Source organism: Trichosurus vulpecula, chromosome 4 (assembly GCF_011100635.1).
Source record: "Trichosurus vulpecula isolate mTriVul1 chromosome 4, mTriVul1.pri, whole genome shotgun sequence".
Lineage (NCBI taxonomy): Eukaryota > Metazoa > Chordata > Mammalia > Diprotodontia > Phalangeridae > Trichosurus > Trichosurus vulpecula.
This window is the reverse complement of record NC_050576.1, coordinates 60,244,395-60,316,483: the sequence shown is the minus strand read 5'-3', so window position 1 is coordinate 60,316,483 and position 72,089 is coordinate 60,244,395. Positions and strand designations below refer to the sequence as shown.

At 41.7% G+C, this 72,089-nt stretch overlaps 1 protein-coding gene and 1 pseudogene across 1 annotated transcript; both read right to left on the bottom strand.

The window, feature by feature from the left end:
* Positions 1-18,335: 18,335 nt before the first annotated feature.
* Positions 18,336-23,170, bottom strand: LOC118846738 (annotated as a pseudogene).
* Positions 23,171-28,734: 5,564 nt separating this feature from the next.
* On the bottom strand, positions 28,735-59,113 carry STYXL2 (serine/threonine/tyrosine interacting like 2). The gene is given in 9 exon segments (XM_036756416.1): positions 28,735-30,588; positions 30,590-31,074; positions 31,077-31,967; positions 35,087-35,243; positions 35,245-35,305; positions 36,819-37,050; positions 40,947-41,041; positions 58,041-58,166; positions 59,000-59,113. Coding segments are annotated over 8 exon segments (3,495 nt in total). The 5' UTR covers positions 58,151-58,166; positions 59,000-59,113; the 3' UTR covers positions 28,735-29,124.
* Positions 59,114-72,089: the final 12,976 nt, after the last annotated feature.

Below are 72,089 nucleotides of genomic sequence, written 5' to 3'. Positions count from 1 at the left end.
AATTTACATTCTAATTGTGATGTGGAGGGCACTCTATAGTCTCATGCTTTGAAGGGTACCAAAGCAGTTCTTCAGGTGTTCTATCTGTTATCCCTCATTTTTGCTAACACTGGTCCCTTTCCTTTTCTGTTCACACTTCTCCTGGATTTTATCTTTTATTTTGTATTGTTGTTTAGTTTTTTGCAGCCTATTTACACCTACAAATCCACCAGCATCTGACTGGATGTCTTTCCATTACACTTTGGATGCTCCACAATTCTGAATCTTTAGAGACCATGGTGTTTCCAGATTAGCTACAACATAGCGTTGTCCAAAGAATATTAGTGATACTATGGGAAATTGACTGTCATAGACAGAAGAAGAAGAAAAACAACTTTTTCCCAATGTGGGAATCATTTTTGATTCAGCTATCTGTATAGTCAGAATCCTGACTTGTTAGAGCAAAAATCAAAATCATGTAAAAATGAGAAGAAATAATAAAATTAGGAAGACATCACACACCATTAAAATAACCCCAAACAACTCAAAGATCAAAGCTCAGCTCAAATGCTGGCTTCTCTATAAGGCCTTTCCTGATATCCCCAACTGTTCATACCTTCCAGGCAAAATGATCTTAGTTTACTTTGTATATGCCTTGCATATACAGTGGGAATTGATATGTCAAAGGCAGGAGGAATTGGGTTCAAGTCTTGCCTCTGATTCACACTGGCTATGTGACCCCAAATACCTCACTAAATCTCATAGCCCTCTTGGGAACTCTCTAAGATGTGAATTGTAGAAAAGGCACTATCTTTTTTAGAAACCTATATATGTGTGTACATAATCTATGTATATATGCAAATTTATATGTACATACATGTATTACACTTATGTACATGCATATCTATATACATACTAGCTTGTGTATGCATATATACACATACAAATAAATTTTAAGCTTACGTGTGTACATTCACAAGCTTAAAACTACATAAAGATATTTAGAACACTAGATACATGCATACATACACATGTGTATATATATATATATACATGTGTGCATATGGATACAAACACCACACACAGTATTCCAAAACCCTTAATGCAGTTTTAAGCTTATATATTCATATATATTATATATTCATATATATATACATACTGATAAACTTAAAATGTATGTGTGTATATATACATATAAGCTTATACATATAGAAACATATATGTAAGCACAACATAGACATATACACATACATATACATAAATATACAAATATATCATATATACACATATACATGTGTGTATATATCTATATACATACATACATACATACATACATACATACATACCCATATATGCTTAAAACTGCCCTTAGACAATGGGGACATGTATATGTGGGTACATATGTGTGTGTGCACGCATGCATACATGCACACACTAAACCTCTGATAGAAAAATAAGCTCCTTGAGAGCAGATACTTTTTCATTTTTTGATCCTGTATTCCTAGTGCACATTGCCTGGCACAAAGTAAGTGTTTAATGAATGTTTGTTCTTTGGTTGGCCAATTTAAACAAGTTATTGAATCATAAAAATAGAAATGGTTAAGTGGAAAGGCCTGGATACAGACTATCCCTGTTTTCTATGAAAGTTTAACTGATGTAAAGCAATTACCTCAATAAGGAGGACTAAAGAGACTGGCACAATCATCTCAGCTAGCGAACAAGCTTCCTACCCAAGGAAAAGATGACAGCCAAGAGCAATACCAATTTGAAACATAAACTCATTTACAAAATCTTGTGGGGGAAGGATGGCGGAAGATTATGAGCTGGAACATCTCATAAAACAGAAAGCTATTAGTGTTTATGCTTCTTCCTGTTTCCCTTCTGAGAATGGAGTGGGTTCTTGAGAAAGGGAAGAAACCTTTATGCTGTACCTTGGGTCTATTGACATCCTAATGATAGAAAAGAATAGTCCTTCAAATTGTCTTCTGATCTGTTGATCCTTTCACATTCTGCCACATATAATTTGTGTATCTGCCATACAGCATTTATCATACTATAGGCTCTTTGGGAGTGTGCTTAGTACCATTTTTCATCTTTATATCTCTAGTACCTGGGGACGTATAAAATCTCAAAAATTCAAAGGTACTCAAAGCTGGGAGAAACCTTCGAGGTCTCTTAGTCTAGTACCTTCATCTAGTAAGTGATTAATAAATGTTTGTATATTGAATTTAATAATTCATTTCAATAGGGGAAAGAGTATAGTGGAGAGAGGGTGCCCTAGTTTAAGGGACTGTTTTTATATTTTGGAGCCTGCTGTCTTCTCAGTAAATATCCTCCTGTAAGAGCTAATTGGTTAAATACATAGGGCAACAATCGCCGATTAGATGATACTGGGGAAATCTTAGCTAGTGGTCACTTCGGGGCAATGTTCCAGAAGAGACTTTGTTTGTGAGTTTGAGTACCAGAGCAGGCATTCTCAAACTTTTGGCCACAGAACCCATTTATACTCTTAAAATTATTGAGCGCCGCGACCCAGATCTTTTGTTTATGTGATTTATGTCTGTCCGTATTTACCATATTAGAAATTAAAACATCTTAATATTATGAAAATGTTTTGACCCCATGGATTCTTGAGTCTTGAACACCCCAGACTACACTTTGAGAATGACTGTATTAGAAAAAGATACCTTCTCACTCCCTCAGAATCAACTGGATCTTGAGGAAAGATGCAGCTAACTGTCTTCTGGGGAACCAAGCTGCTAAAGGTGGAGGGGAAGGGGAAAGGAAGGGAATAAACATATAGTACCTACTGTGTTCTAGGCACTGTGCTAAGCACTTTACAAATGGGAATATGTGTTGGGAAAGCGAGTGCAGAGCTTGTATGGAATGAATTGATATTCATCCTATTGAATTATATAGGAATAAAGAGAAAAGAGGATGAACCCCACAAGGTTCAAACATTATAGAAGGTGTTCTAAATACTTCTCTTAGTTTCTTTGTAGAACAAAGCAATTACTCCTTATGCTTGCCATATAAAGGAATTGAACCTGAGAAAGCAGAAAATTGCCCTACTCCCTCCAGGAAAATCTCTACAAAGGCTGTGCACAAGCGAAAGACCATGTATTGCTCACCAATGGAAGAAGTTATATATCCCAGATTTTCAGTCATAGACCTGGTTTCTGATATTCTGGCCCATTCACAAATCTCCCCCCTGCCCTGCCCCCACCCGATTTCTTTTTCAAATCACGTCAAGCCATTTTGAATGGGAAAAATATGTTCATTGATAGTATGGAATGGGGATTGTGATAGAAAATGAATTAAAATGTTTTTAGCTGTTTTGTGGTACCTTGGATGACAAAAGAGGAAATGATGCTGTTTTCTTTCTTTTCTTCCTCTTTATCCTTTTCCAATTTATTTCTTCTCTTACTGTTTCTTTTCCGCTGACTTAATAGCACCTCTCCTTACAACTAGCTAGTATTTATTGTGGAATTCAGGATGGGAAAGTACTTGACATAAAAAAGGAAGCAAAAGAGGATGAGACAATTTCATAAATAAGGAACAGGCCTCTTTTCCAGGTTACTGTATCAGGATGGAGAGCTCTCTCTAGTGGTCAGAGCAGACCTTATCAGTTTCTATTTCCTGGCACAATGGTGATGCATCGTGAGCCCTATGTAACTCAGTCACTGTGTTACCCGCTGATGTTCCAAGCTAAGGATGTTTTTCTCTGCAAATGTTTATGAAATGCTCAAAGAAACCTATGTGATTATGAGAAGTTGGTATGTAAAGAAAAAGCCTTTTGTAATCACATCTCATTTTATATAGGTTACTTTCCATGTTTGTGATTCCTATTTCTATTCTCTTTACTGTGCCCAAATGTCTCTCCAAACAAACTCTGAGACAGCAGAGGAAAGATAAGGAATTTAGTTTGTCTCAGGATGAATACTTGTGGTTGGAGAAATCATTCATGAAGGAGGGAGCTCCTTAAAGAGTCAAGAAAGAGGTTTTCAATAGGTAGGGATAAAATAGGAGTGTTTGCTTCTAAGCAGTACAGCCCCAAATATTAAAACTTCAGGTCTGTTTGATATTCTAACAAAATATAAAGTAGCCAGTTTGATAGTGTAATGCTATTCCAAGGAATTTTGGATAAGGGAAGTAGCGCCCCCCCACCCCTTTCTTAAGGTGGGATACTGAAGATTGGCAGATGAGTAAGATGTAGCTTTTTAACCAATAGTACCCATCCCCCCCAACCCTTTTTGCCTAAGGTGAAAATACTATTGAGAGTTTATACTTACATAACCCTTGGTTCAAAGGGCCAATTGCATGGGACTCTCCTTGTTGGTGGAGATTGATTATCAATGACCCACATCTGTGTGAAGGGCAGATTTGGTGAGAGCTACAAAGAAGGGCTCTCTTCTAGGCTTCTGGTTTCTGGCTTTGAGAGAGGAGATGTATCATTCCAACTCATCTCCAGGTCCCTGAAGGTAGAGGGAGACTAGGGGGAAGAAGCTGGCAGGTAGAAGAGTTAGAAATCTCTATCATGTCCCTATTCCTAGTTTGATACGCTAGAGACTTGAGGAAATTTCCCCTTGAGTGACAACTCAGTGGAGAAACTGAGGTTCATGGAAGTCACAAGGTTTGCCTAACATCACACAAGTCAGTTACAGAACTGGGGCTTGAATTCAGGTCTCTTGACTCCTAAGTCCAGTGATTTTTCTAATATACCAGGCTGTCCAGTGACTGAGTTGGAGAGGTTAGTCAGAATTAGAAACTGGTCCAATACCAAAAATTAAACAGAAATCTGAAATTGTCTGACCTGAGTATGTTAACCTCTCTGCCTTATGCTCCTTTTCCCCCTTGATCATGTTTTGATCCTTGACCCTTATGTGTCTCCCTTCCACTGATTCAAAAAACCAGAAAAAGGTCCCAGGCAGTATGCAAAATATGTGAAGTTACACTAGAAAAGCCCAAACAACAGTATGTCTTCAGGTAATTCAATCAGTTATTATTTTGTCAGGCAAAAAACATTTACAAAGTGCCAACTTTGTGCCAGGCAACCAAAAGGTAATCCCTGCTCTTAATCGACTCAGTTCAAATGGATAGACAACATGCAAACAGCTATATACAAACAACCTATATGCAGGATAAACTGATAACCAATGGACTCTCCAGGAAGCATTTTTTAGTGTCTTCTGTACCATGTCCTAAATAACTGGATAGAAAACTTCTAGATAGAGAGGTTGCCTCCAAATACCCCAGTATGGTTAGAGATCTGGATGGCATTTAACACCTGTTAATGTCACAATGGTGGCAAAGTAGGGTAAACCCAAACCTATATATAATAAATTTATCATTCAAGGGCCAGTTAAATTGGAGATAATCTACGAAAAAGATTTCCCGTAGTTCTTTTCCTTGGGAGAATGAAAAAGAGGAGAGGATAGAAAACCACAGGAGAAGGGGGTTTATAAGATTTTGAGCTGAAAGGAACCCTAGATACTCACAACTCCAATTCCCTCATTTGAGGAATGAAGAAACTGAGTCCCACAGAATTCTCTTCCCACTCACTAGGAAGTGATATGGGAGACTTCAAGTCACCACTTCAAGTTACTCCAAGTCTCACACGTAGTAAAGTTAAAATGAGAAACCAACTCTCCTAATCCCAGAGCCAAAGCTTCTTCTATTGTCCCACAGTGACCCTCTGGTAGGTTCACCTTAGGAAGCGTTGGCATCTACTCTGTTTCGTGGAAGAATGGACCTGGAGCCTAAAAGACCCAGGTTTTGCCTTTGACATGAGAAAATCGCTTAACCTCTCTCAGGGAACTGTGGTTCCCTTATCTGTAAAATGAGGCTATTTGCTTTATAAACCTTGTGACAGTGTTAAATTTTATGAAAGCTTAAATGGTAGCTGCTACTGTAATTGTTTGGCCAGCCTGTTTTCTCAACACACCTCTGAGACTGGGTCTGCGAGGAGCTACAGGGCCTCAACTGTTAGGGGCTGGATCCTCTTAAGGAAGGGCAAATATTGGGGGCCAAAGTGGGAGCTGAGAAGCTGTCAGCCTCAGTTCTCAGTATTTTCAAACTGCCCCTGCCTGACCAAGGCAACAACTTTCATTCCAAAGAGCCAGCTTCCTTCTCTGCTCTGAGGAGGCAGAGGCTGGGTAAGGTCTGTGTCAATGTCGCAGGTCACTCAACAGGGGAGTCCAGCAGCTCTCTCCTTGTTGCCATGGAGATTGGGGAAATTAGGAAGGGGGAGAGAAAGTGCTCTTACACCTGGAAGCTGCTACCAATATCCATTCAGCCAACCTGCCCTTTACTCCTAGGTCCTCATTATGTGAGAACTTGGGCCGAGTCTTTGCCCTTCCCCCAGCTATAAACACCTTTTATACATATTTTCTTGGTGGGGAGAGAGATAGACAGACAGACAGAAAGACAGAGACAGAGGGGAAGGAGACAGAGAGGAGAAAAAGAGAAGGAGACAAAGGAGAGAAAGGGAGGGCAAGAGAAGCAGGGAGAGAGCCACAGAGAAAGTGACAAAAAATCAGGGTGGGGAGGGGGTGGAAATGGTGAGAGGGACAGAGAGACAAAGACAGAGACGGGGAGAACATAGCCAGGCAGCAAGTTCTTGTGTGATGCATGTCATCGGCTGGAAAGATACTGGAGTTTGCCCAGAGGCACACAGTGCTGAGCTGCTATAAAGAAAATTATGAGGTGAATTAAACTTTAATTTGATTTTTATTTTGCTTCAGCAACCAATAAAGCAACAGCCATTTTCAAAGCATTGGCACTGGTTGGAGGACCACTTCAAAAACACCTGTTTTATTAAGAGCAGCAACCACAATAATGGCTAACCCGGTATTTGCAGAGCCCTTTTTTCCCTTCCAAGTCGCTCCTAGCATTTTGTTGATCTTATCTGTGGCTCAGCCTTCACAAGAAGCCCAGTGAAGTCTGGCTTACTTGTATTTAAACACAACCAATTATCCTTTCAGTCTCTACTGATTCTCCTTGCCACAAGGCAACCACGAAAACCACAGCAAAGAAGAAACTGGCTTGGGGAGGCTCAAAGGAAGGGACCTATAGTCCTTCACACACAGTGTGCCCAGCACTGGGCTTGGTTAACATTCAGTTCCTGTGCTTAGTCGGGAACTAAAAATGTGTCCAGAGATAGAAAGGTCCCAGAGGGAACAACAGATCAATTCTCAAGAAAACATAACAAGACAAAAAAGACAACGCACTACCCAATTCAAGCAAACAAACATGTTTTCAGATTTTCAAGGAATTCCTCGGTTTATTTTCCCCCCACAGATTTATCCTCTCTTCCCAGTAATTTCTAAATTTTCCCCCAAGTTTTTACACTTCTAAGTGTCTATCCAAGCCAAAGAAAACAAACCCCTGACAATGTTGCTTATTTATATGAGTAAGCAACGTGTAGGTTTACGCAAATCAATTCAGTGTATAGAACTATCCAAACACACTGGGACTTGGATCCCCAGTTTTATGTACCCAGGATGGCTCAGGAGAAAGATCATGGATTTGGAATCAAAAGACTCAGGATGAATTCCAGTTCTGCCACTTAATACTTTTGTGACCTCAGGTAAGTCACTTGACTTTTTTGACTTTTAGGTTACTCTTCTCTAAATCTGAGGTGGGGGCAGGGAGCAGGCAGGTAGACACTAGGGGACCTCTGAGGTTCCTTCATACTCTAAATCAAGGTTGCTAAGTCCTTTCCCAGTTGTTGGTCTTGTAGAGGAAGACCTCTAGCATGTCAGGTGGGTCTCTATTTATGCAGCTTTTGGGTAGAGCATGGATAAGAGTCACATAGGCTGGTCAGGTATGGATGGGTTACTGTCTTTGTTGGGGGAACTCCTAAGCTGACAAAAACCTGGGTCCATTTGAGTACCAGTTCAATCGCAGTGTCTGGTCTGTCCACCTGCTTTTACTTGTACAGGTACTTTTTGTCTTTTTCATTCCAGTATAAGCTCGTTGAGAACAGGGATTGTTTCATTCTTTGTACTTGGATCTCTAGCACCTAGAATAGTGCCAGGTACATGGAAGGCGTTTGATAAAAATATTTGTTGATTGAGTGTTTGTTCCTGGTTCTGCCCTCTGGGGCTAAGCAAAACAGCTCTAATCCCTCCAACACGTAAATCCCTTCAGATATTTTCTGGTTCCTGCTTTTCAGGAGAGGGATGGGGTATTTAAGCTCTTCGTAATCTGGCCCTTCCTCCTTTTCTAGACTTCTCAGCACTTTATTGTCCTCCACGTACTATGCCACTAGACTAGCCTATTTGCAGGAGACTTGATCTCCCAGCAGTCCCTTATACCTGCAATGCACTTTTGCCACTGAAATTCCTTCAAAATATCTCAAACTCTACCTTTTGGAGGAGTCTTTTTCTGCCCTCTCCATACCGCGCCCCCCCACAAGTGCTAGTGCTTTCTCCTCTCAGGTTACCTTCTATCTACTCTGTCTGTATCCTATGTCATTTACATGTTGCCTTCCCCATTGAAATATTCTATCTATATCTCATAGTTATCTACATATTGTATTTGCTGTTAGGATAAGTGTGTTTTTGCCTTTCTTTGTATCCACAGGAATTATCACAGTGCTTGACACAGTGCCTGTTGACTGAACGACTGTCATAGTGTAACAACAATGCTGCTTGCAGTTGCTGTGGAGGTGTGATACCAACAACACCAGCACACAGGAGGGCTGCTAGCACAAGTTCTTTGATCTGCTTTTCTAAGGAAAGCAACTTTAAGGGGTTTGCAATCTCACTTTAATTAAATATACATATATCATTCACTTAGTTCAGTGGAAAAAGTCAGCACCTTGAACTTCAGAGAAAACACAAACAGAAATTACAAGTGGAAATTATATAAATAGAGCAAATAACACAAACCAGCAGACAAGGCTTCTGTCTGTCCATAGCAATACATATATAGTTACTAGAGAGAGAAGCATCAATGTCTGGGTTTTCAAAGCCCGGGGGGGGATCCTTAATGGCTACCCAGAGTCTTGTCTGACCAAATCACAGGAACAGTCTTCCAATAAGTGAACCCCCAAAGCAAAATGTTATCCTCAGAGTATATATACACTTCTTCAGGGTCAGCCCACAGAGGATGTCACAACCATGTGACTCAAGCTTTCTTGTGACTTAAGCAGGTCAAAGACTATTGATTCAAACAAAGGCAAGTCTCAATCAAAGGCACTTGATTACCTTAGTGCTGAGAAGAACTAGAACTCCAAAAGAAAAACGAGCAAAACAAAAAGTTCCATTTTGCTTGCCATTACACATAGCTGATGTATGTTGGAGTCAGGACTTGAACCCAGGTTTTTCCATCTCCAGAGCAGCCCTCTGTTCTCTGTGCCATGCTATGTCTCATATAATTGATTGTCTCCTGTCTTCCTGTTCAGATTGTAAAGGTCCTTCTTGGGTTCAAAGATATCATGCTTCCTTTCATCTGTGTCTCCTAAAGAACCTCTCAGAAGAATTGGTGTTCAAAAATTCTTCTAAATCCCAATTTATAACATCATTGCCCTTGGTAACCTTGCAGAGTTGTACTCCTATACTTTATATCCCCCAAAGTGTAAAAAGTTATGGTGCTTAAATGTCTGTCCTGGTTTTGAAGTATGGTTTCCAATGGATCTTCTACTTGTTTTAGCACAAGTTGTCATCTTCAACTTTATCAATGTAAAAAGATGACTCTACTTAAGAAAAGTCAAAGAAGCTTTGGAATGAGGGCTGTTAAATGTCACCATGAGATTCTTTTCTGACATTCCAGGGAGGTAGGACAGGATAGCAGAAAAGGACCTTGCTTTAGAGGGAGAAGTAAATGATTGTGATGGAGTACTATTAGAGGATCCTGAGAAGATTCATATGAACTGATGCCAAGTGAAGGAAGCAGAGCAATCTATATAAGGGTAACAACTTTGAAAGATTTAGGAACTCAGATCAGTGAAACAACCAACCATGATTCCAGAGGACTCATGATGAAACATGCTACCCATCTCCTTCCTGATAGAGAAGTGATGAACCCAGAGTACAAATTATCCTTTTTTTTAGAACATGACCAATGAGGGAATTTATTTTGCTTGACTATACTTGTTTATAATAGGGATTTTGTTTCTTTTTCTTTCTAGGTTGGGACAGTTAAGGGTAGGATTAAGAAAAGATAGATTTTTGCTGATTGAAAAAAAATTAATAAAAAAAGAGGGCCCAGAAGTGGGAAATAGGATGCTTCCATTTGGAAATAGAGCAACAAATAAACCAGTTTAGCTGTGATTCAGACTGCATGAGAGGCAGTACTGTTCAATGAATCTGGTAAGATAGGCTGGAACCATACTGTTAAGGGCATTAAAATGCCAATCAGGAGTTTTAAAATTTATACTAGAGGTGATAGGGAGCCATTGAAACTTCTTGTGTGGGTGATTGATGTGGTCAGACTTTAGAAATATTTGTTTGGTTGTCTTGAGAAAGATTGATTGATTAGAGAGGGGGAGAGACAGAAGGTAGGGAGAACAATTAGGCAGCTATTGCAATAGTCCAGATTAAAGGTGATGAGGATATGAACTAAGGTGGTTGTGATGTGAATAAAAGGTAGGAACAGAAAATTAGAGCTGAAAGGGACGTTAGAGACCAATGAATCCACTCCCTCCCTCCCCGCCCTGTTTTATAGATGAGGAAGCTGAGGACTAGGAAGGCTAAGTGACTTGCCCAGGGTTACATAGCCAGAAAGTGGCTGAAATAGAATTTGAACCAGGTCTTCCTCACAATGTCGGGCACTCTCTTCATCACTGCCATGCTTCCTGGAGACAAAGGGGACTGGACACCAGAGATATGCTCTTATTACCACTTCTGGGTGTTTCTGCTGCTCCACATCTCAAATTCCATTTCCATGCGAAGAAAGAAGGGAACAAAAAAACAGACAGATCCTATACTCCGAACTGACAGTGCTCAGGGGGAGTGGAGGGAACAGGTAGATCCACACCCTCCCCTTTTTTTGTCCTTACTACTTCAAGAGGAGGACTATGGGGTTGACCACTACCCATAGTGTAAACCCCAAAAGGAATCATACAGGAAACATACTTTTTAAAAGTTTTATTGATTTCTTTTGCATCACAATTATTTCGGATATATCTAGCCTTAACCTCATTCCCCCACCTTGTGATAAACAGCAAACAATTCAGTGAAACCAGCCTATACAGAAAAAAAATTTCTGAGTGAATGAGCAACATTCTATACCCACTGTCAGTCCAAGGAAAGGAGAGCATACATTCCCTCTTCTCCGTAGAATTACATAGCATTTGGTTTTCATTTTATTGTTCTTTTTATCACATTCCTATCATCAACATGTATATGATTTTCCTGGCACTATTTGCTTCACTCTGCTGAATTTCTCTGAAGTCCTAGTATTTGCTGTTTCTTAGTCTTCAGTAATGTTCCATTACATTCATGTACCCCAATATCTTCAGACATTCCCCAATTGATGAACATTGGAAATACGTTTTTCATAGTCTTAAATGGAGCTCATATTTTGTGTGCGCGTGCGTGCGTGTGTGTGTGCGTGTGTGCGTGTGTGCGTGTGTGTGTGTGTGTGTGTGTGTGTGTGTGTGTAGGAATATTTGTGTGTCTGAGGCTTGAGAACAAGCAGTAGAATTCTCATTAATCATTAGAGATCTACAACCACAGTTGAGAGAAAGATGCCAGACCCTGCCTGAATGCCTGAATGTGTCTGAATGTAACCAGTCGCAGAGGACAAGGCTGGCCTTAGGCAAAATTGTACTCTGAATCCAAGTGGTTTTTGATGTCTCCAGAGTTTCATTTTCAACCGTGATTCTGACTCCAAGTGGGCATTGTGTGTGTATGGAGTAGGGGAGAGGGTGTTTTTAACCTCTTTTGTCACCCCTTGGTTGTGACATCCTTTGGCGGGGGGAGCTCAGGTCTCTCATTGCAATGGTGGGGGGGCAGAGAAAGAAAGTTAGTTCTGAAAGTGGGAACTCAGTCCCCTGGGTGCCATTGTCCCTACTTCTCACTATGCAGGGGGAATCGTAGCAGTCCTTCAAGGAATCACAGCCCAGGGATATTGCATTCTTTGTTAAAAATTAATTTTAAAGGAGGAAGGTAGGGAGAGAGGTGAAGACCTACTAAGGTAATCATCTGAGGTCAACAAGCAAAGCGTCTATGAGCCTTGGGCCTCTCCAAGATATCAAAGGGTAATTTATTGATAGATAAGATTTGTTGTTCTAAATAATGATAAGCGTAATGGCAATGATGGCATTTAATTACATGAATTCTTTGTTTCTATCTCTGCATGAAGGAAAGGAGGGAGAGGAGAAGGAGAAAGATAATTGAAGGGGGTACGGGAGGGAGGGGGAAAATTTAGAACTCAAAAATCTTATAAAAGCGCATGTTGAAACCTAAAAAATAAAAAAGACATCACTGAGAACACCTAGTTTTTAAAGGAGTCATGGAACTGTAAAACTAGAGTATGGACAGAATTAGGGTAAGATTCTGATATCACTAACCATCTGGAGTTCAACCATGGGGAAGGGAAGATTTTTCAAGTAAGAGCCTTGGGAGTATCACCACTTACAACGCTGAATGTCTCACAGAATAATCTGTGTTAGGTCATAAAAATGAGGAGACAGAAATTATCTCAAGTTAATGAGAAGTTTATCGATTGTCACAGGCAGTGGCCAGGAATGCTGCATGCATGCTGAATATACATATATATGTATATGTGTGTGTGTGTATGTATACATATATATATGGAGAGAGACAGAGTGTGTGTGTGTGTGTGTGTGTGTGTGTGTGTGTGTGTGTGTGTCCAAGAGACTACAAAATTCCCCAAATTGCTGTAATCTTTGTACCCTTGATGAAACAACTCTGGCTTTCTCTCTCTACCAATCATTGTTCTCCTGTTGATGTAATATTGACACAGGTCCTTTGTAAAAAATTTTTTAGATTTTTTATTTTTAGTTTACAGCACTCATTTCCACAAGTTTTTGAGTTCCAGATTTTCTTCCCACTTCTCCTCCCCCCTCCCCACCCAAGACGGCATGGAATCCTATATATATTCTACACATACCTTTGCATTAAACTTATTTACACAATAGTCAAGTTGTAAAGAAGAATTATGACCAATGGAATGAATCATGAAAAAGTCCTTTTTTAATCCTGAAGACATTGTTTTCGAGACCATCCAAAAGTCTCCCGTACCATCAGTCTCACAGTTTATCAACAAGCCTGTTGCCTCCTTTTTCTGTTTTGCAACCTTGTGGGTCAACACAAATTACTTTCCCTTATTATATCATTCTGTTAGAGACATATACAAAAAATGTAACCCTTCATCTGTGATCTTTCACCATACTTAGCACTTGTAGAAGATGCAAAACGGAGAGGGAGAGCTAGGCACTGAACAGGAGAGTCCTTGCCTAAAAGGGACCTTGTCAGCCTTGAACGTTGGGTTGCATCTAATGAGCTAAATTTGAAGAGAGATGAAGTCTTGCACTTGGGTTCAAAAATTAATTACACAAGTATGGAGGAAGGTATGGCTAGACATGTGTTTGATTGGGAGAAGAGGTCACAGCTCAGGACAGCAGCCAGAAAAGTTAATGTGATCCTTGGCCATATTAAAGAATGCGTAGTTTTTAGGGTGAGCAAGGTGATGGGTCTTCTGCCATAGGGACTCTGTCCAGGTCAGACCCTGGTCTGGAGTACCAGATCTGGTTCTGGGTTTAGGAAGTACACCAATGATAAAGGTGAGAGGCATCACGGTGTGATAGACCACAGAACTTGGGGATAAGGAGCGCTTGGCTTTGGATCCTGCACAGAGAATTAATCTCTTTATGTCAGTTTTATCATCCTCATTGGAATGATAAAATCTATGGTATTTATCTCATCGAAGTAAATGAAATAATTGTACTTAAACAGATGTCAGTTATATTTGGTGTGTTAAGGATGGCCAAAGTCTTCAATAATAATAACTAGTAGTTATATAGTGTGTTAATGTTTACAAAGCGCTTTACAAATATCTCATTTGAGACTCACAGCAACCCGAGGAAGTAGGTGCTATTATTATCCCCTTTTACAGGTGAGGAGACAGAGGCAAAAAGAGCTTAAGCTACTTGCCCAAGGTCACATAGCTAGTAGGTGTTGGAGGAAGGATTTGAGCCAGGGGCCCTCATGACTGCAAGTTCAGTGCCCTTATCCACAGCCCTATGAGGAGGACCAATTAATCAGGAGAACATTTATTAAGCACTTACTGAGTGCCAAGTGCTGTGCTAAGCTGAGGATCTTAAGCAAAAAAATGAAAGTTCCCATTCAGGACTCCAGGACATTACATTCCAAGTGGGAAGACAATATATAAATATATAGGTAAAGACAACACAGAAACAAAGCAGATGCAAGAATCAGAGGAGGAAGCTATTGATATAAAGCTTAGAGAAAAAAAGCCTGGGGAGAGGGTGGCCCATGATATCTGTCTTCAAGGATTTAAAGAGCTCTCAGGTAGAAGAGCCATTAATTAAATTAATTAATATTTTGCTTGAGTCTGAAAGGCAAAACAAGGATTAATGGATGGAAGTTGCTTCTGCCCTCCCCATTTGATTGAAACTGGTCTTTGCAAGGTCACCAACAATCCCTGAACTGCTACCACTGATGGCCTTCTCTCAATCCTCATCTTTCTTAACCTCTCTGAAGCTTTTGATTCTACTGACCATCCTCCCTCCCCGTTAAGTCCCGAGGCAGTCTGCTCCGCTCTTGGATAGCGCTGATGGTTGAAATGTTTTTCCTTTATATGAAACCTAAATTTGTCTCTTTGTAACTTCTACCCATTACTCTGACTTCTTCCTCCTAGGGCCACTCACTCATTCATTCACTCACAAAGATTTAAGAGCCTATTGAGGCACTGTGCTATGTGCTGGGGATACGAAGTCAAAAATAGAGAACCTGACACCCAAAGAGCTTGAATTCTATCAGGGAGACAATATGAATAAACATAAGTACAGACAAAATAAATCTAGGTGGTTTTGGGAGGGAGGCACAAGCAGGAAAAGCATCATGTAACAGGTAGCTTTTTGAGCTGATCTTAGAAAAAAATGAAGGATCTTAAGAGGCAGAGATAAGAAGGGAGTGTAGTTCAGGTAATTGGGAAACGTGCCAGAAGGCAGATGCAGAACAGAGAATGTCACATATGAGGATCAGCAAATAAGTCAATTTGGTCAGATGGAAGGGAGGGTGAAGGGCCATAGATATAGGGCTGGATAGGACTTCAGAGGCCATCAAGCCTGACCCTTTCACTTTATAGACCTAGGGAAATTACGTTCCTTGCCCAGGGTCACACAGGTAGTATGTAGCCAAAGTGGGATTTGAACCCAGGTCCTCTGGCTCCATCCGGTTGGTTTTTTGTTTTCACAAAAGCTCCATTAGTGGATTTATTTGCATTGTAAGGAAGAGAATAGAAATGCCTTGTCTTTTGCCACAAGGTTTCCTGATGCGGCCAGCAGACAACAAACCTTATCACTTGGAGTGGATTCAACACAAAGGTCCCCTGGCCTGTCACATGGCCACACAGTAGGCAGGAATGATTTAGGGCTTTATTCTGTCAGAGGCAAGGGCATGTACAAGTCAATACATGTTGCAAATAAGAGTTTACAGCTGTTCAAACACAGTAGAGATTTCTTTTGTTCAGAATTGCCCCACACGGAGTAGACATAAAAGAGAAACCAGACAGAGCTTCAAATACAGAACAAGACTAGAAGATATGAAAACCTGAAACACAAACAGGTTCTGGTAAAAAGACTGACTTTGGGAGACAAGTTGTGTTCAAATTAAAATCCAATTCAACATTAAATTTTCTCCAAAATGGAAATTGTTCAGTAATGTAGCTTCACAAGCCAGAGTCCTCTAAGCTAAGGACGTTGTATCCAAAATACTGATTCTGAGTCAAGGTCAAAGTTCTGTAAGGTTTTGGCTTGGGTGGTAGTGGTGGTAAAGAAATGGGGCTAAGTAATTTGACCTTTGTTGCTGTTCCTCTGCCTTTGGCTCAGGCTAGGATATCTCAATGGTGATTAGAGGCAAGGGACAATATTAGTTACTCCTGGCACTAAGTCAGAGACCAAGGGCCTAGCCTTCCAGACTACTCTGTAGGAGAAAAGTAAACAATTGAGCATTGCTTCTCAGCATTCTCCACTATGAGCCCACAGAGGCCAAGAACACGCACTATTGCCAAGATTGGGTTTGCAATTGGTGTTCTGGGGGCCAAGGAAATGGGATAGTTTTTGTGCTAAAGAACCAAGAAAGGGTTTGCACTTTTTTTGTTCTGTTTTGAACATAAAAATTATTGAAAAGACAAGGAACAGACCTAAGACAACTAGCTGAACTTGCTACTGGCTTTTCTGATTCTAATATTTCAAACATGAGAATTACAGATCTCAAGTTCGACTACAGAAAAGGTAATAAAAATAAAACAAAATGGCACCTTCAACAGAATAGGACAAAATTTTGTAACATAGCCTCATGGAAGCAGAGGCCCAACAGTTCTAGCTCCAAAAGGTTCCAAGTCTTCACTCTACCCAAAAAGTAAACGAAAAGCTAAACATGACTGTTTTGCATTCTCTGAATAAGTTAAACTTCAATTATTCTCCAATGTGTCCACACAAGGAACAGTGTGTAACAGCAAAGCGACACTCATAGATGCTGCTATGAATATGCATATGTATTCCCAGGGTTGGTTTGCAAAATATAATAAACTCTCTTCCTCCAAGACAAAACCAAAATATATATATGGAACAATACTATTACAATACCAGAAGGCAAGATTTTAGCAAGGTACTCATCACCAATCCAGGGAGCACTGACATCTCAAGCATTCTCTCCATCAAGCCTCTGAGCCAGCAAGTTCTCCTAGGCAAGTTCCTCCCTCCTCTGGTTTCTCTTTTCATCAACGCCTCTTCCTCCAAGCAATAAATATATACTGTTTCCAATCAAAGACTCAGCACTCGATTGGCTTAGTGCTGAGAAGCTTGGAAATCAGCATTTAATTGGAAAGGTGTGGAAATTCCTGTGGCTTAGAACCTAATTGCCTCTGCATCAGGGCTTCAGGTGAGGCCTATTAATGGGTAGGGAAGATCTTATATCCCATTAATCTTACACAGGGTTCTCTTTCAGTGGAAGGGAAAGGCAGGAAGGGGAGGCTACCATAAAATAAAAATAGAAGTGGGAGGAAGAAGAATGGAGGAAGAGTAGAAGAATGAACAAGCTAAAAAGAAGAGGAAGAAGAGGGGAATGGAAGGAAGGAAAGAAGGAGGGAGAGGAAAGTGAGAAAAGGGAAAGAAGGGAGTGGAGGAGTGCAGAAAGGTAAATGGAGGAAGGATATAGGAAAGGGGAGGAGAGGAGAGAAGGGTAGAAGAGATAAAGAATGAGAGTGAATAGGCAAAAACAGTTTATGGTCACAGAAGTAATCAAGTTCCTTAAGCAGGTTAAAATATGCAAATCAATGCCTTGAAAATTCTCCCCTCTTCAGTGCCTCAGCAAAGCAGTGGAAAAAATGTCTTTTGGATAAATCCAGAAGCATTCCAGAGGGTCAATCAGGGTGGGAGGCTGGTCTGAAGGGTCCAAGGGCTGCTAGTCCTCCATGAAGATAGACTCCTCATTTACTGGCAGGGGCTGTTGCCTGAGCTGTAGAGACTGGCTTGATTGAAGGATGATGGGCTTAGAAGGGAGATGGAAAGCAACTTTCAGATTTTCCTGGTTTCCTCCTTGGCCAAGTTAAAACCATCATCTGCAGCATCAGTCCAATTCATCTGTCTCCTTTCCCTTCTCTGGAGGCAGGTATCCACCATGAATTAATCTGACTTTTGTTGGATAGGCTTTCCCATTGAGCTGCAAGTTTTGGCTTGGTCCCATCCATGCCATTGTGCTGTTCATAACTCCTCTGCTCAGGATGGTTGGGGACCCATTATTAATGACTGGAGTTGAGTTGGCAGGAGTAAGGCTGTTGAGAGAACTAGAAACACTCTTTATGGGGAGTATGGCTTTGGAGGATAGGGATGAGTCTCCAGATACTGGCGCACAGCTTCCAAAGGTTTTTGTACCACTTGTTTTAATACCAATGGATTCTGGGAGGCTTCAGTAATAGAGCAGTACATTCAACTTTGATAGCAGCACCATTGACAGGCATGTAAGGGTGCCTTTCTGCATGCCAAGGATGCAATATACCTCAACACAGGCATCTGGCAATCCTTGTCAGTTTGGTTGTATGTAGGTAGAAGCCTTGTCTTCATAGCAAACTTTGGACTCCCACTGTTCCACGTAGGGATGCCACAAGGACTCATGTTGTAGTTTGGTCCTGGTTTCTCACTATCCAATAGGGTTGGCATTTTCAAGCCACCACATTTCTTCCAGTATATCCAGGAAGATGCACAGAGACAACACTGCATGTTAGGGGGACCCCCAAAATAGTACTGGTAAGACTGTGTGGCACAGCAGGTTTCATAGGTCCAGCTGGCTCCTGAGCTCTGACCCTGTACTCTGGTGCCATTTGCAACACCAGCCTTGACATTATTTACATTAATCTGATTTAGATGTGGCTTGTTATAGTTGGGTATATAATCTGCTTTCTGCTTCAGTTACCTTCAACCGCTTCTGTTGAATATATCCATCTGTTGTTTTCCACATGTAATAGTATTCAATGATTCCGGTTAAGGACTTCCCTGGAAGGAAATCTTGCTGAAAGTCAGTGAAATCTTTTCCATATTTTTCTAGAGTTTCCTCAGAGATATTGCCTTGGAAGCTGACTACTCTTCCATTGCATCTCTGCAGAAATGGACTGCCCTGAGGTATCAGAGCAGAAATGGCCATGAAAATATCATAGATGTTTTTTGTGCAAAATATCCATTGCATGAAACCATGTAATACCTCTGGAGGCTGCTGCAGCACTCATATGTAAACTTGGCTGTTTTACTGAATACTGTAATCTAGGGCATGGGCAAAAGTACCACAGATCATGCCACCACCAGGAACTGATTGATCTGTTTACCAATTAATGGGTTGATTGTATGCTTCCCAAACTTTTGTTTCAAGTTTTGATTGGTCTCTTCCATCTTCCTCACCTCATCCAGAGGGTTTTAAATGTTAAATGGAGGAGTATGTATTTGATTGTACAAATTGGGACCCATTGAAGTTGAGTTATTGAGGAGAGGAGTGATGTGGTCAGATCTGTGCTTTAAGAATATTACTTTGGTAGTTGTGAAGAATATGGATCAAGGACAGGAGAGACTTAAGGGAAAAACACCTAGTAGGAGGGTACTACAATAGTCCAGGTGAAATGTAATGAGAAAGGGTGGTGAGTGGAGATTTAGGGAATGAAAGGAAGGGGAAGAGATATGAACCCATCAAAATAAATCTCAGAATTCTGGAGCTGGAAGGGACCTCAGCAGCTATCTAGTACAACCCACAACTGAAAAAGAATCCTTACTACAAAGTAGATGACAAATTTCTCTTCTGATGGCCTGGATTGTTCTTAATGGAAATCAAGTGAACCAAGCTTTCCCACCTTTTTGGAGCTGTTATGCCTCCAGCAAGACAACTCTTTTTTTTTTTGCATTGTTGGCATCTTCTGAACAATACTGTCTATGGGGACTAGACTCTAGCCTTACTCCATTGGTACATAACATATTCAGACTTTCTAGTGCCATTTTCATGCTTTGAGTTTGGAATTTCTAAATTCCTCTGCTGTAACTTTGAGAATTTTGCATAGGACAATAAATGTAAATGTAAAATTGATTAGCACAGTGCCTGGCACACAGTAGGCACTTGATGAATGTTTATCAATTGATTGATTATTGACTACTGGTATGAATGTTGCAAGGATCACATATGATCGTTAATATTCAAGAAACAACATTGTAGTCAGCAAGGGTAGATAAAGAGACAAGCTGGAAAAAAATAGTGTTTTAAAGCATCAACTACTGCTTTATTTGGGACATTCGACACATCAGATAAAAGGAAATGTTTTCCCATTGAGTGTTAGGTTTAGACACCAACCCTGACTCTGAACCAGTTTGTAACCATACTCCGCGATCAGTTGATTTTGAAAATCTGAAGAACAGTATCTTATATTATGGGTCAGTTTCTCAAAAATCATACCACCTCTTAAGTCTGCACACAAGTGGCAAAGATAAATTACCAGCCCAGAGAAAGGGTTGGGAAACAATCAAAGCATTACAGACTTGAGGAATTTTAGAGATGTTCTTGAGGGAACACACACTTTCATTTCATGGACAAATCAAAAACTCAACTCCAAGAAAATTGATGCTCTGTTAGAAAGTTTTCTATGACTTGAGAAACAAAATAAATGGAGGAAATGTTACCAACTATGACATAAAGTGGAAAATTCAAATAAATGTCCACAATGTTGGAATGGTGTTTGACACCTCCTAAGGCGGGTTTAAAATGCCTTCAAATCTTGCTGCAGATCTAAGGCCAAGAAAATGGTAACATAAATTCTGGGATGTCTGATTTAGCTGAGATGGGGGAAAAAGGGTCTGGAGAGCAAGGGAACAAGATGCACAGAACTACGTGGAAATTCAAGATCTCAGATGTATGGGCTTAGAGGATTTAGAACCGAATGGGACCTAGCTTAACCCTCTAGTTTTATAGAAGAGCAAACTGAAGACAAAACTGAGTTATGTGACTTCCTCAAGGTCACCCGGAGAGTAGGTGTCAGAGTGAGGGTTTGCGCCTATGCCCTGTCATCCTAAATGGATTGCTGCCTGCTTTTGGATTTGAGTGGTTTGCTCTAGAATTTCAGGGAATGGCTTCTGGTAGGAAAGATGGGTCCCCATTGAACACATTATTTTGGCTACTCTGGCTTTACTTGCCTGTAGAATTTGCTAATTCTCAGTACCTCAATGGAATTAGGTTATCGTATATTTAGAGAGGGAACTTGGAGACCATGAAGTTTAACCACTTTATTTTATAGGTAAGGAAATTGAGTACACAGAGAGGCTAAGTGAATTGCCCAAGGTCATACAGCTAGTAAGAGTCTGAGGCAGGATTTGAACTCTGGTCTTTCTGACACTAGTCATGTGCCTTACCCAATATATAGTGCCACTTCTATCATAGTCCCTACTCGAGCAAATGAGGCCCAGAACAGGAGACTGTCTTACTTTTTAAGGTTGTCAAACACAGACTGAGCTAGACCTATCTGGGGCTACAGCCCAGACTTTCTGTTCTAGCCCAGAGTATTAGCCACAGGGGCGATCTTTCCATCTTTCATGGGTAAAGAAGCCAACTCCTCTCTCTTCTGACCTCCTTCTGCTATCATTTCCTTTTGCTTCCTTTGAAATAATTTTGAAGTCCCATAGTTAACTGACACCTGCAGTTCAAAAAGCAGAAATCCTTCTGAAAGAGATGCATGAATATTGTGACACCTTGAAATGAAAGTCACTCTCCCAGGAGTCTGGAAGAGAGATAGAGGAAATCTTGATGGCTTTGAAAAATCTCCTTCAAGTAAAGTTCCTGTTTAAGAGGGGTCCCCAGGGTCTTCGTGCTTGTCATCTCTTGGACCTGGCTTCTCACTGGGCAGTTAGTGGAACTACCAAGACAGTGGAAGGGGAAAGGCTGGGGAGGTGGGGAAGGGGAGGGAGGCAAAAATAAATCTCTGCTCTGAGATCCCATTTATCCAGCAGTCAGTGGCAGATAGTCTAAGAGGGTCTGGTTAATCCTGATTCCCCAATGCTAGTGACCTACCTCCCCCAACTCCCTTGTATTGAATGACTTTGGATATATTTGTGAGTATTCTCTTTATATTTATGCTTGTTATATCCACTTGTTATTTTCCCCATTAGAATAAAAACTCCTTCATGGCAAGGACTATTTTATTTTTGCCTTTCTAATCTTATCACCAACACAGTGCTAGCATACAGGAGGCACTTAATAGATGCTTATATAACAACAGTTTACTTTGGTCTGGAGGTCAGGTGTTTTACATTTCACCCATCCCCCAGGGTTCCCTGGTACCTTTAAGGTTTGAGGCTATCTAGGTTCTCTGCCATTAGCTCCAGCCCACTGATGGTGTTCCCTCAATTTTATGGGGCCCCCACCTCGAGCACACCAGGTCTATTTAGCTAAATAACAGATTTTTTTTTTACAAAGGAATATTTATTTCAAAGGTATGGCAAGAATAAACATACAAACCTTGCTGCCAGCACCTGGGGTAGGGCACAATTCTCCCCTTCACTGCCTTAGTCTCTGGGGAGGGAAAAGGCATTAGGTTTACAGTTTAGCTCAATTTAGCTCAGTCTTACCAAGTTGCAAGTCCAAAGCTCCCCTCAGGGAATCCTCAGGGCTTCCTTGCTGTCTTGGCTGCTACATCCAGCTTGGAATCCTTTCCTCTAGGTCACCATGACTAGATTCTGGGTCTGAGATTCCATTCTGAGCCTAGATCTGAAATGGACAAATGATACAGACCACCACAAAAACTCAAGCCCATTTCTTAGGGCCGTGGGGCCTAAAACAGAGAAGGCTTCCACCTGGTTCTACTCAGCCAGTTCATAGTGTCAGTGCTGGGTGAACCTGATCTTCACCCTCTCTGTATACAGTACATAAAAGAGAGCAAAACTGGCCCAGCATGGTAGTTTTAAAGATGCAGCCTTTTACATGGTAGACAAATGCAGAATTTCTTCTCCCAGAAGTAGGGTGCTTCCATCTTAGGTAATCTGAGGAGGATAAAGCTTTCATCTCACACTCTTGTGTTTGTATATTGATAATTATTGGAAGTAGGGGGAAATGGACCTCAACTAAACCAGGGTCCGTCAGCCCAACAGCCCACCAGTCTTTGAAGAGTGGGCTCTGAGGTCTCTCCATTACTGTGCCTAGTACCTAGAGGTGCTTAATAAATGTTTACTGATTGCCTGTTCTCTGAAGTGCAACAGGTGTGGGAGGGCATTTAATAATAATTTCATCCCTCATTGGACATGGCTTTTGTGCTAGCTTTTCAAAACAACTGATTGTACCTTTTTTATTAAAAAGAGAAAAAGGATCAGAGGCCTCTGAGGTTGAGATGCTTAATAAGGCAAAAGTCCTTAGGAGGGATGTAGCTGCAAGCTCTCCTAGACCTCAGAAAGAGAATCTTGCTTCTTCTCACATTGTATCCTTTGTAAGTTGTCACGTGGGTGACTGAGTCGTTCCATGTTCCCTGGAAGAATTCTGGACTCCTCTGGAAGGCTGCTTTAGCAGCTTGCTCTAGATGAGGTCCCAATAGGCAGGTATTGGGTTGAGGAGAGCAGGGCAGGGGTGAAACTGTCCCCAATTGTTAGGACCCCATGGTAATTTAAAACAGCACTGGATAACTGAGGCTGCCACCATGTTTAGGATGCTGCCTTTCTCTTTTAACTCCATCCTCCTAGGTGGCTTAGTATAGAGTACTGGACTTGGAGTCAGGAAGACCTGAGTTCAAATCTAGCCTCAAACGTTTACTAGCTTTTTGACCCTGGACAAGTCACTTAGCCACTTTCTGGTTTCTTCAGTTATTAAAGGGCTACGAGCAACAATCTCATAGTATTGTTAACACTAAAGCACTATATAAATGCTAGCTATTATTATTGATTTGCTTTGAAATATGTGGCCATTTTTGTGGGAGTGACTACAAATCCCATTGGTGGTTATAACAATTCCCTCCACTAACCAGGGTCCTTCCACATTCCTTCTTTCACTTTTTTCCTGCACAAGCAAAAGATTTCCTTGAGGCAGTTTTCAGAAGAAAAAATTAAAGCTATCTATAGTCATAGTAAAAAATGTTCTAAATTACTATTAATTAGAGAAATGCAGGTTAAAATACCTCTGAGGTACAAGTTCATACCTATCAAATTGCCTAATATGACAGAAAAGGAAAATGATAAATATGGGAGAAGATGTGGGAAAATTGGAACACTAATGCATTGCTACTGGAGTTGTGAACTCATCCATCCATTCTGAAGAGCAGTTTGGAACTATGCCCAAAGGGCAACCAAACCATGCACGCCCTTTGACTGAGCAATACTAGGTCTGTAGCCCAAAAATGGGCTCCGTAGCACTTAGTCAACAAGTGCCCTTGACTAGTTTGGTTTTTTCCCCTGAACTGAATGCTGTTTGTATGTTGGACTGGAGTAACCTTGTCAGCCCCTTCACCTTGCTTCCCTTGCTTAAGCAGATCGAAAGAACCTGCGCTTTCCCTGGCGTACCTTACCCCCCCCCCCCCACCCCGCAGAAGCCGGATGGTTAAAAACAGCTTCCATTAGAGCCAGAGGCTGCTACAGCTACAGCCGCAGCCGCAGCTGAAGCGGGAGCTGCCAGTGGCAGAGCTGACCTACAGGAGGAAGCTGAACAAGGACTTGAGGCCAGTGGGTAATCTTTTTACCATAGAGGGGGAAGCATGATTTTGCTTTACACCATCATGCTTCTCTGTAGCCTCCTGGTTACTCTTGTAAGGCGTACTTATTGGGCCTGGAAGCTTTTGATCAATATATCAAAATGGGGATGCTGGTTCATGGGTTGGTTACTGTGGAGCCTAAATATATGCTTTGATTCTTCTGCCTCCTACTTTGAGAGTTTCTTATATCTGGTGGTTCCGAACGTTTCAGACATATATGATCCTCTTTGAGATTATAAACTCTGCCTTCCTAATACATGTGTACAAAAATATTTTTAGCAGGTCTTTTTGCGGTGGTAAAGAATTAGAAATTGAGGGGATGCACATCAATTGGAGAATGGCTGAACAAGTTGTGGCACATGATTGTGATGGAATACTATTATGCTATAAGAAATGACGTATTTCAGAAAAACCTGGGAAGACTCACATGAACTGATACAAAGTGAAATGCCAGAACATTGTACATAGTAACAGCAATATTGTATCAGCTGAATGACTTCTTCTCAGCAATACAATGGTCCTCATTATGAAAAATGTTATCTATCTCTAGAGAAGGAACTGATTGAATCTGAGTGCCAACTGAAGCATACTTTTAAAAACTTTTTCTTTATTATTCTTGTTGGGATTTTTTGGGGGGTGGTCTGTGTTTTTCTTTGCAACATGGCTAATGTAGAAATATGTGACTGTACACGTATGATCTATATTAAATTGCTTGTCTTCTCAAGAAGTTGGGGGAAGGAAGGAAAGAATTAGGGACTCAAAATTTAAAAAAAACCAGATGTTAAGAATTGGCAGCTAGGTAGCATATAGTGTGTAGAGTGCCAAGCCTGAAGTCAGGAAGATTCCTTTTCCTGAGTTCAAATCTGGCCTCAGACACTTCCTAGCTGTGTGACCCTGGACAAGTCAGTTTCCTCATCTATAAAGTGAACTGGAGAAGGAAATGGCAAGTCGCTCCAGTATCTTTGCAAAGAAAACCCCAAATAGAGTCACAGAGAGTTGGACATGACTGAAAAATGACTGAACAGCAACAACAAATTTTAAAAATTTTGTTTATATGTAATTGAGAATAAAAATAAAAATAAACAACATATGTACTAAAGAAAAACTAAGGAAGGAAAGATGAGGGGAAGTGGAACCCTCTACACCTGCCATTGGACCCCTCACTTCTAGCCTGCAACCTTGTGTCTAGTGGCTGAAAGTATTATTGTCAGCAGGAAGGCAGCAGTGCCTGTGTGTGGGCCATAGTTTTAGACTTTATTCAGAGCAATGTGTTGTAGTGGAAAAAAAACCCACAAAACCCTGGGCATGGAAGATTGGAAGTTCTGTGTTTAAACCCTGCTTTTGACTGGCTACTGTGTGATCTTGGACAAGTCACTCTAGAGGCAGGTTGGCCTAGTGAATAGTGCGCCTGACTTCTGCAACAAGCTTTGCCCAGTCCCTCCTTAATGGTAGGGACTTCCCTCTGTTGATTATCTCCAACTTATCCTGTAAATAGCTTGTTTGTACATAGTTGTTTGTGTGTCATGTCCCCCATTACACTGTGAATTCCTTGAGAGCAGGGACTGTCTTTTATCTTTCTTTGTATCCCTAGAACTTAGCACAGTGTTTGGCACACAGTAAATGCTTAATAAATGCTTGTTAACTGACTGATTTGTACTGCCTTGGGTTTATGTGTGCATGCGTGCGTGCCTGTGCATGCTTGTGCGTGTGTGCGTGTGCGTGTGTGTGTGTGTGTGTGTATGTGTGTGTGTGTGTGTGTATAAGGGATGTACACACAGGTATATGTACATATTGTTTCCTTTGATAGAATTTAAGTTGCCTGAGGTGCAGGGATTATTTTATCTTTGTATCCCAATCATAAAGCACAATGTTTGGTATATAGTAGGTGCTTAATAAATGCTTGTTGACTACCTGACTTGTATTACCTTGTATGTGTATATACATACATACATGTGACATATATATAGGATATGTATATATACACTATAACACTTATACACAAACATATGTTCGAACTGCTTCCTTTGATAGAATGTAAATTCTTTGAAGCACAGGGATTATTTCATTTTTATCTTCATATCCCAATTATCAGCATAAGCGTCACATCTAGTAGTGCTGAATACATGCTTGTTGATTACCTGACTTGTATTACCTTGTGTGTATACGCATGTATATACCTGTACACACACACACACACACACACACATATATATGTATACATATATATATACATACATGATATATAATGTGTATATATGCACAGGATATCTCTATGTGTTTGTAAATATCCATACACATACATACATACACATCTATATATGGAACTTATATACAGTGTGTGTACATATTGTTTCCTTTGATAGAATGTAAATTCTTTAAGGCACAGGGATTATTTCGTTTTTATCTTTCTATCTTCATTGCTAGCACGGTGCCTGGCATGTGGTTGTTGTTCAGTTGTTTCGTTGTGTCCTACTCTATAAGACCCCTTAGACCTTGTCCATGGAGTTTTCTTGGCAAAGATACTGTAGTGGTTTGCAATTTCCTCTCCAGTGTGTCCCCATTTTAAAGACAAGGAAATTGAGGCAACAGGGTTAAATGACTTGCTCAGAGCCACACAGCTAGGAATTGCCAGATTTGAACTCAGTTCTTCCTGACTCTAGGCCCCACTGCACCACTTACCTGCTGGCATATAGTAGGTCACAAAAGCTTAACAAATGCCTATTAATCGATTTCTTGAATCCTGCCTTGTGTACCAATCTTTGTGTGTGCGCGCCACTTAGCAAGTCCCCTAACCCCTCTCAGCTGAAGTTCCCTCATCTGAAAATGGGGTTAATCATAGCACCTACCTCAGAGTTGGGAGGTTAAATGAGGTAACATACATAAAATGCTTTGCAAACTTTACCAGGCCATAGAAATGCCAGCTGTTGTGATTCTCTGATCATCAGTTTATCTTTAAATGGTGCCACTACCAATAGTGTTACCACTAACCAGCGCGTAGCGTTTTGCCTGGCACAGAGTAGGTGCTTAAATTCGTCCCTGCTTCACAGGATGTGGTGCTAAAAGCACCTTGTCAATCATAAAGTGGTTCCCAGGTGAACCATTATCATTACTATTACGGACAATAACAACAACAAGGGGTATTTGTCTGCAAACATGTTCCTTTTGGTTCCAAGACCTATGGGTCAGAGCTGGGCCTCAGGTCTGTGAGGTATCAAATACCTCACCTTAGCCCAGCTCTAGGCCCATGTCAATAGAAACAGCTGTGTTATTCTAACATGCAGAATCTCTCCTGGGGGAAGTGAGTGTGATTTCATGCCCTGCAGGATTTAAGTCTTCAGTCTCAGACGTTTTGTCTATAAGGGATTTGAATATTCTTTATAATCATAGGGACAAAACATCCCATACCTTTTTCTATGGATTTAAAAGGTTTTTTTTTCTTTGCTGACATGTCCTAGATTAATGCCATTCTCCTTTTGGCTCCTGCCTTCTAGAAGAGCTCAGAATTCTGAGTCCCACTGTGGGTCCTTTAATGCCGGTGGCGTGGTGGACAAAGCACTGAACCTGGAGTCAGGAAGACTTGAATTTAAATCCTGTCCTAAACACTTCCTAGCTGTGTGACCCTGGGCAAGTCATTTAACTTCCATCTCCCCTTTTCCTCACCTATCAAAACGGGCATAAGAGCAGCTAGGTGGCATAGTGATAGAGTCCAGGCCTGGAGACAGGAAGACTGAATTTAAATCCTGTCTTAGACGCTTCCTAGCTGTGTGACTCTGGGCAAGTCACTTCGACTCTGCCTCAGTTTCCTCATCTGTAAAAATGAGATAGAGAAGGAAATGGCAGACCACTCTAGTAACTTTGCCAAGAAAACCCCAAATGAGGTCACGAAGGAGTCGGATATGAATGAAATGAGCAAACAACAAAAATTAGGAATAATAAAGAATCTATTTGCTCTAAGACTTAAATGAGATATTGGTAAAGCACTTTGTCAACCTCAAAGTGCTAAATAAATGCTATCATTATCACCATGACCAATCTCTATGGACTAGATCCCTTCAGCTCCATCTCAGGTTATTCTTCTGAAGGTCCATAACAGCCTCCTCTAACATCTACTCTATCTCCTTGCCTATGCCTTATAATATTTCCTCTTTTTCGCCTTCTATCTTTCTACAAAAGTCTTCTATATTTTATGGCGTGATCTCAGTACTTAATGGGTCCATTTGGATGGTGACACGATGGTGGTCTTTGGGGCCACAGGCCACAGGTGAGGTTATTACAAAAGTCAATTTATATCATTTAAGAAGGTTTCCCCTAATATTCAACAAAGGGCTAAAAATAAATGCAAGGTGATAGAAGGTTTTGGCAGAGGCCATGTTTAATGAAGATTCACTATATCAAATAAAATGCAACCAGGATTCACCGCTATCCTAAGTGGCCTGCCATAGAAGACTCAGCCCTCTCTGTCTATGAAACTCTATAGAGCTATACACCCGGGGTACTGGTTCACAGCCACACTGATTGTAAGCATAAGTCTTGCCACAAAACAGCACGTACGGCAGGAAGTTTAATATTCTGGCACTCGGATGTTCATTCCCAAATACCTGAGCTCAAAGACTTAGAGGATTAGGCCTCAAGAAGCCTACATCTGCCCAACAGCCAGATGTGTGTCCTGAGGCTCTCCTAGAAGCCATCTGTCTCCCTCCTGCTTAAGCAACACCAATAGACTTTGTCCTGCCCTCCTTACTCTTCCCGTCTTCTCTGTAGCTTCGTTTTGGTTTCTTCTTGCCGGCGTCTCCAGGCAGCAATGATGGCTTCATCATCCATCTCTTCCTCATCCTCTTTCTCGGTGCTTCTCCGATATTGGAACCTTCGCCCTGATGCAAATTTTCCTTCTTCAGTGTTTTCTACTCTTTCCCTCTCCCCTTCCTCATCAGACCTCATGAAACTCTGAGTGAATTTCCTCTTGGCTCCAAATTCAGAAAAGTCTGATTTGGATGATTCTTCCACATCTTCCCAGTCGTGGGTTCTGGACCAGCTCCGTCGAAGTGGCTCAGGGGACTCCTCTCCTTGGGAAGGTTCTGGGCTCCTTTGAAAAAAGTATGGCTCAGGGCTCTCTTCTCTAGACCTTGAGGTCTCCATGAATTTTGACCTTGAGAACTTGTATGTCTCCCTGTCCTCTCTGGTGGAGGAAGAAGAGAATCGGGAGGTACTCCTCACAGAGCCGCCATCTGACTGGTGGTGTGATGAGCTGTCCCGCTCCTCGGAGCGGGACTTGGACATCCTGTAACTGGATGCTTCTGACTCCACCTCCCGGAGAGTGCTTGACCTACAGTACTTTTCTCCCGAGCTCCTAGACCAGTCTCGTTGAGGGGGAACCTCTCCTTCTGACTTGAGGCCACTGAGCCACCTATTAATACTTCTGTCCACTTCTAAGTTGGCCGCATTGGTGCTTCCATGATGATCAGAGACAGCCAAAGAGGAGGAAGAGGAGATAGTTGTCTCAGGCTTATGAGAAATACTCCGGGAAGAATATCTGAAGCTTCCTATGGCACTGTCAGTGTCTTCTTCCCTAGCGCCTTCCTCCTCCTCCTCCTCCTCCTCCTCCTCTTCCTTTGCCTTCTTCTTCTTGAACAGGTGGCTGCGTTTGTGGTCTGAAGCAAGTTTCTCCATTTTGTACTCGGACATCTTCTCTCGTAGTCCTCTTTGCATCTCCTTTTCCTTCTGTCTAAGCTCTTTCAGGTTAACATCATCTGCAAAGAGGCTGTAGAAAGGCTTAATTGTTCCACTTCCCTTTCCCCTAACTCCAGTTCTCGAGCTCACTGTACTACAAGACAACACAGACTGAGTGTCAGCATTGGGCCTGTCATGGGGACGAGTCAGCAAGGATGTACCTAAGGATTGGGCACTCTGCCCACTGAGGCAGGACATTTGATCATCTACCAGGCCATTGCCTAAGGGAGAGGGCTTCGCGCTTGCAGCAGAAGGAGGTCGAGACAGCAGCAGCATCTCATTTTGTTTTTGAGCAAGGGTCTCAGTGACTACATTGGCGATCCAGTTCTGAATGCTGGCCACAGAGATGGTGTCTCCAGGTCCCACTGGCAGGTTGGGCAAAGGTATGGTAGGCATGGAGCCTGAGATATTGCTTTGGGCCTGAGACAGGTGGGACCTATTGCTTTGCATGCTCAGCACAGAGCCCGAGTCCCCAGTTAGCACTGGCTGAGGCAACAGAAGGCCAGAAAGCAGACAGGGGAATGCTTTTGCTGGTGGCTGTGCTCTCAGCATCCCAGCTATCCATGGACTGGCTCTCTTCCAGGGTCTGCCTGGTCCTTTCCAGCAGTTCCAGTCTTCTTTGTTTCTTCTTGGCCAGAACCGAGTCTTCCCCTTTACTGAGTTCTACCACCTCATCCTTGTTTTCATTGCCTATCTTCTTCTGGTGTTTTAACTTCCAGGCCTGGTAGGCTGTCAGATTGACATCTGAGAGGTTCTTCTCTCCTTCTGTGGTCTCTTCACCTTGTTCAGTACTGCCTTCTCCCGCCTCTGAATCCCTCTTGTGAAATCCAAACTGGATTCTCTTGATCTTCCACCGTTCTAAGGCAGTCAGCTTGTCCTTGTTCCTTTTGCAGAAGTTATAGAAGGAGCTGGCCTCCGAGGCCACACTTTCCTCATCATCCTCCCTCTCTTTCTCCCCATCTCTGAATCTGACTCAGCTTCCTCCTGTCTGCTCCTAGAGTGATATCTTTGAGATGCTTCCTTCTCAATCTCCAGAAGCCTTTGGTTCCACGTGTCCCAGGTGCTCTCAGAGGACCCTGAGCCAGAATGCCTCCTCTGTGTCTGCCTACGGCTACTGAGCTCCAACTGCTGCTTCAGGACCTGGATTTCATGGCTTAAGGTACTCTCTGAGGTGCTACATTCACTGAATGTGCGCCTCCTGCTTCTCCCCAAGAGGGAGTCTCCATCCCCCAACCCCTCTTCTTCTTCCTCTTCTTCCTTCTCCCTAGACCACCTATGGGACCTTTCTGTTTGGTACTTCTCATTTCGGCTTTGCCACTCCTGAATGACCCTCTCTAGATCCTCCTCAGACTCTTCCCCTCCTTCCTGATCCAAGGGTGTTGGTTGTCCATTCCTACATGTGGGGAAGTCTTGCTTCTTCCTCCATTCCTTATGCAGCTTCTCCTCCTCTTCATCATCAATGAGGGTGCTGGGCTTGGAGACCCTTCGAGTGCTCCTCACAGAAGAACCACTCAGGGTGCTGGTGATATCCTCCTCCTCCTCCACTATGATTGAGTGAACTCTGGCCCCTAACACACTCCCTGTGTCTCCTTCACCTGCCAGTACAGAGCCTCGGCCTACTTCATCCTCATAACCCCCTCCCTCTCTTCCATAGTCCTGGTCTCTTTCCTCCATCAACTTCTCATTCAGCTCCCTCAATTGCTTCAGGAAGCCATCATTGGGGTAGATGGCACGCTTCTTCCTCACGGTCATCAGGGCTTCTAGGATGGTCATATGGTGGAAGATCATCAGGTAAGCAACCACCAGCACAGCGGACCGGCTGATTCCCATTTCACTACTGACGAGGATTTTCCCTGAAAATAAAACACATGTGTTTAGCCTGATTTTGCCAACGGGAAGAAAAAGTGATTCCTCAGAGACAGATGTAATTTTTGTCAGCCTTCCTCCTTTTTGTAACTACTTTGTTTGCCTATAACACAAATTAATCACGTGAATAATGAAATAAAATTAATTACACAAGATTCCCCTTTTGATGCAAAAAAATTGATCTATGGAAGATATTACTAGTTTATCATTTCTTGTTTTGACTCATATTGACATTCTAGGCTCAACTAAGGTACCACCTCCTATATGCAAGATTTCCTGGTACTCCTAGTTGTTAGTGCCCTCTCCCTCCTCAAAATATCTTATACTTATTTATCTACATAAATGTTATATTGTCCTCAGCAGGATGTATGCTTCTTGAGGGCAGAGACTATTTTTCATTCTGTCTTTTTCTCCCCAACAACCAGCCTATAGCACCTAATAAATGATTATTGAATGGAATTGGGTAGAAGGAAATGTTAAACATAAATACTCAAATGAATCTGCCATCTCTTCTATTTGGAAGTTTCTCCTAATGAGGCAGATCAAAACTTATCCATGCTTGACCTTTCTGTGATATTCTTGTCTATATTTTCCTATGAGTTTGCCACAGGAGGCGTCAGAGTCTAGCATAACACCTGGCGCATTGTTGCTGCTGTTGAGTCATTTTTCATTTGTGTCTGACTCTTGGTGACCCTATTTGGGATTTTCTTGGCAAACATACTGGAGGGGTTTTCCATTTCCTTTTCCGGCTCACTTTACAGATGAGGAAACTGAGGTAAACAGGGTTAAGTGACTTGCCCAGGGTCACACAGCTAGTGTATGAGGTTTCCTGATACATAACAAGTATCTAATAAATAAATGTTTGTGGAATTCAATGAATTAAATTGCATCTGAATTGGTAAAGAGCCCTGATGCCATATTATCTTTTGCTTCAAGTAGGCTGTGCATACCATAATACTCATGGCTCTGCATGGAGGCAAGACAATCTCCCTATGTGCCAGTAAAATCAGTCGTGTATGGGGATAGTCCGTAATTTTTCCCCATGACTTTTAGGTTGAGACAAGTTTAAAAGCAGGGAAGTTTATTCACAAAACTCAGACTCTGTCATAAGCCATTTCTAAGAGTTTCACGTTCTATGCAATGTTCTTCCCCAATTTAGACTGGAGGTGTTAAAGGTCTGAATTAGGGTGGTGGCCATGTGAGTGGAGAGAAGGGCTCTTATGAGAAAGATGTTGTCCAGAGAGATTGGTAACTGATTGGATATGGGGTGGGGATGGGAAGGGCGGTGGTGGGATTGGTAGTAAAGGAGAGGAAAAAGTCCAAGATGACACAGAGGTTACACATCTAGGTGACCGAGAGGATGAATGACAAAGCAGAAGTGGAGCAGGGGGATGGGCTTAGAAGGGAAATCCAGTTTGGGCCACGTTGAGTTTGAGGTGCCAGAGGAAGGAACAGGTGAAGCCACCCAACAGGCAGGCAGCAATGGAAGACCGGAGTTCTGGGGAGAGAGAGAGCTGAGTGAAGAGATTCAAAAGTCATTTTGGGAGAGGTGACCTGTTGCAACATAATAACTGCAGTAATAATGAGAATTATTTTATTCCACTAGACTGTGAGCTCAGTTGAGAACAGGGACTGTCTTTTGCCCTTCTCTTTTTATCCCATGTTTAGCTCAGCGCTTAATAAATGCTTTTTGACTGACTGCTTCAAAGCTTCCAGGATCTGTGATTTTATCACTTGTAAATTCTGCCTCCATCCATGCAGGTCACAACCTCTCCGTAACGGATGGCCTCTGGCAGTTGCTGTGGTAACAAACTCATCCCTGCAGCCTGCCTAGTTATCACCCTCTCCAAACTTGGCTAAGACAATTCTTGGACAACACATGCACAACTCATTGACAGATGCCTACTTGAAACCTCTCTGTTTTGGTCACACTTGTGAGAGCGGATGTTCCATTGGCACAACCTTTGAGAAGCAAGGGTTACCTCTTTGCCACAATGAGGCAGAACCAGGACAATAATAATTATAGCTGCATAATAACAACATTTCCCCCATGAGGCTGTTGTGAGGCAGCTAGACGGCACAGGAGATGATGCATTAGACCTGGGATCAGGAAAGCTCGCGTTCAAATCCTGCCTTAGATTACTTAGTTACTGGGCACGTAACTTAACCTTTTCTAGTCTCAGTTTCCTGATTTACAAAATTAAGATAATAATATCACCTACCTCCCGGAGTTGTTGTGAGGATAAAGTGAGACAATATTTGTAAAACACTTTACAAAAATTAAAGTGCTATATAGATGTTAACTGTTGTTTTTATCATAATGAAGAGGACTGGTGAGAATGAATGAAATTGATTCTGCTGGTAAGAGTGCAGTATGACATCAAACAAATCATCCTTCCAACTTCGGGTCACAGTACCTTAAGTGTAAATGAATGGGCCGAACATAAGATACATTCTAAGGTCCCTTGGGCAGCTAGGTGGTACAGAGTACCGGGCCAGGAGTCAGGAAGACCTAAGTTCAGATCCAACGTCAGATGCTTACAAGCTGTGTGAGCCAAAGCAAGTCACTTAACCTCTGTTTGTCTGTTCCTTCATCTGTAAAATGGAGATCATAATAGCACCTATCACACACCTAACCCCTCACACAGTGAGACTCAAATGAAGTAATATTTGTAAGCACTTAGCACAGCGCTGGGTAATCAGTAGGTGCTTATTCCTTCCCCCTTTCCCTTCAAACTGACATTCTAACAACCTGTGATCCTCAATTAGTCATGCTTGGGAGTCCCATAATGCCATGTGAACAAGGTACCAGCTTTTGAATAGGAGGGGAGTAATTTACTGAATGAATCCTCTGACACCAAGTTACTGTACCTGACAAAAAGTGACCAGTGTATTGCCTCCCAAGGGAAGGGTCAGGCCTGATGTGTACATGACTGATTCCTGCACAAGCAGGAATACTTGGTAATGTCAGTAACTTGAGCATTCACATTACAGTCCCCTAGGGGTGGATTCAACCGTCTTGGAAAGCAATTTGGAATTATGCTGACATTGATGAAAATATCCATAACCTCTGACCCAGGGATCTCTTTGCTAAAAAGATACCTACCTCTGTAGGTCAATAGGGCTTCATCAAGGAACTCTGCAGCTTTCCGAAAATGCTGGGATATGTCAACCTCAGGGAAATCATCCACCTCTATACCTAGGTACTGAATCTCCAGGCCATTGTAGAACTCTGGTCCAGTGTAAACACCTGTGCCGTGAGCCTGCATTCAGGATGTGAGTGACCCCTAACCTCTTCAGCCGCCCCTTGTTCACAGCCACACTCCTAAAGTAAAATAGGGAAAAGGCATTTTTTTAGCCAGTGGCAGAGCTAGGGAAAAGTCCAGCCACTTACCCAGAAGAAGCATTATCTTTTGGGGTCACTGCGAGGGAAGATGTCTCCCTTTCCTGGCACATGGAGGTAAAAGTTACAGAACCTTCTGGTTTTGTTAAAAGGCTTGGATACAACGTTAGAACTCAGTCATTGAGAGAAGCTTGGAGAGAGTTGCTGATTGAAGGAGGTGGGAAGAGAAGAAAGGAAAAACAAAGCACCAGTGGAAAGAAATCTTTGAAGCGGACAAGAATGGGTTTTTACCTTTGGCTTAAGGGGCAGATGTTGAGGACAGGAGCCTGTAACAACCCAATAGCAGCTGTTGTGATTGCTGCATGCTATTTGCATAACAGGCTGGCCCTGCGAAACTGGAAGGGTTTCAAGTAAGACTCTGCTGATGGGCTAACTATAAATCTGTCATCTGGAAAACTAACCCATCGAAGTTCAGAGATGCTGATCATCAGGTTGATTGAAGGGTGATGCATTTTTCATTTACAGAAACTCTCAAAGACCATCTACCATGTCTGCTGCTAATTGAGAGGGGTCAGTACCTCCCAAATGGAGGAGCACCCACAGCAGCGAAATTATGGATCTGCGAAGTATTATGTTATTAATCTTACTAATTACAATTGGAGCACTAACAATACAAAGCTTTCCATCCTGTGAAGTACTTTGATATACATCAACAACCTTATGAGATAAGTAGCCAGGAACTATATTATATCATCTCTAATTCCCAAAGAAACACTAACATGAATGAACTGATCTGATTAAGTCCATAGTACCTTTTGTCGGTATAGCAGAGCTGTGGAGGAATGGGATATGGGTAATTTTTGTTAGATGGTGGGAAGAAGCTGGGGAAGGGACAGCATCAGGAAAAGTCTAGAGCATCATGTACTGCCTAGGGAGATTAGGACTTTTTGTTGTTTGTTGTACACAACAACAGTACTTTTCAGTCTTTTCAGTCACATGCAATTCTTCATGACCCCATTTGGAGTTTTCTTGGTGAAGATGCTGCAGTGGTTTGCCTTTTCCTTCTTCAGCTCATTTTTACAGATGAGGAAACTGAGGCAGACAGGGTTAAGTGATTTGCCCAGGGTCACACAGCTACTAAGTGTCTGAAGCCAGATTTGAACTCAGAAAGATGAATCTTTCTGACTTCAGGCCTGGTACTTTCTCCACTGTGTCAGCTAGTTGCCTAAGGATGGGATTAGATGGATGCTTTAGCTAGGGGCTCAGCGTAGGAGATCACTGGGTACTTGGGAAAGTGTGGAGTATGACAAACCTGGGCAACAGAATTTATGAGGTCTGAACTAGCTGTGAAACAAACTATGATAATGTCCAGCCTTATTCAGGAGTATAAGGCTACTTGGAGTAGCCCTGTGGGAGTGGTCACCCTATCACTCTAGCAAGAGCCCATGTCAATGACAAGGCTTAGAGCAAAGGGCCATTACTGAGTCAGACTCACTTCTCTGCGATGAAGACATTGGGCCAGACTTCATCCACCTCATTCCAGGGAGCCTCATGGCGGTCCTGAACCAAAGCCCGCTGAAGGTCCATGACACAGGGCGTGTTATACAGGCTGGTGTCATCAATCTTCTCTTTGACCCTGTTGTATAGATCCTCGACCAGCAGCTGCTCTGCAGACTCCAGCATCCCAGGGCACACAGTGTCTGTTTTGACTTCCCTTGACTTGAGTTCTGCCATGGACAGATAGCATTACCAAAAGGCTAAAAGCAAACATTGATTTCTCCACCTTTCTCCCAGCACCCTCCTCACTCTGGTAATGCCTCTACCCCTAGGGCCTTTCCCCCTCAATGGGTCGATTCCTCCTGTGAGAAAGCACCCATGACAGCCAGCCCTGCTCACTTAAAAGCCATCTCAGCTCTATTCTCTGCACTTCCCCCTCTACTGTACCTTCTCTACCCTCCCACACTCTCCCCTCCTCCAGCTTTTTAGCTCTCAGCTGTTAGCCTAGTGCCTGGGCACATAGTAAGTGCTTAATAAATGCTTTATCGATCTTATTTGTATTTTGTTCTACCATCTTCCTTTTCCATAAGGGTATCCTATTAGTTTGGCCTTTTCTGGAACAGACAAGGCAATGTTTCATTGACTTGTCAGACTTTGTGCACTTGGAGTATTTTAAGGCATTTTAAGGGGTTGTCTACTTCCCCTACAGAGGTCTAAAGGTGGTCTTGACTACACATGCCCAGGTGAGTGCCCTGTGCATGCCCATTAGGGTTATCAGATGGATAGATCTGGTAAATATTGTACATGCCACCTATCTAGATTTTGGTAAGGCAATTGACAAAATATTTCATGGTATCCTTGTGGACAAGATGAAGAAATGTGGGTTGTAAAACATTATACTGTAAATAGCCACCCACAAGTAGAGGGCATTGACCTGAGTACTTGCAGTCAGGATCACCTTTAGTCAGTGGTAGAAGGAGACAACCACTTAAAACTTATAAAATCACATTTGGAATTTTATCCTTTTTTCTCCCTAGTTTCTGCCTCCTCCCGGCCCCCAATCTCCTCATCAGTTGCTGAGGCCTAAAATTCAACTTCACAGTATTTTAATTTAATTTAAAAATTTTTAACAAGAATTTAATAAGTGCTTACTATGTGTCGGGAGCTATGCTAAGCATTTTCACAAATATTATCCTATCTGATCCTTACAACAACTCTGGAATATAGGGGTTATTATCACCTCCGTTTTATAGTTGAGGAAACTGAGGCAGATCAAAATTAAGTGACTTGTCCAGAGTCACACAGCTAGTAAGTCTCTAAGGCTTGATTTAAATCAGGTCTCCCTGACTCTGAGTCTGAGGCTCCATCCACTGTCCCACCTAGCTGCCTAGTTTCCTTCCTTTTGTTTACAGCTTGGATTCTCCTTTAAACTTCACATCATAGCAATGACAATTCGATTCAACATTTGAGTTCCTACTAATGCACCAGACCCTGTTCTGGGTGTTGGGCATACTAAGGTAAAAAGAAAGCAATCCCTGCTCTCATGGAGATTATATTCTCCTGGGGAGAAATGACATGTACACAGCAGAGTATACCCAAAATAAAGTAAATCCAAAATCACGTGAGGGCAGAGGGGAGTGCTAAAAAATGAGGGAATCAGGAAAGGATTCCTACAGGAAATGGCACCTGAGTGAGATATAGGGAGCTAAGGATTTTGTAAGGCAGAGGTGAGGGGGTAAAGCACTCCAGGCATGACAGACAACTTGTGTATGAAGGCAGGGGATGCGATGTTGTATATGAGGAAAAACCAGGTCAGACCATTTGACTGAAAAATGGAGTGTATTTAGGGGAAATGATGTGCCATCAGACTGGACCGGATCATAGGATCAAAGTGTCTTACATAGAGATTCAGATGGGACCTCAGACGGCTATTGAATTCAACCACTACATTTTACAAGTGGAGAAACAAAGCTGGGACTTAAATGACTTGCCCAAGGTCATATTGTTGTTAAGCATCAGAGACAGATGGCAAACAAGGTCTTCTGACTCCAACATACCACACTGCCTTCTGAGAATGGAGACACATTGTGATAGGTTTAAATCCCAGGCAGTGTTTGTGTTTTATCCAAGATGCAGTAGGGTACCACGGAAGCTTTTAAGCAGGGGAGTGATGTGGTCACTTTAAGAAAACCAATTTAGTGGTTATGTGGAACATGTATTTGCATGGGGAGAAGCTTGAAGCAGGGAGAGAAATGAAGAGGCTGTTGTCATAATACAGATGGAAGGTGATGGAGGCCTGAACCACGACAAGTGGCTAAGAATGGACTGAATGGGATGGATGGTTGAGATGTGGAGATATAATAGACGAGACTTGACAACTGGTGCCAAGAGAACCAGTGGGGGGAGGGACGTCAGCAACCTTGACAGGCACAGGGAAATTGCTGTAAATAGTCATTTATACCATAGTGTGAATTTTAATTAGACCAAAAAATTCAGAAAGCAGGGAGAGATAGGAGAGCATTGAGTTTGGGGTGTAGAGAAGGTCTAAAAGGGACTAAGCAACTTTTTTCATTTTCCTTAGGGCTGGTTCTGTCGATAGCAGCTATCCTTCATAGAAGCAACGGATTCTAAGAGCTGGAGGCTGGGAGGCGAAGCACTCAGGGCATGGAGATCACACAGTGCAAGACAGTGAAGGCATGGAACTGGGGGTTGCAGTAACATGTGAGAAACCCCGAATAGGTCTGTGTGACCGAACCATAAAATGTGTGGATGGCAATAGAATGGAAGAAGATTGGAAAGAGCCTCTGGATGGGGAGGTAATAGATTTAAGAGGCAGAATGGATATGTATTTCTAGACATGGCTAAACTGGGAATTTATTTCTGCTTGCTTAGGCATATCTATTACAAGGACTTGGTTTTTCTTTTTCTTTCCAAGGGTGGGAGGTGGGAATAGGTGGAAGGGAGATGTATTAAATGCTCATGACTAAAAAAGAATTTTAAAAGATTATAAAAGTAGGAAGGGGCCAGATTGTGAAGAGCACTAAATTCCAAACATAGAACTTTACATTTGATCGAGGAGATAATAAGTTACTGAAGTTTGAGTTTAGTGACTAAGGGATGGCATGTTCAGACCTACACTTTATAAAAATCCCTGTGGTAGCTGACTAAAGGATGGACTGGAGCAGGAAGACTAATTCAAAGGCTATTGAAATAACCTAGGTGAAAGGGAATGAGGGCCTTAACTAGGGTAATGGTTGCTCAAGTGGAAAGATGGAGACATATTTAAGAGACACTGTGTAGATGGAAATTGCAAGTTTGGCCTCTGATTGGATATGATGAGCGAGAAAGAGGAGTTGAAGATACCACCAAGACTATGAGCTAGGGTGACTGGGAAGATGTTAGTGCCTTCAAGTGTAATAGGGAAGTTTAGAAGATGGGACAGTTTGTGGGGAAATTAATTCTGTGTTGGGTTTTTTTAAAAATGCCTATGGGACATCCAGTTCAAAATGTTCAAAGGCAGTTAATTGGTGATATGGTATTGGAACATAGAAAAGGGACCAGGGCTCTCTAAATAGATCTGGGAAATACCTGCCAAGAGAGGATAACTGAACTTGTGGGGCCTAATGAGATCATCAAGTGAAAAAGATCAGTTGAAGAAACTGGAGATATTCTTTAGAAAACAGAAGAAAACCATTGGCCAGTGAGCAGTGATGACAATCGCCATTTTATCTACAAGATTGCCAGATGGAAGATAATTTATCCTACTGGGGCTCAGAGGCCAGGTGTAGGACCAAGAAATGCAAGTTACAGACAGCATATTTCTAATCAACATGAGGAAAATCGTGATCACAATTAGAAATAGAATGTGCGTTCTCAGGAGGTAGTGAGCTAAAGGTTTTCAAGCAGAGGGTAGATGAATGTAGTGGTGGTGGTGGTGGTATAGAGGAGAATTCATGCTTCAAATTCAGGTTTTGTTTGGACTAGATGACCTCACCTCTAAAATGCCTTCCAACTCTGGAATTCTATGTGCTTAAAATGTGAGCCTCTCCAGGAACGAGGTAATAAATATCTTTAGATGAACCTCCTCCCTTCTGCACCTTCTACCTGGGTTCTCATTTTTAATTACCTTCATTGATGATCTGCTTGGCAGCAACAGCTGATGACAGGTGAATGGGATCCATGAAAATACTCTCTGTTTCAGCATCTGAGACCATGGAGTACCTGGAGGTGAAGGACATTCATATTGGTTATAGTGAATGCAAGCATCTCAACGGCGGAAACCCTGTCGTTTATTCATCTTTGTATCCCTCGCATAATAATTTGTACATGCTAGGCCCTTAATAAAATGTTGGTTGAATTAAATTGATAAGAATCTTACCTAAAGGATATTAAAGCTCAGTATTGCTTGGGTCCTGTTATTGTAAGATTTGTCTGAATATCAATAAAGAGCAACTTCTTCATTTTTGCTAATAATCCTCTTACTTTAGGCTTCATTGGTTTTTATAATTATACATTGCAAATATATGGGCATGAGTGCCTGCTTAAAGTTTGTCTAAAGTATTGGGAGAATTTAAATTAAAATTTAAAACTGAAAGATCTAAACACACAAGCTATATAAACTACAATCAAGGTGTAACCCACAACCGATTTTGCCATATAATTTCCAACTGGAGAGGGAGTGTGTCCTAATGGATGTAGAGATGACCTTAGAATCAGTAAAAGGTCTGGGTCCACGGACTACCCATGACACATATCAGCTGGGTAACCCTGAGCAGGTGACATAAATTCTCAGTACCCCCAGGCAATTCTCTAAGCCTAGAAGTTGCACAACAGCTGCTGCTGGTCTTCATTGGTAGAGGAAGTTTCCTCACTAGGAATTCCTTACATCAATGAAATCACACGTCTGCAACAACAGAAAAAATGGTAATGGCCAATATCAGACTTGTGTTTAGGAAGTCAGTATTTTGATGAATTAGCTTGTGTTGAGAAGTGGGTACAGAACATTTTGCTCCTTACCTCTAGCTTCTGCTAAAAGCTGAGATTAGCTTACTGACATTACCGAGTTTCAACCCTCAGTTATAAATTACAAATGTACCAGGAGTCATCTACCATTTGGAGGGAGACAAACCCAATAACAAAACAATTGTTCTACAGCAGGACAGGTTTATTAGATCTAGTAAAAAGGGCGTTGGGGAAGGAAGAAAAGAAAGATACCTTAGGTAAAAATAATGTGTAGGAGGACAAAAGCCCTTCAACTTTCAGATAGAATAAGAGGTCATGATAAGACACCAGGAAAAGTGAGAAAGAAGGAGAAAAAGAGACAAATCCCAGTCTATCCACATTTTGTTTATTTTTTTTTGGAGGGGGGAAGGCAAGGCAATTGGGGTTAAGTGACTTGCCCAAGGTCACACAACTAGTACCCACATTGTTTATATAAAGCAAGGCTGCTCAATTCAAAGGAGGCCCTAAAAGTTAAATTGAGATGTGATAAGATAACAAAACCTTGAAGAGAGAACTGGGAGGACTTGACCTAATCAAGAAAGATAGGCAAGATAAGAGAGAATCAAGAAAGTATATACAATAATTTTCAGAACTGGGAAGGAGAAGAACCAGTAGATAGAAAGGCTTGAATTTGGAATAAAAGGGCAAACAACAAAAAAGACCTAGGGAGGGAAAGGCTGGTGATGCTAGAAGTTCTCACCAAGAGCAGAATATTGGTAGGGATGATTTTCACTACGTTGGCTGCCAATGCCACCATGATAGGTGTTGCCCCTTTTGTGTGTGGACATTCTATTTGCAGGAAGGGACAGAAAGAGGTATTTGTGTGAGGAATACAGAAGGAGGGCAACTTAAGAGAACTAGCCCCTCAGATACAAGTGCTTGAGGAGGACCCCAGACTATTTGAGAGGATATGAGTTAAAGCAAGGTCCACAAGTACTGACTAAAGTTGGGGATGACTGCAGTTTTTTTATTGTGTATCAGTTCATTTACATATAACTGTTTTCAGGAAGAATATAATTGAGAAACTACAAATCAAAGTAACTGCTTGGTGACAATAGGAAAATCGTATGTGTGAATCAGCCCAGGCACAGGGATTTTCCTACTCCTCTATCTCACTGGTAGGTTTCTGTAAGCATGTGCTTACTTCCCTCCCTTCCCTTCCCCTCCCCCGACATTTTTGTGTATTGGTGAGAGAGTGCGATTAGGTTTATGGGTGAACTGTTATAATTTCATTATGCCTGTTCTTGCCTTCTTGGTTAATGCGTCATGGTCAAAAGTTAATGGTGTCATTGTGACTCATTTGTACAAATAGGAAGCACGCCAAAAGGGGCTCTGCAGCTACAGTAATCAGTAGGAGGAGTGTGTTTCCCATACCAGGCTTATCCCTAGGACCTTGAGAATGAGAGATAGACACGTGTCTACCCTTTTGATGAACCACTCCAACATGCTGCAGTGAGTGCAGGTGGGGGTAACTGAGTCAGCCCTAACCTAGGAAGGGAAAGGGACTGAAGAGAGTAGGGGGTTGGTAGCTGCACCTGTGCTACACTGGCAAATTATAGAACAGGCTTGCATAGGGGGCTTAACCCAGACCTCTACTGGAATGCAAATCACATCAGTTGACATACTATCAAATGTAGTTTTCAAAGTGCCTGGAGCTTGGCACCGTTTCTAGCACTGAATAGGTACTTAATAAAGTCTTGTTGACCTCACTTGACTTGGAGAACACCAGAAACAGCTTTCTGGTTGGGAAAGAAGACAGAGTACTTACCTTACAGGGTTCTTAGGAGGATCAAATGAGATAATGTAGGCAAAGCTCTTTCTAAACTATGAAACACTCCATAAATGTCACTTAGGTTGTTGTTGTTATTAATCATCATTATTATTGTGGTGCCCTGCTTAGTTTGGCACTCTCAAAAAAAGGAAGTGGACAAAACCTATGAAGATATGGAAGTCTACTTTGAAGAAGGCAGCCCCAAAATATTCAATATTGGACAAAGTTCAGCAAACTAAAGATAATGATATTTAAGAAAGTCGATTTCAGCAGGCATAGGAAAATGTTTGAAAAGTCTCTATGGGAAAGAAAAAGGAACCAAGGAATCAATTAATTAGACAAGTACATCAAATTAGGCAAACACACCAATTAATTAGACATTAAAAATATTTCCCTGTCAAGGTGCAGTGCACTCAGTTAGGCACTTGAGGCAGATTCAGAGGTCAATAACCATACCTCATGTCTCTATAGCATTTATAGGTTACAAAGTGCTTTCTTCACAGCAACAAAGAAAGGTGGATAATACAAGAATCATCACCTCCATTTTGTAGAAGAAGAAACTGAGGTTCGGAAAGTTTAAATGGCTTGTCCATCTACCTAGTACATGTGAAGTTTCTCATTTCATCTTCATACGGTGGGAATTCAAGGTCCCTCACCATCCCAATCCCATTTCTTACCTCATCCTCATATAACAGGAACTCAAGGTTTCTCACCACCATAATTGCCCTTCTGGATGGTTTCCAGTCTATAAGTGTCCTTCCTGAAATGTGGCAACCAGAACTGAACCCAAAACTACAGATATGCCCTGGCTGAGACTGAATATAATGAAGTTATCCTCTCTGTTTCCTATGTAATACAAGGAAAATTAGGAACTCCTGAGAAACCCCTAGCTACTGACAAGCACCCCCAGAAAGAATGGACTCAGATATCTTTGGCATTTAGCAGACCCCCTGGGACTCCATGACTCCATGACAGAAATGTCAATAGATAGGACCATCCCACTGAAGGATAACCTGACAGACCCTTTCTAGCAGATATCCCTGGGGCTCTGTGACTCCACCAAGGAATGTAAATGAGATTATCCCACTAGTAGGATAACCTGACTGAATCTTTTGATCAGCCAGGACCTTTGTTCCTGTTTCCCACCCCCCCCACTCTGTACCCCCATATCCTTTATAAGCCAAGCTGTCACCTCAACACATTGCCATTGATTTGTGGTGCCTTACCCCAATGGCCGCCGGCTAATAAATTCTCCACTTAAAACTTATACTCTGTGGTGTGTCTCGCTCACTTCTGGTACAACATTTAGATACCCTGCACTTCTTCAGGTAGCATATGTTTATATTATTTTTCTTGCCTGTGGTGATGTCTGTGAATGATTCGTATTTAGTTTATTATCTGCTAAAACTCCCAGTTCTTTATCAGAGAAATACCAGTGGGCCCCATTTTGTACCTATGAAGTTGGCTTTTTGAAACAAGTAGAAGAGTTTATTTTTCAAAAAACTAGATGGCTATTTGTCAGGTATGTGATAGAAGAGCTTCTCATTCAATTATGAGTTGAATTAGATGGTTTCTGTGGACCCTTCCAAATCGAACATGCTCTAGTCCTATGATCCTCCATTCACTCAAATATTCAAATGGCTCTGTGATCTTATTGATGTAGCCATTCCCTTCACTGATACGGATCTCAAACCATTCATGGTTACCCATCCTCTGTGACTCTTATTCATGCCCTCCCATAAATTCACTACAGAGGGTCCATCCAATGTGCTGGAGATCTCCCTCACTTTCTTTTGATTTCTTGAAGATAATGACGGAATAATCAGTTATCCATTGATGTGGCCACATAACAAGCAGTCTTTTGGGCTCATATATTTCTTTGATTATCTCCTTGAGTCCACCTCTTCAAATCTCTTGTTTGTACTGTGCACTGTACATGAGCCTCCTGCCCAGGGCACCACATGCTTCTCCATTGTCCTTTAGGTGATCCTCAGTTTCACTTCTTCAGCTCTAGTCTTCACAACTCAGAGACATATAATAACACCGGAAGACTATTGGTATGAAAAAGGTAGGCCTTTGTTTCAGGGACAAGCTCTAGAGGTTATTCATTGAACTGTGTATCATAGTTTAGTTTGTGCCATGGACATTTTTGGTGGTTGGGTGAAACCTAAGGATCCCTCCTCAAAATGTTTTTTATTTGCATAAAATAGTTACAAAGAAAACCAATTGTAATTAAATAGTTACCAAAATATTTTTTGATAAAAATTTCACAGACCCCCAGATTGAGACCCTGTGGTAAGCATTCTTCATCTACTTTTTTTCCTGTGTAGTTTTTCCTATGTAGGTGCTTTATGTTGCTGTTCAGTCATGTCCAACTCTCCTTGACCCTATTTTGGGGTTTTCTTGGCAAAGATACTGGAATGGTTTGCCATTTCCTTCTCCAGCTCATTTTATAGATAAGGAAACTGAGGCGAGGAGGGTTAAGTGACTTGTGTGGGGTCACACAGCTAGTAAATGTCCTGAGGCCAGGTTCGAATGCAGGTCTTCCTGATTTGGGACCCAGAACTCTATTCACTGAACCACCTAGCTGCCCATGCAGGTATTAGGCCAAAGTTTGGTTTTTTGGGCTTTTTTTGAGTGATTATAGATCTCATTTAGAAGGAATTGATATGACTGATTGATGTAATCAGCAAATATCACCTACAAACCAGAGCATCTGGAGGATCTCATCTGGATCTTGAATTTATCCCTAAAGAATCCCTCCTGGACTTGGACTCCACGAGGATTTCCTCCATGACAGTGGTGAACACCTTTGGCAAGCAAATGTCTCCCTTTTCTATGCCATTCTTGCAATCTATTTTTTTTTAAAGAGGCCATTCTTTGCCTCATTTCTTGCCTAGCCTTAAACACTGAATTGGATGTTGCCTCAGTCAAACTGAGACCTAGAAAAGACCTTAGCTTGAAAAGGCCAAGGTACCCCACTGAATCCTGGGCCATCTCTGGTCACCGTGATATATACCTTGCCACTGGACCGAGAGGAGATGAAAGTGAGGCTGGTGAATTTGTACAGCCCTTCCTCACTTAAATCCAATTCACTAGCATGTCATGGCATCATCTCCCTGATATCATGATCCTTTTTGAGAATGAAGGACAAACAGCAAGCTCTGCAATTAACCATCAGTTGACCAGTCAACAGGCATTTATTAAGTGCCTACATTGTGCCAGGCACTGTGTTAACTTCCAGGGATACAAATTAAAATAGAGGATTGTCAAAGAAAATTCTCTCTGTTGTTATATCCTTCAAGGAATCTTGTATAAGTTTGACATATGCCTAGGAAGATACTTTAATGAAAGGGAGCCTTTAAGGCAGCAGTTTGGTCTACTGAATCGAATGCTTTTTCTCATAGGCAAGAAACAATAAGCATAGACTCTTACATTGTTCTCTTCATCTTACAGCAGTGTGACAGCAAAGATGGGGTCTTCTATGGAATATCACTTGTGAAAGCCTGTCTTCCAATACCCTCATCAAAGATGTCTTTGATGCATGTGCTGATTACTCTCATAAAAATTTGATATAGTGCAGAAAGTAGGCATCCTTATAACTGTCCTGACCACAGGGCCGCTCTTTGATCATCACTTCCCATACCTGTGCTGCCTGCCCCATTAGACTATAAGCTCCCTGAAGGCAGGGTCTCTTTGTTTGTTTTTCGTATTTGTATGCCCAGCACTAGGCTGAGTACTTGGCATACAGCAAGCACTTAATAAATGCTTTTTCATTCATTCATTCAGGCTACTTCCAGACAGCACTATAGCATAATATATCATCTCTTCCTCCCCTCTGGTTACTTGGACTCTGTCCTTGGATTACCATCTTGCCAAGGCCCAGGTTTCCATATCACCTATATGTCCCCAACCCTTCCAGATCTCCTTTATGTATTGTCTTCCCCTATTAGAATGCAAACAGCTAGGTGGCTCTGTGGATAGAGCCCGAGCCCTGGAATCAAGGGGACCCAAGTTCAAATCTAGCCTCAGACATGTCCTAGCTATGGGCAACTCACTTAACCTGGTTTGCCTCAGTTTCCTCATCTGTAAAATGAGCTGGAGAAGGAAATGGAAAACCACTCTAGTATCTTTGCCAAGAAAACCCCAAATGGGGTCACAGAGAGTTAGATACAACTGAAATGACTCAATAACAAATTAGAATACAAGCTCCTTCAAGATGACGATTTGTTGGCTTACTTTTATTTATATCCCAGTGATCAGCATCATGCCTGACATAAAGCAATCTCTTATTAAATGCATTTTTTATCAGTATGGCTCAGTAAGAAATGTTGATTTCTTAGGCCATCTTTTCTTGGTAAATGTGAGATCCAAGATTTTTGACATGGTTTTGGTATACTTTCTTCCTTTGTATACCATAAGAATAGATCCTTTGGTGACCTTAAAGTTAGGCTACCCCCTCCATATATAGTGAAGCTTCTGGGTAGTCTAAGAGGCCAAAGCCTCTCTTATTCTTTATTCCTGAACCCTGTTTCCCAACAGATTTTTCACTCTCCTTGCCCATTTCTTCCTTTGCATTGAAGTCCCTGGGTATCAAAGTGTTTTGGGGAGGCAGGGGCAGGGTCTCCTTTGTTTCTCTTCATGCCTCAGCTCAGGCACCACCTTTTTCTTCATGAGGCCCTTCCTGATCCACCCTCTGCCCTGATTCTAGCTGCCTCATAAAGATTACCAGCCTATCTGTTTTGTATATATCTATACAGGTATGTATAGTCCCTCTCCCCTCTTAGAAGCTAAGCTCCTTGAAGGCAGAGACTGTTTTGCTTTTGTCTTTGTATCTGTCTATCCCAGTACCTGCTATGGAGCAAGCTTGACCAGAGTCATTCAGCTATTGTCTGTGGCTAGATTTGAACTTAGGTCCTCCTGACTTCAGGGCCCATGTTCTATTCGCTGTGCCACCTAGCTGCCCAACCTGTGGTAGAACATTCCAATCAGCCACAGTCTGACACATTGAAACTTGACTCTAGCATAGTGATGTCATGTTGGTCCTCTTTGAGAATGAAGGACAACAACCAGAACCATGGAGTAAGCACTTAATAAATATTGATTGCTTGATTGGTCCTGTGATTTCATCAGTGTGTGAAAACTCTCTCCTTCAATGCAGATCAGCAACTCTTCAGTAGCTCATAGTTTTAGAGAACTCCCTGAATGACTGATAAATTAGTGACTTGCCAATATGCGCCTAAGGCAAGGTCCTGAACCTATTTGATCCTGATTCCAAGGCCACTCACTCCCTTGGATTTAATCTGGAGTGTTTTATCAAGTTCTTCATAGAATTCCTCTACTTCTTAATCCCCTGTAACAATTGCCAGGACATAAGCCGCAGTTATTCACATGGGGTGCTTTCTGCAAATACTTGTAATGACAGCGCAATAAGATGACCAAATACCCCATGAAATGATGTTTCCTGTTGCCTTTGAGACCATGATAAAAATTACCTCTACCAACTTCCTTATTTGGCTCTGCAAGAGTAACCTGTGCCTCATCCTTGCTTTTATCTGCAATTTCCTCCTGTCTCCTGGTTTCAGGTTATAGCAAAAACATCAAGATTGATGCAATTTAGTTGTTCTAGGAGCAGGAAAACTCTTTGTTCCTTGGGAAAAGAGCTCCCATTAGAATACCAGTACTTATAGGTATACCTAATATATAGGTATAAATAATTAATAATATAAAGTTTATAGGCAGTCTAGAAATGGTGTGATTCTTAGCAATCTTTGCCCACTTTTCTCCTACTCTACCATCAACACTAGAGCAGAGAAGCCCCATACAGGGGTTCTTTTATATTTTTCTTTACTTCAGGGGTCTCCATGGCTAGGTAACTGGCTAATCTCCTGGTGATAAGCCTCTGTAGTACTTAGTACTGTAGTTATAAGAAAGAAGACTCAGTCTATTGTCCCAACCACACTCAAAGCCTTTGCAGTGGAAGCTACCAGAGCTAATGATCAGTGAGCATGGCCTTCATTCTTCTCCATGCCATAATGAGACATCTTTTATTCACCTAAAGATGTAAATGAATGATTGTAACTTTGAAGGTGGCTCACCTTTAGAGTTAGCTTCATTTAAACTAGGTGAAAAATATTAAGTTCAAGAAATAAAGCTCTAAGGGTAGAATTTCAAGTGAGTCAGGGAGAACGGAGAGGGGAAACTTGGGGACCTTTCCTAGACCATGAAATCACAGGGTATTGGGTCTAGACCCCATCTTGAGGGGTTTAGTAGGGTAGGAATCAACAGTGTCAGAGCTAAGTGTCGCTTATTGGTCCCAGAAGGAGAGAATATACCCCTCCGGGTAGCTGGAGGGAGCCCTGTATTCAGGGAGGTCAAGGAAACAGCCCAAAGGATGGAGAGTGTGAAGTATTAACAACTGACTATCTTACTTGAGGGATCAGAGTAGCCATGGACCCAGAAAGTAGCTAGGTGGAGTGATGGACTTGGAACAATGAAGACTTAGACTCAGTGTCCGATACTTACTAGTTGGGAGACTGTGGGCAAGTCATTGAAATTCCTTTGTCTGTAAAATAAGGATAATAATATCTGTAGCACCTTCCTCAAGGGGTTGTTGTAAGGTCCAAATGATATAACATAGACAAAGTTCTTTGAAAAATATGAAATAAATGTCAGCTGTGTGACCCTGGGCAAGTGACTTTACTTCTCTGTGAAGTTTCTTCCCCTATCAAATGAAGAAGTTAAACATGATGGCTTCTAAGGTCCCTTCCAGCTCTAAGGTCTTGTCCTATTTAACATTCTTGGGTTTTTTCCTCTTCAACTTGGTTTGCATTTACAGAGACCTACTATGTGTAGGATACCATGTGGAGGAGAGAAGAGGTATACAAGGCCCTATCTCTTCCTTCAAGGAAGCTGTGACCTAATCAGGCAGAGGCAGTGGCCTGGATGCTGGATTAGAGGATGTGTCCTTTACTTGGACAATGACACCAGGGTGGAATTTACAGGAGAAGTGGGGTGTGGCCAGCACTTTAGAAGGTTTACCTGGAACTGGCCACTGTAAATTGGAGAAACTGTCAGGAACCAAGAGAATAAGATTGAGTAAGGCTGCGTGGTAGCAGCCTTGGCAGGGGGGCGGGGAGAGAAGGGAACTGTCCATACACATGTAAAAGTGGAGGTCCATTAAGTAAATCAATCAAATCACCAAACCTCATTTAAAGTAAGTGATAAGAGCTACAGCCCTGACACACTTGTCTGGTGAAGATACATCTCAATTATTCATCAGGCATGAATAGACCTGGATGCCTCACTATTTGTAACAGGAAGTCTTTTCGCATTGGTTAAAGGACTTGGGCATGCCCTCTGCATCCTGTATAAACCACGAAGCTGGTTGGAATCAGTGAACTTAGTGCCTGGAAGAGAATAGTTTCAGCTAAACCCCTGGGAAAGAATTGATTAGGAGAGGATAGGAGGAGCAGAACCCTGGCCTCAATCTTAGGAACTTTAGAGATCTGAAGAATTTTGCATCTCTTATCTTCATATCAAGGTTCTAGTAGCTGAAGGCAGTATGTGTATTGGGTGCCAAGGACAAACTGGACAGAGATTCAAGGCTCTAGAAAGAGCCCAGAAGGGGAGGAGAGGGAGCATTCCTACAGACAACATTGTGAGGATTCTAGCTTAAAGACCCCCTCGCACTGTCAGTTACTCCTTTGCCACATGCGCTTTAAGATTGAGCCCACTTTCCTCCAGATTTTATATGTCCTTGTTTGAGAGTATCACAGACTTTGGGGGATTGTTTTGTACCAATTGTTTTTATTATACCACTTTTCTAAATACCTCCCACTAAAAGCTGATTGTCTGACTCATTGATAATCATAGGGAGAAGCACACTGGTGGGGGCTCATGAGCTCCAGCACAAAAAAAACCCACCTCCAAACCCTTAAGGTCATGCCCTAGAACCCTGCAGGAATCTAGCAGCCACATTCCAGACATGCAGCTTGTCATTGGGAGTGGGAGTGGGAGTTGGGCTATTTTTTTTTTGTTGCTACACAGAAAAATATCCAGGAGTCAAAGTCAAAAAGGTTTTATAATTTTATATTTTACAAGCACTCACAATATTGGGGTGTACAAAAGAGAAGTAAGATAAACCTTCTATTATCTTTCAGCGGTGCTCTGATGACCCTTTACTTGAATCCTTTCCAACTAAAGATAAATGTAGAGAAGTTGGAGATGGTTCAGAGTTCTAAAAGGCATAAAGATGATTAAAGAGTTGGGAAATAAGATCTATGAAGCAAGAGTGAGGGGAAAGGAATCATTCAGCCTGGACGAGAGAAGGCTAGTGGGAGATTTAATGAGTCTTCAAGTAGAGGAAAGGCTCTTAGACAGAGGGCAATGACCAGCTGGTTTTAATCTCCACTGAAGACAGAATAAGAGGAAATGGGTTTAAACTGCAGCTTGAAGGACTTATGTTACATAAAAAGAAGAATTTCTTAACATTGTAAGTCACTGAAAGATATTGGTTGGAGGATCTCTTTCTCTGAAGGTCTTTAAAAATATTATGGATCCTCAATTGTCTGAGATAATTTAGATGTCCCTAGCTGAAGGCAAGGGAATGAGCTAAAATGACCTCTCAAAGAACTGCTATAACCCCCAAATTAACTATTTATACTGCTTTATTAGGCACTTCAAAATTCACCAAGTAATTTATATATTATATGTTATTTGAACTTCACAATTACCTTGTGATTCCACATCTTTGAGATCCTAAGAGGGTCATCATGAAAAGGAACATGGAAATAAGGCTTCATTTTTTTGTTTTGTTTTGTTTTGATCCTTATCATGCCATTCCAATATGGCTTAGCAGTAGAGGCAATCACAGAAAATAAAATGATTTAAATTTATTGAGATTAAAAGATTTTTGCATGAATAAAATCAACGCACTTAGGATAAGAAGAGAATCTGTTGATTGAGGAAAATCCTTTGCATCAAATATCTTTAAGGGTTTGATAGCCATGATATATGGGCAAGACACACCGATTAACTAGACCGAGAACCATTTTCCAATGGATAAATTATAAGAGGATGTGAACAAACTCTTCTCAAAAGAAGACTTGCAAACTCTTGACAACCATATGAAAGACTGCTCCAAAACACTAATCATAAAAAGAAATGCATATAAAAACAATTCTGAAGTTTTCCCTCACACTCAGCAGATCAGTGAAGTTGACAAAAGATCCGAATAGTCAACACTGGAGGGGTTGTGGAGAGATGGGCACACCAACTTACAGTTGGTAGAGTATGAAATAATCCAACCATTATGGAAAGCAATTTGAAATTATGTTAGGAAAATGACTAAAGCAATCACATCCTTCTAAACAGAGCTTCTGCTGCTAAACATATATCCCAAAGATGACAAAGACAGAACAAAATGTTGCATATGCCAGAATATTCATAGCAGCATTTTGTTGTTGCAGAGAAGTGGAAACAAAGTAGATGCTAATAAAGAAGAGAAACAACTAAACACTTTGTGGTATGAAAAAGAGATAGAATATTACTACACCATAAGAAAATATAACAATGAATTCTGTATTAATATACTGACCTCGCTTGTGTCCAGCAAAGAGATAAGAAAGTGTACCTCTGTTCCCTTCTTGGCTGAGGTGGGGGTCTATGGGTGTGGAATGGTGTTTATACTGTCATACTCAGTTGAAATGTTCATTAGTTTTGTTGAGCTGCTTTTTGTTTCTTTTAAAAATTCTTTATTATAAGGGATGGCTTCCTAGCTAGATGAGGGACAGAACTTAAGATGTAAAACAAAAATATCATTATGAATTATTTTAAGATTTTAAGCATATTTAGTGTCACTATCATAAGAAAAATTCCTGGAGTTGAGAACCTAGTGTCCAAAGTAATGGAAAACCCTAAAGGAAAGAAATAATCATTTCTATGGTACCACTGTGCTCCAGGCACTGTGCTAAGTGCTTTTACAAATATTAGCTCATTTGATCCTTGCGACTACCCCTTGAGGTATGTGCTATTATTATCCCCATTTTCCAGTTGAGGAAACTGAGGCAAGCAGAGTGACTACTTGCTCAGGGTCACATAGCTTGTAAGTGTCTGGGGCCAGATTTAAACTCAGATTCCTGATTCCAGGCTCAGGGCTCTATCCATTGTACCACCAGCTGTCTCTAGATGTTTCTAGAGAATGTCTCGAAAAGGTAGCTTTTGAAGAGAGGTCACATCTTTAGAAAACACTGAAGATGTAGCATTGTGGTCGCTAGATAGTGCAGCAGAAAGAGCATAGCACTGGGAGTCAGGAAGGCCTGAATTCAAATCCTACCTCCGGCACTTAATAGCTTTGTGACTCTGAGCAAGGCACTTTGCCTGTGCTTTAATTTCCTTGTCTGTAAAGTGGAAATGATAATAGTACCTGTTGCAGAAAGTTATTAAGTGAATGAATATACTTAAAGTCTTGCAAGCCTTAATACACTATAGAAATACAGTTCTCCTCCTCCTCCTCCTCCCTCTTATCATTATCGTCATCATTGTCATCACCATCATCATCATCACCATCATCATCATCATCATCATTATTTTTATATGAGTCTGTCAGACTAAGGTTTGTGCCAGCTCTGCCAAGGCAAGCTGGGAGAGGTGGAGGAGGGAGGTGTTTCTAATTGAGTGGCCTGGAGGCTTGCTTTGGAAAATACCCTAGAAAAAGGGAACATCTTAAAACATTCCTGATAGAGGGATCTCTAGACAGAATTGTTAAATAAGCAGGGTTTGTCTTCTTTGTCCTCCTTTTAGTGACTTGGCAGCCCTATTTTTGCTTTCCCCAGTGTCCACACCTCTTTCTCCCCCTCCTCCCAGGTTGGCCTAAAGTTCTCTGATTCCACAATTGATGTGATGATTCAGGCTAATGGGTACCCATCAGGAAGAACATGTTATGATATGGTGATTCACACAAAGATGCCTGGAATTTAATGTGTTGGCCCCCTTGGGAGTATGTTTTTGAAGAAACCACTGGCTGAATAAAAGGGTTGACTTGCTAACTAATGGTATCATTTCCTGCACTAGCCAGAGGTGAGAGAGAAGAGATATTTAGGTATTTGTAGCCGGGTCAATCCTGCATATTTTAAATAAACACTTCTCAATGGGTGCTGTGTGCACATGTTTGTGTACTTGTCAGAGTAAGCTTCAGAGGCAGGAGACCGTTGGGTTCAAATCCTACTTCAGATACAGCAGATCACAGCCTCTTGGTATCCCAGGAAACTAGAGGTCCACACCTATGCTTTCTTTGGTATAGGAAATTGCCCCCTCCAAAAAACCCCACCAACCCTCCCTTGACCAACACCGATGGGCAGCAACTTTGCCGATTATAAGTTTAAAGAGATTCCTGAAGCACCAGGAGGTAAAGGACTTAATCTAGCTCTCACACAGCTGTTAGATATCAGAGGCAGAATTCGAACCCAAATCTTCCTGGCTCTGAAGCCTACTTTTTGATTCCATGAAAGCGTATATTGTACGGGCATACAACAGATATACACAATTAAAGAGTATAGGGAGGAAATAAATCCCCTCTCAAATCTGAAAGTTTTACCAACAGGTAACAGGACAACTTGGTTTTAAAAGACGCTTCAGCATCCATCTGTTCAAAGGGCTATGATTGCCCAAGTGACAGGAGTTTTACCTCACCCTTCAGCAGGTACTCAAGTCTCCGAACCTGCATGGGGTAGAGACATGCAGAGATAGAGCTAGTAGAGGGCAACTAGGGCTGGGCCCAGATGCCAGTGCATCAGGGATCATGATTCCTCCCTTGACTCTGTCCACCTTGGGATGCTTTGAGTGCCCTGCTCCACTCCCTCAATGCCCATGAACCACCTTGTCCAGGCACTCTTGAGGGATTAGTGGGGAATCAGCTTTGGAGGCTGGGGTTGGGAAGGGGGAGACAATTGAAGCAAAGGTGGCTTACTGTTGGCCGTATAGGTCCCCAAAGCCCTGTGCACTACCCTAACTCCAAAGTAAACTCAGCCCTAGTCCTCTCCCAGGCACTATCTTCCTCTGACTTCTCCTTCCTCTGTACCCTCCAGAACCTTCCTCTGTTGTGGTTCAGCAGAAAAAAACTTGACCCAGAGAGATCATTATATATGGTTTGGTGGCCTCTGTTTCTATTTGACTTTGACACTACTACCAGATGATTTCCAAGGTCCCTTCCAGCCCTTAATCGATGATCTTACTATCCTAGATCCCTTTTTCTCACATTATTTCCACCTTCTAGTATTTTCTGAAACTTAAGTTTCTGCATATGGTTCCATATTTTTGAATACTCTCTCCCAGGATGGTTACTCCTCCTCTCTTATACATTGATGCCCAGAGTCAGGAGGAGTAGACCTACTCTTTGCTCCCAGTGGATACTCTCAAATTTTCCCTTCATCACCATCACTCAACCATAATCTCTCCTCTTTTAAAGTTTCCTCCATCCTGATTTCACAAAAGCCTGGACTTACATGAACTGATACAAAGAGAAGTGAGCAGAACCAGGAGAACATTGTACACAGTAACAGAAATATTGTACAATAGAGAACTGTGAATGACTTATCTATTCTCAGCCATACAATGATCCAAGACAATCCCAAAGGACTAATGGTGAAGCATACTATCCACCTCCAGAGAAAGAACTGATATTGTCTGAATGTAGACTGAAGCATATTATTTTCACTTTTTATTCCTTCCTTCCTTTCTTCCTTCCTTCCTTCCTTCCTTCCTTCCTTCCTTCCTTCCTTCCTTGTTTCCTTCTTTCTTTTTTGTTTGAGTCTTCTTATGGAAATCATGTTTTACATGATTGCACAGGTATAACCTATATCAGATTGCTTACCATCTCTGGGAGGGGAGAAGGGATGGAAAGATAGAATATGGAACTCAAAACTTAAAAAAATGTAACAAATTGTTTTAACATGTAATTGGGGAAAAATAAAATATTATTTTAAAAAGTTCCCTCCATCCTAACTCCTGGCCACCAGATCACTCTCTCAAATAGCTCTTCTCCAACACCCACCCTCTTCAAATCACCTTGCCTCCCATTTTCTCAACCTCCTCAGTCTCCATGCTCTCAGTCTCCAGTCTACTGCAGACATTCAAAAGAATGATCATGCCTTAGACAACTCCTGCTCTCCTTCTTTATCCCAAATGAATTTTTCCCAGGGGCCAGATTTCTTAGTTACAGCTCTGGGGAAAGACACTGTAATGGAGAACTAAGTCGCAAAGAGGACATAGGGCAAGTTCATAGGAAAAAGATTGGGGGCTTTTAGTGGACTGCTAGTTCAAAGTGGACGAACAGTGTAACATGGCAGCCAAGAAAGCTCCATGATCTTAGGCTGCATTAATAGTATACAAAATGGCACCCTGGCTGTATTCTCTGCCCTGGTCAGACCACATCTGGAGTATTAGTTTTACTTGCCACATTTTAGGACGGGCTAGATGAGCTAGAGAAAGGCAACCAGAATCATGAGAAAATAGAAGATCATGTCCTGTGAGCATTAGCTAGAGGAACTGAGGATGTTCAGCCCAGACAACATAAGACTTAGAGGGACATGATTGCAATCTTCAAGAATAGAAAGGCAGTCATATAGAGAAGCAAATTAGAGCTGTCCCCCTTGGTGCCACAGGATTAGGTGCATTGGATAGAAATTCACAGGTTAATCATTTAAAATTTTAGTTTCAAGAGTAAGGCAGATTTAGACTTGATGGAGGGAAAATCCTTTGAACCATTTGTTGAAACTGTCCAAAAAAATGAGTAAGGTGCTCCAGGAAGTAGTGGATTCACCAACTCTGGAAGCCCTCAGGTACAGAGAAGCTGAATGACCACATGTTATGGGTACTATGGAGAAAGTTCCTATAATGTGGGCTGGACCTCTGAGTTCCTTTCCAACTTTCGGTTTAGGGATTCTTTGGATCCCAGAAGTTTATAGCTAGATGGTACCTTAAAGATCATAGCCTCCAACTTCCCCCATTTCCTCCTCCTCTTTCTCATTTTATAGATGCAAAAACTAAGCTCATAGTGGTTAAGCAATGGCCAGAGATCACACAGTTCTCATCAAAGCCTTGACTAGAAGAACTCAGGTGTCCTGGTTCCCTGTTCCATGCTCTTTTCTTAGCACTAGGACCATATGCTATTGCAGAATTTCAGGAGGGGACTGCTAATGGAATCGTATTCATTCTATAGGCAACTTCTTCCAGTTCCCATGTGTTACAGTCTAGTCTGCTTGCTGCCACCTCAATATCTCATCTTCATTCCTTCTTAGTGGGTATAGATAACTATGCTCTGGCCTCATTTTGAAGTGGGGGCTGAAGGAGCGCTTAGGACTCCCCACGAGGCACTTTCCCCCATCACCGGTCTTCTCGCATGTAATGGGGGCTGTGGTGGGCTATAAGTCGGGCCGAATGTACACTCACTGGCTAGGAGAAGGGCTTCGGAGATATCGGGCCTGTACCGCCTTCACATCAGCTCCATCTTCTGTATCCGGAACAACCTGCTCCTCCTCTGGATCGTTGCTGGTCGCCATGACAACCTGTTAAATTCTAGGGAGTTGGGGAAGAAGGACCATTAGGGAATTAGCAATAAGAACAAGGCAACCGTAAGGATATTGTAAGGTACAATCAAGCTCTGTAAGGCTAAGAGTGGAATGGTCACACAAGACAATGAAGGAAAAAAATTCCACATCCTGTTAGGGTTTGGAGGGGCCCTCTTACTGGCCCCACATTTATTTTTCTTTCAAACACCCACATATGATCCTCACATCAATACTAATATCCCTATTTGATGGAGGACAAAATTGAGGCACTGACTTTTCCAAGGTCAGTGAATGATGGAGGGCTCTTTTCCATAATACCACATTACCCCAAGGGGAAGATGACAGTGTTAGAGCCACCTAGGCCTTTTTGGATGGAGATGTGGCCACCCGAACTAGGGATAACCCAATTTAAGAAAAAGCAACATAGTTCTTCCTCACCAAGGAGGAAGATACATTTACTTTTCATAAAGCCAGGGTAGTGACCAAGAGACATCCCAAGGCGAGGGAGCCAAACCTTTCTTGTCACCCCAGTGTGAATTTCCAGAACTGGTGGTCCCTGTAGGGGCAGCCACCTTTGATTTAGATTGAAATCTTAGAGAGGACAGGTTCACCAGTGGCTGATTTTCTTTCACCTCAATCAGTCAGGCCCAAGGCTGAGGGAGTCTGGCCCTACCCCCACCTCCTATTAAAGGGATCTGAAATCCCCTACAGCTGGTCTCAGGCTTCAGGAATGTACGGTTGGGGCCTGACATGGCCTAAGCGGCCGCTGCCACTGCCACTCGGACTTGTGGGCCCTGGGACTGGCCCAGGACAAAGAAAGAAGAAGAAACTGACACTCACCTGAACCCTAGGAATTTCTGCTGTCTGGAAAGCATTCACTCAGGTGCTAGGAGACCCCAGGAAGGCTGGCAAAGGAACTATTCCGGAGCTGGAGCGAGTAAGTGGAACCTCTCTCTCCAGAGTCCCTTCTTCAAGAGGCAGGGCAACTGTCAACAGGAAACCCTTCACTGCTCTCTAAATTTAGCAGGTGTCCTATGCTGGCTGGCAGTTCATTTGGATGCAGGAATTCAGAACCTCCCATGGAGTGGGGCAGATAAGCCCAGCCTTAACTCTTTCCCTGCCGGCTCATCCTTTTGCCACCGACAATTGATTTCTTTGGCAGGAGAGTTGGGGAAGCCAAAAGGGAAGATCCATCGCTCCCTCCTGTGCCATAAAAGCCTCAGGGTTATTTCAGCACTACCTCCCCATCCATCCCACCCTACTCCCCCCTTCCTGAAGTCCTTCCAGAATATCTGCCAGAAGATAACCCGATCCTCAAAAGCCCATGCTGTTTGCATCAGGGACAAAAAGATGGAAGACAAGGACATGAAATATTATGGAAAAGTGGGCACGCAGAGAGCCAATGACTAACGGCAGCTCCTGCTTATGCCCAGGGCTGCATCCTGTTACCAGGACTATTCTTAGGATAGATGGGTCACTTCCTATCACCTTTACCCCAGGCTGGAACCTAGGTAGGAGTAATTGAGCTGGAGGAGAGACGGTGGGGGGTAGCGGAAGGGGGGCGGGACTCAGATTTGCCAGCTGCTTCTGGAAGAAATTTCAAAAAGCAAACAGTAGGATCTTTAGCTTTGGAGTCAGAGGACATGGCTTGTAAATGTATATATGTATGTAAATGCATATAAATGTATATATGTGTAAATGTACACATACATGTATCTATATGTGTGTATGTGTACATGTATGTGTATATAGGTATGTATGTGTGTATATACACATACACACACAAACATATATGGGGGTGGGGAACCAGTGGTCTCAAGGCCACATATGGCTCTCTAGTTCCTTAAGTGTGGCCCTTCGACTGAATCCAAACTTCACAGAAGGATTTGTTTGATGATGTTTGGATTCAGGTAAAGGGCCGCACTTGAGGACCTAGAGGGCTACATGTGGCCTTGAGGCTGCAGATTCTCCACCTCCCATTATTCCCTCTCCTCTAACAATCCTCTCTTGTCCTTCTCACTATATCTACCTAATTTTTCTCTCCCCACAGTTCCCACCCCAATCTCCACTCTCCCTCCTGCCCCCCACCAGCTGTCCCACTAACCCCAAGCTATTTCCTTGCCTGACATGCCTTTTTCAGCCCTTCTCTGTCTCAAACCTTCACTACCCTTCTAACCTTTAACCTGATTCATCTTTCCCTCCCATTTCTTCTCTCTCTTCTTCTCTCTCTTGGAGTCAGGAAGACTTGTGGTCAAATCCTACCTCAGACACTTAGCTGTGTCATGTTAGCACAAGTCATGTAAATTCTGTCTGCTTCAGTTTCCTGATCTGTAAAGGGGTGGATGATAATAGCACCTACCCCCCAGCGTTGTTGTGAGGATCAAATAGATAATCTACTGTAAAGCACGCGACACAGTGCCTGGGACATAGTAAACACCATAGAAATGTTAGCTATTATTATCATCTGTAAAATGGGGCTAATAATAGCATTTCACTGAGATACTGAAAGGATCAAATGAGATAATATATGTAAAATACTTTGCAAACTATATAAATCATATGGTTTTTATAAACTACATAAAATACTTTGAAAACCTATAAAGTGCTGTATAAATGCTGGTTGTTGTTGTTATAATTATTATATTATCATATGCCCCCTTCCAAGTTCACCTGGCTATGAAGTCCTAGATTTTAAAGCTTTGTGGTCATTTAGGTCAACCCCCTCATTTTACAAATGAGGAAATTGAGGCCCAGAAGGGAATTGATTTGCCTATGGCTGAACAAATACTTCAACAAGAATTTAAAATCTGTGCATTCATAATTGTGGTCTTCACAATCTCGACAATGACCCAACCAACAATGAACATGAGACAACAGCTGGATCTACGCTCTCCCTCCTTTCTATCCCCTTTCCATCCCACTTCTACTCAGCTCCTTGAGAACTGAAACAGCCACAGCTCCAAGCTAATGACATCACAGAATGTAAGCTCCTTGAGCCTGGGACATTTTTTGTCGTCGTTTTTGTACCCCACCCCCCACCCTGGCCGGCACCTAGCACAGTGCCTTGCCCATAAGTAAGCGCTTAATAAATGTTTGTTGAATTGAGGGCTAGCTGGTGGAATGATATCCTAAAAGAAAAAACAGTTGTAAACTGGGATATGTATTCCTATCCATTCCTATGGAATGAAAGAGAATGAGAGGGTAGGGGAAAGCCAGTAGCATCGTCCTTGGCAAGCAAAACTTTGAACACACCAGAGCTTCTGGGGCACTGCCCCATTTGGGGATACTTAGCCTCTATCTGGAAGTCATAGAATTATAGAATCATAGAATCTTAGAGTCAGAAGAGACCTTGGAATTTATGTAAGCAGTTAGTTGGAACAGTGGAGAGCTCAGACTTTCAGTGAGGAAGACCTGAGTTTGAATCTTGCCTTCCAAAACTTACTAGCTAAGTGGCCCTGGACAAGACACTTAAACTCCTTCAGTCTCAGTTCCCTTATCTGTAGAATGGGGGTAGTATCAGCACCTACGGGACAGAGTATTTGTAAAGTATTTTGCAAACCTCAAATTCTATGTAAATGCTAGCTATCTAGTTCAAATCATACCTGAAGAGATGCATCCTCTACAACATTATCACGAAATGGTCATTTAGTCTCTATTTGAAGACTCCATTCGATTGGCCGGTACCTCCGAGAACCTCCAATTTAAGGGGGCTGCCTGGGCCAGACATGTCTTCAGTCCTCTCCAAGCTTCCCTCCCAGCACTACAAACTTTCTCTATCACCCGACCCCAACTCCTACCCCACTCTCCATACCTTCAACCACTCCTAGCTCCCCTCTTCAGCTTCATTTTTGACTTGTCTTCTTTCATTAGAATCTAAGCTCCTTGAGGACAGGGACTGTCTTTCTCTCTGTTGGTATTTGTACTCTTAGTACTTAGCACAACGCCTGCACACAGCCAAGTGCTTAATAAATGCTTGTTCACACTTTTTACTTTCTTTGTTTTTCCTGGGTTTTTTTTTGGTCTGTTTTCTGTCACAACATGACTAACATAGAAATGTGTTATGCGTGACTGTGAATGCATAACCTATATCAAATTGCCTGCCCTTTCAAATGGGAAAGGGGGAAAGCGAGAGAGGGTGGGAGAAAATTTGAAACTCAAAATTTTTTTTAAAAGGATGTTAAAAATTATTTTTATAAGTAATTGGGGTGAATAAAATATTTTTAAAAATAAAATGCTTGTTGACTTGGCCCAAATAGATGTCCCTGGACAACATTCCCAACAAATGGTCATTTGAAGACTTCGGGTGATGGGAATCCTGCCCTATTCTGTTTTTAGACAGTTCTCTTCCTCCCTTGGTTATACTTGAAGCTCTGGAAGGTACCTTGAGCCCTACTTGGGCAAGCTATGACCCTAGAATGGCCGATTCCCCCAATTATTTATAAGGATGTGATGGATGCATGAAATAGCAGTCTAGGGATTTCATACTGTCTGCTGCTGTTTTGGAAATGCTGGAGCAACACAGATAAAATTGTGTATTCTCAGACAATCAGAACAACCACCATAATAACAACAGATGCTTATTTACTTAAAAGCTTGCAAAGGGATTTACATGCCTTATCTCATTTGGTTCAGCCAACAACCCAGTGAGGTAGATATTATTATCATCTTCCTTCCTCCCTTCCTTCCTTCCTTCCATCCTTCCTTCCTTCCTTCCTTCCTTCCTTCCTTCCTTCCTTCCTTCCTTCCTTCCTTCCTTCCTTCCTTCCTCTAACATTTATTAAGCACCTATTCTGTGCTAGGCACTGCTAAGCACGTTCCCATGTTAACACATGAATGGTAGGCATTATTATAATGATTTTGGAGGGATACTGATGGTTGGGGGAGGGGTGCTGCCTAATAAAGCTGGTGTCAATAAACCACATGACCACAGTGAATTGAGTATATGTTTAATAAACCACTAGGCCACAGCAAATTGAGTGATTGTATCCTATGAGTACACAGGGTTTGTCTACAAAGAAAGGAAATTCTAGATGTGGTTCTGGGTAGAATCATAGATTTTCCTGTAATTTTCCAAGAATTCAGAGCCATATTTCATCACGCCTTAGTCTAGATTCATAATCAGGCTAGTGTGGATTTTTTTTTTTAACTTTCCCACTGATAATTTACCCCTCCTCCTCTCACTTCTCAAACCCCCACCAAGAACACCAATTGGACTCTGTTGCAACCACTTGGCCGGTGGTTTGAGTATAGTGCCATCTTGTGGACAAATTAAATACTACCTATATTTGTTGAGTTAACAACACAGCTGCCCATCTTCAAGTGTCTGTACCTGCGTCATGTAAATGTAAATCATTACATTTTCATATGATGCATAACTATTTCTTTGGGCCCATTAATTAAAAATCCCTACATATAACCCCATTGATGAAGAAATAGTCCATTTCATACCCTGAGGTGGAGGCAGAGAAAAAGTAACTTGAGAAACGGTCTTTTTCCTTTATTCTTTTTTTATAAGTTTATTTATTTTTAGTTTTCAACATTCACTTCCATAAGTTTTAAAATTTCTCCCCCTTCCTTCCCTCCCCTTCCCCAAAATGGCATATAATCTGATATAGGCTCTACATATACATTTCTACTAAACATATTTTCACATTAGTCGTGTTGTATAGGAGAATTAAGATGAATGGGAATAACCATGAGAAAGAAAGGCATAAAACAAAACTTTATTCTTGTCAGTAAAACAAACACCTCTTCTTCCTCTTATCCTTCGCTCCTACTCATAAACTCAGAAGGTGCTTCATGGAAGAGTTGAGCTGTAGAATGAGTGATATTAATCTCTTCTGTTACCTTTATCACCTCCACTAGGCCACCAGTGCTCCATTCTCTGCAGGTGGACATTTTAGGAAGGGAGGTGCATGGGAGAGACTGGGAATGATACCTTACGCCGTTCTCTGCAATTTTTAAGCCCTAGAGGGAAACACCCAACATCTTATTGTGGCCTGAGAAACCCTATGTATGGTAATTCTCTTTTCATTGCATGAGAACAATTTCCTGTTAGCAATAAACCTTTGTGGATGAAGCATCAATGACATTTGTATACCTGTATATAGCTGAAACCAGACAACAGGAAGGAGGAAGCCAAGATCTACTTATCTAAAAGAAGGTGGGGTGGGTGGGTAAAGTCCAGCCTCATAGGAGAGTGCACCTGTCAGTCCAAGGGCAGGGGAGGGCACAGTTAAGAGGGAAGTGAAGAGAGGGAAAGTGAATCCATTTAGCTTGTCAGGGAGGTGGCTGTTGTGGCCTCAACAGACTAAAAACTCCTTTGAATGACTGACGTCCTGCCCCAGTTTTGAGACGAATTTGTGATAAAGTGAGAAATCATGGTGGGGAAGATGAGACCCCTGCTCTTCATTCTCTTGGCTCGTGAGTAAATATGAAGATCTTCTCATGTCTAGGAGCAACAGCAGGGGAGAAGAGGTGGTTGACATGTAGGGTGTAGCCTGGGTGTCTTCTCTATCCTTCTCTCATTATAAAGGAAAAAGGAGATTTTTGCTCTTTCTTGATAGACCAGGGCAGGTCCATTAGCAGTAAGGGAATGTTTCTTAAGTGCTTTAAGTAAAAATCACTCTGAGGTCCTCATCTTGCATGGTACACAGGTTGGCATTTCAGTAACTACTTTCAAAGGCCTGAGGAGAGACAGAAAGGAATAAGTTTTTTTTTTAAATTATGGATAGAGTTGTTTGTTCATCCTTCTAAAATGGAATTGTGATTTCTAGGTACAGTAACTTCTACTGATATAGATGGGCACCTTGTTTTATGCTTTTCTTTCTCATGGTTACTCCCATTCATCCTAATTCTTCTATACAACACAACTAATATGAAAAGTTGTCTGGGACAACTTCCCCAGGGTCTCCTTGGCCAGATACATCAGAGATGGGACTTGAAGCTGGGTCTTCCTGACGTGGAGACCAATTCTCTAGCCATTACTCCACACAGGCCCTAAAGGGAAGGAAGCCCAGGATTTACATGGTGAAGTGAGCGGCCCAGTATCCTTGAGCAATACTTTGGCAGAACAAGGAAAAGGACCTTTTGTTGAGAAGGATTTCCTTTCAAAATGAGAGGTTATGAATTGTGGGGCCCATTTTGTCTGGAGACATTGTAGAAGTCACGGACAAGTTAGGAAGAGAACAGAAGGCACGTGAACACTCTTGGGACTTTGATACCAGCCGTCCTATAGAGATGTCAATGGTGAAAAAAGGAGGGAAGAGATCAGCACTGGATCTTGGGTTCTAGTTGACTGCTTTTTACTATTTTTGTGACCCTGGGCAAGTCACTTAAGTACTATGGGCCTCAGTTTTCCCATCTGTAAAAATGAGGAAATTGAACTAGACGCTATTTAAGGTCTTTCCTAGCTCTAAATCCATAACAACAACAAACAATAAAAATAACTAGCATTTAAATAGTGCTTTATGAATTGGAAAGTGCCGTAGATATGTTTCATCTGATCCTCACAACAACCCTGTGAGGTAGGTGGTTTTATTATCTCCATTTTACAAATGAGGAAACTAAGGTAAACAGGTTATATGACTTGCCTAGGCTCACACATCTAGTGTCTGAGGAAGGATTTGAATTCAGGTCTTCCCGACTCCCATTCTTACTCACTGCGCCACCTGGCTGCCTACCGCTGGAGTTAATTTGTTACTATGAACAAACTAACATTTGTGACCAAATTGATACAAGTGGGATAACCCTAGATTCCTCAGGTCTCAATCTGACCAAATCCTTCTAAGGGGCTGGGAGAGTGGTTTCACCTGCATCCTTGAAAAAAAAACCCAACAACACATACACATAATTTCATTAACTATTTCCCAATTATACGTAAAAAAAGTTCTCATTCTTTCTTTTTTACATTTTGAGTTTCAAATTCTTTCCCTTCCTCTCAAAATCTCCCCCCAGCTTGAGAAGACAAGCCATTTAATATTGATTAGATATGTGAAGTCATGCAAAACACATTTCCATGTCAGCCAACTTGTGAAAGAAAATACAAACAACCACAAAAGAGAAAAATTTTAAAGTATGCTTTAATCTGCACTCAGAGTTCATCAGTTCTCTCTCTCTGGAAGTAGAGAGCATCTTACATCACGGATCCTTCAGGATTGTCTTGGATCATTGTATCTGAGACAGAGTAGCTAAGTCTTTTACGCTGATCATCCTTATCTTATTGCTGTCACTTCTTCTCACTTCACTTTGCATGAGTTCATATGTGTCTTCCCAAGTTTTTCTGAAACAACCCTGCTAATTATTCCTTACAGCAAAGTAGTATTCTATCACAATTATATACCATAACTTGGTCAGTCATTCCCAAGCTGATGGGCATTCCCTCAATTTCTAATTCTTTGCCACCACAAAAAGAGCTGCTATAAATATTTTTGCACATATAGGTTCTTTTCCCTTTTCTTTGATCTCTCTGGGATATACAGCAGTAATGGTGTTGCTGGGTCAAAGGGTAGGCACAGTTTTTTAGTCCTTTGTACATAGTTACAAATTGTTCTTCAGAATGGTTGGACTAGTTCACAACTCTACCAACAGTACGTTAGTGTCCCAATATTTCCACATCCTATTTAGAATTTGTTGTTTTCCTTTTCTGTCATGTTAGCCAATCTGATAGGTGTTTTAATCTGCATCTCTCTAATCACTAGTGATTTAGAGCATTTTTAAATGTGACTATTGATAGTTTTGATTTCATCTTCTGAAAACTGACCATTCATATCGAGGGAATCAATGAAAAGAAAATGTGAAGGAAGGTGGCCTAGCAGTACCAGATTTCAAACTATATTACAAAGCAGTAATCATGAAAAATCTGATATTGGCTAAGAAATAGAGTGGTGGATCAGTGGAATAGATTATTAAATAACTTAGCGATCTAGTGCTTTGGTTTATCAAACCAAAGATCCAAGCTTTTGGGGTAAGAACTCACCATTTGACAAAAATTGCTAGGAAAACTGGAAAGCAATTTGGCAGAAACTAGGCATAGACCAACATATCACACCATATGCCAAGATAAGATCAAATCAAATAAATGAATTAGGCACAAAGGGTGATATCATAAGTAAATTAGAGGAGCATGGAAAAATATGCCTGTCAGTTCTATGGCTAAGGGAAGAGTTTATGACCAAACAAGAGATACACAGGATAACAGGAAGTATGGTGGATAATTTTGATGACATGAAATTAAAAAGGTTTTTCACAAACAAAACTAATGCAGCCAAAATTAAAAGGAAAGCAGGAAATTGAATGGGAGAGGCAGAAATTTCACAGCAAGTGTCTCTGATAAAAGCTTCATTTTCAAATACATAGGGAACTGAACCAAATGAGTAAAAAAAAAATAAGAGCCATTACCCAGTTGACAAATGGTCTAAGGATATGCAGAAAACTTTTTTACCTCTTTTTCCATTTGGCTAATTCTGTTTTTTAAGGTATTGTTTTCTTCATTATTTTTGTGCATCTTTTAACAAGTTGTTAATTGTCTTTTCACATTTTAGTTCCTTTGCTCTCATTTTGTTACCTAATTTTTCCATTCTTATTTGATTTTGAAAATCATTTTTGTTGGGTTTGTGTCCAATTCACATTTTTTTTCTTTGAGGCTTTTGCTTGTAGCTGCTTTGTCTTCATTGTCTTCTTCTGAGTTTGTTTCTTGATCTTCCCTGTCACCCTGTTAGGACAGGGTTTTGGTGGTGGGTTTTGATTGTTGTTTGCTCATTTTTTTCCATGCTATTTCTTGATTTTGAACTTTATGTTAAAGTTGGGTTTTGTTCCTGGCATGAGGTGAGGAGGGGCACTGTCTCAAGCCTCAGATTTTTCAAACTGGTGTCTTCAATGCTAGTTCTGGGGGATTTGGAAGGTTTTGGTGGTGTGATCTGAGAGCAGTTGTGGTCACTGTTCTATGGTCTTCTCTCTGGTCCTTAGCCAGGAAGGGTTCCTAATCCCTTGGAACAATACATGATACTACTCAGGACCTCTATTTCCTTAGGGTCAAAAGTGATACTGTTCCTCAGGGTCCCTGAACCCTTGTGACAGAAAGGGATACTGCTCCTCAGGGCTCCTTGACCAAAAGCACTCCTTTCCACACTTGAACTATAACCTAGAAATGGGTATAAGTAATGGAGTTGCCAAATAGCATCTGGTCCTGCAAACTGTTCTAGTACAGGGGTCCCCTGTAATCTCTTTCTGACCAGTTACCAGGTCCCCTTATCATCTCTAGCTTGAGAGCTCTCCAAGGTGTTGCCAGAGACCATGACCTAGTCCCGCCACTGGTGTTTCATCCATGTGAGTTCTCGGTCAGCCTCCTCCCCTATGTCACAGATCTCTCTTTCTGACCTTCTAAGTTGTCATGGGCTGGAAAAATATCTCTCTTTGACCTTTTGTTGGCTATGTCACTCCAGAATTCAATTTGAGGCACTATTTTAAAGTTGTTTGGAGGGGAATATTGAGAGAGGTCTCCTGAGTGTTCCTCTACTCCACCATCTTGGCTTGCCCTGAATAATCTGCTTTACCTACATTCAATGCTGCTACAACACCTAGGCCTCCCTCTTTGCAGCCCAAGACAGGACACTTTGCTTCTTTATTCACTCTCTTCTCTGATCCCCAACTTCCTTCATCTGTAAAATGAATGGGCTGGATTAGACAAACTCTAAGGACCATTTCTATTCTCATACTTTATGATTCTATGATTCATTCATTCCTTCCTTCATTCAATAAACCCATTAACTCATTCATTTATTCAATAAATCCCTCCTTACACCTAACATGGGGGGAGCAGTAATATGACAGCTGAAAATCAGAGGACAGACAAGGGAAAAATGAAACAACTCAGGTTGAGTCAATATCCCACCCCTCCATAGATCCAGGAAGAAATGAAGCTCAGGAATGAGTCAGGATTGTGAGCAAATCTTGGAAAAGATTGGGAGGACTTTCAAAAGCCTGAGCCTCAGGGGCTGGAGACAGAAGGCAAATGACCATCCCTAATTCCTGAGTCTGTGACTCTCTTGTAACTAGCTTGGAATTCCTACCCCCTTCATGCCACACTTTCCCCAAACCCTTCTCACTTACCTACAACCTCAGGGATGACTGAAAGGAATTGAAATGGCTTTAAATTTTTTTAAAGATTATTTACATGCAGCCAGAAGGCATGTGACCTGTGGGCGAACTCAGCCTGTAGAACCAGTTTTTGGGAGATTTTCCCTGCCTCCTGAGGGACAAAGTTTTTGCCAGGGAGACAAACCTTCTGAGCCAGGGCAGCAGAGCTTGGGCTTCTGGCTGTAATATCCCCCACTCAATCACAACTCCTATTTTCTCTCCTGAGGTAGAATATGTGGGCTAGGGGGTTGGATCTATTTGGGCACATCATTCCTCTCCATCCTGGTAGAAAGCAGTGAGGGAGAAGGAAAATTGGGCTATGCAGTTTTTTGAAAGTAACTGTGTTAGATGACACATAGTCTTAGCTCAGTCCTAGGTGAGGCAATAAAGTCCTTTCAATTTTTACAAATTATAAGGGATCTGAGGAGGCAGCCTGGAAAGACAGCTGCATCTGGAACCAGAGAACCCACGTTCAAATCTTGGCTTTATCACTTAATATGTAAGCTATCTTAGCCAGTCACTTAGCCATTCTGTGCTCCATTATTGGGCTAATTACATATCCTTGACTAGTAATTTTTAGCGATGGGCTAAAAGCTCATCACAAAAGCCCAATAAATGCTATAGAAATTGAAAGGTGGAAAGAGAGCTATGGCTAGGGTCATTGGGACTGGCCTAATGGGAGAGTTACAGCTAAAGTTGGCTCCTGAGACATGGACTTCTTCTTTGTCTCTTATGTCATGAAATCTTACCTCCATGCACAGAGATCCTTAATCCTGCCCTGACACGCTTGGTCCTCTTCCTTCCAAATCTGAAGTTGCCTCTCCCCAAGTACCTGCAAATCTGTCCCCCCCTTTCTCTGAAATACAACTCAGGGAGCTGATTCTACATGAAAGGGCTCCTGATACAGCATCTAAACAGAGGTTCACATTCCCCCTTTTGCAGTATCTATGCATCTCATGAGGTAGCAAGACTGGCCCAATGAAAAATTATGAGGGAAGTGAAAAGCAATTTCACCTCTCTAGGCCCTTTGGCTTTGTCCCCCTCTCTCCCTACATCCCTGATGCCCAGTGACTAATACCTTTGGGTTGCCCTGGGGGTGTGGAACTCTCAAATGTGGGAATCCAGCTGGGCCTGCCTTTCTAGACAGTGACTCACATTTCTCAATCTGTTTCCATCTATAAGAACTCTGGACAGTGACTCATCTTTCCTAATCTATCAGAACTCAATCTAGCATAATAGGTATTTAATAAATATTTTGGCGGCCAGTTTCTAGGGCCTTGATGGGAAAAAGGGTAAAAGGCAATAATTTGACAGAATCATTTGTACTAGAATATCATTGGGCAGGAATAGCTTACTATGCTCATTCTGCTAGATAACATTTGTACTTTTAAAGGACCTTATACCACTGACCCAAAGGGATGTGGATCTAAGACTTGGAAATGTCCTAGAAGTTCTCTGTCCAGTTCATAAATTAAGCATTAAATCCTTCTACAACAGACCCAACAAATGATCATCCACGCTCTGCTTAAAGGCTGTCAGCGCCTGGGAATAGGTCATTTCCCAAAGCAGCCCATTCTAGTTTTAGACAGATTTATTTATAAATAATTGTAAAAATTTAATTATTAAAAATTTCTTACATTGGACTATAATCTGCTTTCCCATCACTTCTATCCATTAGTCCTCATTCTACCCTCTGGGAGTCAAGTAATCTAGTTCCTTTTAAAAATTACAACCTTTCAAATACTTAGGAACATAGAGGGGTTCTAGAGTTAGGGACCTTAGAGTTCATATTGTCATGTTCTGTCCCCTCCTAGACTAAAAGTAAAGACAGAAAAAAATGAAGTGATTTGTCTGAAGTGAATTCACCAAAAATGGTGAATGTCAGAGCTGGGATTCAAACACAGTTCATTTCTCTCCAAATCCACTATACTATCCCAGACTTTATGTCTTCTCTTCTTCAAATTAAACATCTTCACCATAGTTTTGAGTCCATTTACTATCCTGATCACCTTCCTCTGCCCATGCTCCAGATTGCCAACATCCTTCCCAAAATATGGTATCCAGAACTAAATACTCCAGATATGGTCTGAGCACAATAGAAGGCATTTGGTCTATCATCTTTGTAATTCTGAATACTTTATCTATTAATGCAACCTAAAATCAAATTAATTTTTTTAGTTGACAGAGAACCTAACAGTTGGAAAGGCCCTTAGAGACCATTTTGTTCCACTCATATCTGAACAACAATCTTATCTTTAAGGTAATGATAGCAACAACAAGTAGCATTTGTTTATATAATGTTTTAAAGCTAGCACAGCACTTTATGATCTTAGTGCATCCTCTTAACAACTTTGGGAGGTAGGTGCTGCTATCGTCCCCATTTACAGATGGAAAAGGGGGAGATAGCAGTTAAGTGACTTTTCCAGGGTTACACAGCTAAAAGTACTTGAGGCCATATATGAACTCAGGTATTCCTGAACTCTAGATCCAACACTATCCACTGTGTCGCCTAGCTTACTCTGTTGAACAGGCGGTCATGTAGCTTTTGCTTGAAGACCTCAACTTAGGAAAAAACCAATACTTCCCAAGGCACACCATTTTGGTTAAACCAGTGTGGGTTAGCTTTCTTTTTTAGGAAGTTCCTTCTGCTTTCAGACCTTAATTTGTCTCCCCAAAGCTTCTACCCATTCTAGCCTAATTTTTTTTCTCTCTAGGGCTCAGCAAACCAACAAATCTAATCCAGTTAATTCCATGTGACAGCCCTCACAATACTTGAAGACCCTATCAAGTCTTC